Source organism: Dendropsophus ebraccatus, chromosome 3, assembly GCF_027789765.1.
Source record: "Dendropsophus ebraccatus isolate aDenEbr1 chromosome 3, aDenEbr1.pat, whole genome shotgun sequence".
Taxonomy (NCBI): Eukaryota; Metazoa; Chordata; class Amphibia; order Anura; family Hylidae; genus Dendropsophus; species Dendropsophus ebraccatus.
Genome location: NC_091456.1, coordinates 193,413,730 through 193,485,818, shown reverse-complemented (window position 1 = coordinate 193,485,818; position 72,089 = coordinate 193,413,730). Strand labels below are relative to the sequence as shown.

At 44.4% G+C, this 72,089-nt stretch overlaps 2 protein-coding genes across 2 annotated transcripts; both read right to left on the bottom strand.

Moving 5' to 3' along the window:
* Window positions 1-19,898: 19,898 nt before the first annotated feature.
* On the bottom strand, window positions 19,899-21,190 carry LOC138786643 (oocyte zinc finger protein XlCOF6.1-like). The gene is made up of 2 exons (XM_069963624.1): window positions 21,139-21,190; window positions 19,899-20,809 (listed from the first exon to the last, which is right to left on the bottom strand). The coding sequence occupies exons 1-2, from the start codon at window positions 21,188-21,190 to the stop codon at window positions 19,899-19,901; spliced, it is 963 nt and encodes a 320-aa protein (XP_069819725.1).
* Window positions 21,191-41,672: 20,482 nt separating this feature from the next.
* LOC138786642 (oocyte zinc finger protein XlCOF6-like) lies at window positions 41,673-58,194 on the bottom strand. The gene is made up of 3 exons (XM_069963623.1): window positions 58,149-58,194; window positions 57,168-58,013; window positions 41,673-42,274 (listed from the first exon to the last, which is right to left on the bottom strand). The coding sequence occupies exons 1-3, from the start codon at window positions 58,192-58,194 to the stop codon at window positions 41,673-41,675; spliced, it is 1,494 nt and encodes a 497-aa protein (XP_069819724.1).
* Window positions 58,195-72,089: the final 13,895 nt, after the last annotated feature.

Here is a 72,089-nt window from a genome sequence, read left to right as displayed (position 1 = left end):
CAATTTACAGGCAGATCCAAGAATTTTTACAAATTAATTATATTTATTGACCTCTGGAATGTAGGTCCTTATTCAATGGCTTCTCGGTGCATTTACACGTCTTTTGTATTCATTCATGGGATTGTCTCTGATAACTGTCCGACAGTAATCTGCAAGCACTGATGGGTTTCATTGAGGCTAGGTTCATACTGTGTTTTTGCAATCCGTTTTTTGCAAAAAAACGGATTAAAAAATCGGATGCATTTGTGTGCATCTGTTTTGATCCATTTTTCCATTGACTTCCATTGTAATAAAAAAAACATCCGTTTTTTTTAACGGACACACAAACGTAGCTGACACTACTTTTGTGTTCTTTAAAAAAAACGGATCCGTTTTGATCCATTTTTTTTTTTTTTATAATGGAAGAACGGATGCACACAAAAAAACGGATTTCAAAAACGCAGTGTGAACCTAGCCTTACCCTGCTACCTTTTTTCCATATTGGTCATCCTCAGCTGATGCAATATACCAGTTGATGATGCAATCCTGATGATGCAAACTTTTCCCAGTATTGTATCACAGGCTGTGAGAAATATACAAAGTACGTCTTTATCTTGAAAATTAGAGCCAATTTCAAAATTGGAACATCATTTTCGATTACAGCCCCCCAAAATTAGTTAAGATCAACTGTTGTCATGTCGGAACCTTTTTGGCCGTTGACCAGTGTAATAAATCAGCAATCCTGGCGGGTTTTTTAATGCTTTTTGTTTACGCCGTTCACCGTGGCTCACTTTGCAATTAGACTTCCTACCCAAATCTAAGCTAATCTACAAAAGAGCGCCTAGTTTATAAGGGCTTCTGGCCCCGAGTCGTTTACCAAACATCCAACTATATCAGAAGAGAACACTCAAAAATTGAAATGAGTATATAAATGGAACACCAAGTGCCGTCTCTGTTGTCCATAAAAGTAGGTACTACAATGGTGACAAATTAAACACCAATTTACCTGTCCATCGAGTTCCGTTGTATACGTAATAGAATGTACCTGTGGATTAAAGTACATTGGGAGAAAAGCCAGGCGCTAGCTGAATGGCCATAGGATGAGCATTGAGGCTCGGTTCACACGTTGTAACAGTGCGGCTGTATTTGCGGCTGTAATTGTGCGGCGGTATTTTTGGTGGTTCGTGTGTATGCTTGGAAGTATAGGATATGCGGCTGCACAGTGCACACTATGTCTGAATCTACGGCCCTATCGTAAACGGACCCGTAAAAATTGAACAAGACCATTGTTTGCGGCTGGACATGCGGCCGAGGATTGACAGGCGGTCCGTACGGAGTACTTCAAAAATAGCCGGCAATGATGCTGAATGCCGATGCCTCTAATAGTTAATATATTAAATTAATAAAACATATTTTCGTTGTAATAAAGTCCCTTTCGTTGTTCAATAATTTAATTCTAACGAATCCATCATTGTGCAATTAAATATACTGTTAAAATAAATAGATATATAAATAAATGTATATTTATATATATATTTTTTGACAGTATATTTAATTGCACAATGATGGATTCCTTAGAATTAAATTATTGAACAACGAAGCTGATTTTATTTCAATGAAAATGTGTTTTATTAATTAAATATTAATTAGTACAGGAAGCTCCATAAGCCGTTAATTCATATTGCCGGTAATAGAGCTTTCTGTACTAATCATCACTTTACTTTAATTAAAACATCAAATGTTTCTTCTAATTATGTTATGACAATAGCATTATTAGAAGAAACATTTAGAATTATATGTGCGCTCAGCTGATTGGCTGATCGTTTCAGCGCACATATAAAGAGCCGGTCCGCAGTACAGTGACTTCATTGTCAGGGGCGTAACTAGAAATGGCTGGGCCCCATAGCAAACTTTTGATTGGGGCCCCCCCCCTCCTCGACCAACCACTATGCCATCAACACACCCAGCTCTACACAGGTTCTATACACCATATAAATTACACTGCAGTTATATTAAGTGACTCACAGGGGACGCCTTCTCTCATTAGAGTTGTTTCCTTTTCATTTTCTTCTCCATCTGTCCTGGGCCATTATAAGAACTCCGAGCCACGAATCCACAGAATCTGCCAGACAGACAAATTAGGCTCTGTGTAGACAGCTTATAGATTGCCCCTTGTTCAGTCCTCCATATAGATGGCCCCATGTGCATCTACTATAGTAGAGATCCCGCTCTGTGTAATCCATTTATAGTAGATGACACCCTCTGTGCATCACCTATATCAGAGGTAGGGAATCTCTGCTCTCCAGCTTCTGCAAAACTACAACTCCCATCATGTATGGACAGTCAAAAATAAAGCTGTAGTTTTGCAATAGCTGGAGAGCCAAGGTTCCCTATCCCTGCCCTACAGTATATGGTCCCCTCTGTGTAGTCCTCTTAGATGACCCCTCTGTGTCAACCCCCCCAGTGTAGTTCCCCTTATAGATGCCCCCTAGTCCCCTTCATAAATGGCCCCTCTGTGTAGTTCCCCTTTTAGATGGCCCACATTCCCCATAAAGGTAGCCCCCAGTGTTGTCCATCCCCGTCCCGCATATAGGTAGCCCCCAGTGTTGTCCATCCCCGTCCCGCATATAGGTAGCCCCCAGTGTTGTCCATCCCCCATATAGGTAGCCCCCAGTGTTGTGCATTCCCATCCCCCATATAGCCCCCAGTATTGTGCATCCCCCCATATAGCCCCCAGTATTGTGCATCCCCCATATAGCCCCCAGTATTGTGCATCCCCCATATAGCCCCCAGTATTGTGCATCCCCCATATAGCCCCAGTGTTGTCCATCCTTAGCCCCCAGTATTGTGCATCCCCATCCCCACATAGCCCCCAGTATTGTGCATCCCCTTCCCCACATAGCCCCCAGTATTGTGCATCCCCTTCCCCACATAGCCCCCAGTATTGTGCATCCCCTTCCCCACATAGCCCCCAGTATTGTGCATCCCCTTCCCCACATAGCCCCCAGTATTGTGCATCCCCTTCCCCACATAGCCCCCAGTATTGTGCATCCCCTTCCCCACATAGCCCGCAGTGTTGTGCATCCCCTTCCCCACATAGCCCCCAGTATTGTCCATCCCCTTCCCCACATAGCCCCCAGTATTGTGCATCCCCTTCCCCACATAGCCCCCAGTATTGTGCATCCCCTTCCCCACATAGCCCGCAGTGTTGCTCCTCTGATTAAAAAAACAAACAAACACATAACTCACCTAACCCCACGCTCCCCCGTCGGTCGCCGGTCTCCTCTTCTCTCTGCCTCCGCCCGATGAGCAGCCCTCTGGTGAAGTCCTGGCAGCGTCATCGCTGAGCACTCAGTGTGCGCCGCAGCGGCTGGGACTTCCGGTTTGTGTTCTTAGTACCGGAAGTCCCAGCCGCGGCGGCGCACACTGAGTGCTCAGCGATGACGCTGCCAGGACTTCACCAAAGAGCTGCTCATTGGGTGGGACACTCTTGTGATCGCAAGCGGAATGCTTGCTTGCGGTCACAAGAATGATTGACAGGGCGGGAAGCCTATGGCTTCTCGCGCTGTCAGTCAGAACACTGAACACCCGGGAGGCCCGCTCGGCCGCCGGGTGTTGCAAGCGGTGATCTTCGGGGGGCCGAGGCCATGGGCCCCCTGATGTTAGGGGCCCCGTAGCAGCCGCTACGGCTGCTACGGCGGTAGTTCCGCCCCTGTTCATTGTGCTGCGGACCAGCGAAGAGACAACATCGGGGTGAGTATAGAGCTCTCCCCACCCCCTCCCCAGCACTGCACCCCTCCCAGCAAGGAAGGGGGGGTCACTTAACCCCTTCCTTGCTGGGATGGGTGCAGTCTGACATCGGTCTGGCCCCCAAGGGGTTAAGGGGGATACAATACATCCTCCCTTAACCCCTTGGGGGCCAGACTGTAAGCAGCGATCTGTAAAGATGCTGCATACTGTAAGGAGCACAACACCGCTCACAATGATGGGTGTTGTGCTCCTGTTTGTGTGTTTTGTGTGTGTTTCTCCCTTTTTGTTTTTCAGATATCGGTATCCTGTGGATTACGTCGGATTCCATGGACTACGTCGATGACCAGCGGTTGTTGTTTTTTTTTAATAAAATGGTCAATGAGGGGTGTGGGGGTGTTTTTATTTGAATAAAAAAATTTTTTAACTTGTGTCTTGTCTTTATTTCTTTACTTTATAGACTTAGTAGTGGAAGCCGTCTAATAGACGGAATCTATTACTAAATCGGGGCCTAGTGTTAGCCGGTATAAAATGGCTAACACTAACCCCCTATTATTACCCCAGTACCCAATGCCACCAGGGGTACTGGGAAGAGCCGGGTGCCAGTGGTCCCGGAGCGTCAAAATTGGCGCTCCTGGACTGGGCGGCAGCAGGCTGGTAAGATTTAGACTGGGGAGGGCCTAAACCAATGGCTCCTAACACCCTGGTGTTACCAGGCTGCTTTCGTTTGGTTTTTAACCCGGCTGGTTATAAAAATAGGGGGGACCCTATGCGGTTTTTTTTTATTATTTATTTATTTAAAAAAAACAACTATTTTTATAACCAGCTGGGTAACACCAGGGTGGGAAGAGCCATTGGTTTAGGCCCTCCCCAGCCTAAATCTTACCAGCCTGCTGCCGCCCGATCCAGGAGCGCCAATTTTGACGCTCCGGGACCACTGGCACCCGGCTCTTCCCAGTACCCCTGGTGGTATTGGGTACTGGGGTAATAATAGGGGGTTAGTGTTAGCCATTTTATACCGACTAACACTAGGCCCCAACTTAGTAATGGATTCCGTCTATTAGACGGCTTCCACTACTAAGTCTATAAAGTAAGGAAGAACTTGACTTGCTTGTTAACTGGTTAGGCCCAGATTCTTCAGAACGTGTAAAGACATTGAGAGCAGTTCATGCGGGTCACTCAGAGGAAGATCTTGCTGCAGCATGGGAGAGACTTGAACAGACTTGCAGTTCTGAAGCTATAGAAAGTGCCTTATTTAGAGACTTTATACCTTCCCAAAGATCACCAATAAGGACAACCGCAAGCTTCAAGACCTGAGCAACCTACTAAAGGAATTAGAGTTAGCCAAAATGGATCCACGTCTGTTAGGACTGAGTTACCTTGACACCGCTCATGGTGTTAATCCAGTGGTGTCCAAACTACCATATGGCATGCAATGCTGGTATCTGTATACATGTGTGCTGGTGTCTGTATGTGTGTATACATGTGTGCTGGTGTCTGTATGTGTGTATACATGTGTGCTGGTGTCTATATGTGTGTATACATGTGTTCTGGTGTCTGTATGTGTGTTGGTGTCTGTATACATGTGTGCTGGTGTCTGTATGTGTGTATACATGTGTGCTGGTGTCTGTATGTGTGTACACTTGTGTGCTGGTGTCTGTATACATGTGTGCTGGTGTCTGTATGTGTGTATACATGTGTGCTGGTGTCTGTATGTGTGTGTATACAAGTGTGCTGGTGTCTGTATGTGTGTATACATGTGTGCTGATGTCTGTGTGTGAGATCAATTCTAGAGAACTGGCTCATATACCCCATTTTCCCCAGTGGCTTAAAATGTAACCTCTGTTATACAGTTAAAGGCTATGTTCACACTACGTATATTTGAGGCCAGGGCCGCCGATAGGGCAGTACAAGTGGTACTGCCGTATGGGGCCCGGACCCTAAGAGACATGGGGGGGGGGCCCGCCGGCCGCCGCCCCCCGCACGGCCCACCTTGCCACTTGTTTTTGAGCATCCCGAGAAGCTGCGGCCGCGCAGCTTCTCGGGATGCACAGATCGTTTTGATGTTCCGCCCGCACATTGAGAGGGCGGAACATTAAAACGATCAGAATACAGGAGAAGGACCTGTCAGCGTCATACAGAGCACAAGAGGCAGCTATACAAGTAAGTGTCTGTATGGTGACATTTAAATTGCACCTTGTTCACATTAAGTTTCTACAATTTTATAACTGTATAACAGAGGTTACATTTTAAGCCACTGGGGAAAATGGGGTATATGAGCCAGTTCTCTAGAATTGATCGGAACCAAATTATACCTCCCAGCAAGGCGTGGGTCGAACACACAATTTTTTTTTTATTAATGTGGGGGGCCCAGACACTTTGGTTGTATGGGGCCCCAAAATTCCTAATGGCGGCCCTGTTTGAGGCTGTATGTTTGAGGCTGTATAGCAACCAAAACCAGGAGTGGATTGAAAACACAGAAAGGCTCTGTTCACATAATGTTGTAATTGAGTGGATGGCCGTCATTTAATGGCAAATATGTGCTGTTATTTTAAAACAACGGCTGTTGTATTGAAATAATGGCCGTTATTTACTGTTATATGGCGGCCATCCACTCAATTTCATCATTGTGTGGACAGATCCTTTCTGTGTTTTCAATCCACTCCTGGTTTTGGTTGCTATGAGGACCTGACAAGAGGACCAAATACAGCCTCAAATATACATAGTGTGAACCCAGCCATAAAATCGTAGAACCTAAATGTGAACAAGGTGCAATTTAAATGTCACCATACAGACACTTACTTGTATAGCTGCCTCTTGTGCTCTGTATGCAGTGCATTATATTCACCCTTGCAACTTACAATTTATAGCGCGTCTACAAGCCCAGCGGGGCTCATTATGATGGAGACTAAAACTTAAACAAGTATTCCTGCATGGGGTAGGGGTTCCCCAGTGGCGTAGCGACCGCGGTCGCAGGGGTCGCCGCCGCGACTGGGCCGCTACCAAGGGGGGGCCCGCGAGGCCCCCCCTTACCACTGCACTGCCCGCCTCCCACTCCCTCTTGTGACCGCAAGCAATGTTTTGCTTGCGATCACAAGAGGCAGGGGCCCCCGGCTGTCTCGCGGCCCCCAGGGAGCTCTGTGTGCGGCGGGGGGGGGAAGTACTTCCAGCCCAGGGAGCATCACGTTAAGAAAAAAAACAGGTCCTGCAAAGCTCCGCCCCCTCCACGCTAAGCCCCGCCTCCCGCCAGGGGAAGCACAGCAGCGTGTGTGACCTGGGGGCTACAGAAATCATGCAGGTGAGTATAGATTTTTTTGTTTTTAAGGGGATGATGGGGGTGTAGTGGTATGATGATGGAACAAGAGGATGATGGGGGTGTAGTAGTATGATGATGATGATGGAACAAGAGGATGATGAGGGGGTGTAGTGGTATGATGATGATGGAACAAGAGGATGATGGGGGTGTAGTGGTATGATGATGGAACAAGAGGATGATGGGGGTGTAGTGGTATGATGATGATGATGATGGAACAAGAGAATGATAAGGGTGTAGTGGTATGATGATGATGATGATGGAACAAGAGGATGATGGGGATGTAGTGGTATGATGATGGAACAAGAGGATGATGAGGGGTGTAGTGGTATGATGATGATGGAACAAGAGGATGATGAGGGGTGTAGTGGTATGATGATGATGGAACAAGAGGATGATGGGAATGTAGTGGTATGATGATGATGGAACAAGAGGAGGATGAGGGGTGTAGTGGTATGATGATGATGGAACAAGAGGATGATGGGAATGTAGTGGTATGATGATGATGGAACAAGAGGAGGATGAGGGGTGTAGTGGTATGATGATGATGGAACAAGAGGATGATGGGAATGTAGTGGTATGATGATGATGATGATGATGGAACAAGAGGATGATGAGGGGTGTAGTGGTATGATGATGATGGAACAAGAGGATGATGGGGGTGTAGTGGTATGATGATGGAACAAGAGGATGATGAGGGGTGTAGTGGTATGATGATGGAACAAGAGGATGATGAGGGGTGTAGTAGTATGATGATGATGGAACAAGAGGATGATGGGAATGTAGTGGTATGATGATGATGGAACAAGAGGAGGATGAGGATGTAGTGGTATGATGATGATGGAACAAGAGGATGATGAGGATGTAGTGGTATGATGATGATGGAACAAGAGGATGATGGGAATGTAGTGGTATGATGATGATGGAACAAGAGGATGATGAGGATGTAGTGGTATGATGATGATGATGGAACAAGAGGATGATGAGGATGTAGTGGTATGATGATGATGAAACAAGAGGAGGATGATGGGGATGTAGTGGTATGATGATGAAACAAGAGGATGATGAGGGGTGTAGTGGTATGATGATGAAGGAACAAGAGGATGATGAGGATGTAGTGGTATGATGATGATGGAACAAGAGGATGATGGGGGTGTAGTGGTATGATGATGATGGAACAAGAGGATGATGAGGGGTGAAGTGGTATGATGATGAAGGAACAAGAGGATGATGAGGATGTAGTGGTATGATGATGAAGGAACAAGAGGATGATGAGGATGTAGTGGTATGATGATGATGGAACAAGAGGATGATGAAAGGGCAGGAGGATGAAGGGGTAGTAGTAATATGGTGGAGGTGGTTGTAGTATGATGATGGAGGGGCAGGAGGATGAAAGGGGTAGTAGTATGATGATGGAGGGGCAGGAGGAGGGGACAACATGGGGGGCATCTGTAAGGGGGATAAAATGGGGGGCATCTATATGGTTGATAACATGGGGGCAATCTATATGGGGGATAACATGGGGGGCATCTATAATAGGGACAACACAGGGGGCCATCTATAAGGGGGAAACATTGGGGGGCCATCTATAAGGTGGACTACACAGGGGGTGTATACAATAGGGGGATATGTACTATAAGGGGGTCACATAGAGTCAGGCTACCCACTAAATGAGGGTGTAAAGGGGCCAATACAGATGTGCAGTTTGTAGAGAGATGAGGATGGTGTCAGTGTGAGGAGCCTAATATGTTTGTCTGGCAGATTCTGTGGATTCGTGGCTCCAAAAAGTTCTCATAATGGCCCTGGGCAGATGGAGAAGATGAAAAGGGAAGAACTCCGATCAGAGAAGACGTCCCCTGTGAGTCACCTGATATATTTGCACTGTAATGTATATGGTGTATAGAGCCTGTGTAGAGCTGGGGCCACCTCTATATGACTGGATGAGGTGATATTGGTCTGTGTACAGAGGATTTTATTCAGTAGCAGCGGTTGTGTTAGTCAGTATGTGGTAAGGGGGGGGGGCCCAAGTTGACCTCTTGCACCAGGGCCCAAGAGACATTAGCTACGCCCCTGGGGCTCCCCTGTATTCAGAATGCTGTTGAGTGCTAGGCAATGCCCCGTTTGGGGTTATTGAATTTCGAGGGTCTATGCAGAGCAGGATAAAGACACCTCTGCTGCACAACCAGGATCTCCTAGAAAGCGTTCTCACCGCCATGTATTCGCTATCACTGTCTTGGGTGAGCTAAACTAGTCTGCCTGGGGGGGGGGGGGTTGATTTGTATATGCTCACTAACATGGAACAGCCTCATTATATGAGCCTTATACCGGGGGGGGGATATTGGTGAGCATATACAAATCACACAACCCCCTCTATGCTCAGAGACTCAAACTCCTCAAGGCTCACCCATGAGACTTTAACCACCTTCCTAGCTGAGGTGTCTGCTATTGTCAACTCCAGACCTCTTGTTCCTGTATCTGCGGACCCAGAATCCCCTGCTCTTCTCACTCCAGCAGCTCTCCTCACCAAGAAGCTTGGATCTGTTCCCAGTCTTCCTGAAGAGCCTTCATCTGGTAATATCTATCAGAAACGGTGGAAACACGTTCAGCATCTAGCCAATTGCTTCTGGAACAGACGGAAAAAGGAGTATCTGGCTCTTCTCCAAGGAAGAAGAAAGTGGCAGCAGGTTAAACCCAACTTACAAGTGGGAGATCTTGTTCTGATGACGGACCAGAAAGTGGAAAGAAATGCTTGGCCCATAGGGCTCATCTCTAAAATCTTTCCCAGCGAGGATGGTAAAGTCTGAAGGGGTGGAAGTGACCATCACATGTCAAGGAGACTCCAAGACATTCATCTGCCATACCTCGCCCTCCTGAGTTTAAGCTCCCCCCAGTGTGTTAGAAGAATATGATTAGTTTGTTATTTTTAGTTTACCTAGGTTACCTGCTGCATCCTGCCGGAGGTACCACAAAGTATCGGTTAGTGGCAACATGAGTTGTCGTATCTCCGCTTGCGACAGGAAACAACAAATAAAAGTCCGCCATTTCTTAAAGAAGTTGGTTGTCAATTTTTCTTTTGACCTTTGCACCTCCATTTGATCAAAGAGCATATACCGTTTTACCTGTTGAACGACCTCCTCCACAGTTGGCATAAGTGGGACCAACCATTTAGATAGGAGGCAGCATTTGGCGACTAGCACAAATACATGGGTTAGTAGGGTGACAGAACCAACCTCAGGGGGAACGTGGAACAGGAGGAAAAGCGGATCTAAGGATAGAGAGATTGGTAGACAGTGCCTCTTTAACCTTAATCCAGAAGTGTTTCGCCAATGGGCACATGACTAGACCGTGGGCCAAGTCAGTGCCTCGAGTGTTGCAATTTGGACAGGCCTCAATGCGCTCAGGTTTCTCAAGGGTCTTAGGAAGAGTGAATCCATATGTGGCATGATGCATTATTTTAAATTGCGTTTCTCTCCATGCTTCACTAATTACCGCTTTACGGACCGACGTCCATCCATCCAAGATAGGCTTTGTTAAGTCATCCTTATTAAAGAATGTTTCCCAATATTTAAAGACCCGGAGTGGTGAGAGCCTTGAGACCTGCCTCCTAATTGCCCAGTACATATAGGAAAGGGAATGTATAGGCGTGTCTGTGTTTATAACATCATCTAAGAGATGATGTTGATATAAAGCCTTCACATCACTCAGCCTAGGCCGTAAAAAGGACATCAATTGGTTATATAATAGAAAATGACCCAGTTCTATATTATAATTAGACCTGAGTTCTTCAAATGTAAGATAACGGTGGATCGAGTCATGTAAAAGTTGAGCCACTTTTGTTATACCTTTTTCTTTCCATTTATGATGGAATCTGTTTTTGACCTCAGAAGGTAATTCGGGGTGAGACCACAGGGGCATCAATTTACCTATCCTGAATGGAAGTCTTGCATCTTTTAGGCTGGACTTCCAGGCTATAATGGTGTCTCTCAGGATCACACAACGTTTGATATGGGAAGGAATTGCTGGCAATTCAGTAAATAAGAGGGCCTGTAGGGGCCAGGGTGACGCCATGGCCGTCTCTAACCGGACATTGGAATATGGACCGTCCCCCCACACCCCATGTCGTAGCAGACAAGCTAAATTATAGCGACGAATGTCGGGGAAGTTTAAGCCACCTTGGTCTCTATATAACATCAATTTGCACAGAGCAATACGGGGGCGACCCCCCTTCCAGATGAATTTCAGGAACGCAGAGTTAAGTTTGTTGATGTCCGCATGTTTCAGGAGCACCGGGACAGTCTGCATCGGGTATAGTAACCTCGAGAATGACATCATCTTGACCAAGTGGCATCTGGCCAGAAAGGGAAGGGGAAGCGACTTCCAACGGCCCAAGTCTGACAATATAGACCGGAAGAGGGGGGGAAAGTTCAACCCATAGATTGACCCTGGGTCCCTACCTATGATTACACCAAGGTATCTCATGTGTGATCAGGAGATAGACACTGGAAAGTCGGACAACCTGTCCAAGCGCCCCACTGGCCCTTTTGAAAGGTCTAACAACGTACTTTTAGCTATGTTAATCTTAAATCCAGACCGAATACCAAAATCCGCAATGCAAGCGAAAACTCTCTTGAGTTCTATTGATGGGTTTTCCAGGAAGACCAGAAGGTCATCAGCAAATAATGCTGTCCGCACAGGGATGCCCCCTAACTCTTTCTATCGAGGAGCGCTGGGCTAGCACCCTGGACAGGGGTTCAATGGCTAAATTGAACAGTAATGGTGATAGGGGACATCCCTGTCTGGTACCCCTTTCTGGAAAGAATGGGGAGGATAAAAATCCCGGGGTCCCCACTCTGGCCTGGGGAGAGGCATACAGTGTTTTCAAGTAAGACAAAGGCCCCCTGGAAACCCATCTTGTGCATTACCTGCCACACCCATTCCACCGCACATTATCAAAGGCTTTTTCAGCGTCGATAGATAATATGGCGGGGGAAGGGTGTCGGTCAGGATGCTGGAGGACTTCATCTAGGACTGCTATAGCCTTCCGCATATTTGTGACTGCGGATCTACCTTTTATGAAGCCTACTTGATTCTGAGATATCAACTGGGGAAGTACTAACGACAGCCTATCAGCCATGATCTTGGAGGCGATTTTAAGGTCTATGTTAATCAAGGATATCGGCCTAAATCCCTCTGGTGAGGTCAAATCTTTACCCTGTTTCAGCAGGACCTTAATAACTGCCGTATTCATGTCTCGCGAGACTGCTGCTCCCTGAAGGTAGGAATTATACAGCGACATGTGCGTAGGGCCCACTTCGTCTGTCAGCAGCTTAAAAAAGTCTCCAGAGAAGCCGTCAGGCCCGGGTGCTTTGTTTGGCCGAAGGCCCTTAATTGTTTTCTGAATTTCCTCCAAGGTAATGGCTGAGTTTAGACTGTTCCTGTCCTCATCTGACAAGCTCGGGAGGAAAGCATCATGTATCCAGTCTCTCTCAGGGGTTTCCGAGGAAGGGGAGTCAGAGTATAGGGCCTTAAAGAAGTCCTTCAAGATAGAGTTAACTTTAGACGGATGTTTATGAGAAACGCCATTATTGTCTTTCAAAGATTGTATATGATGCAAATTTTAAGGACCTTTTGCCAATTTAGCTAGAAGTCTCCCAGGTTTATTGCCGTACCTAAACAGCTGGGCGTCATAGTGGGACCTATATACGTTCTCTTTAGTCTCAATCCAACGCTCATATGATGCCTTGGCGGCTAACCACCTGTCTTTCGCCTCCTGTGTGGACTGCCGAAGGAAATTGGTATATGCTGTCCTCAACTCTTCACTATACGTCGTAAGCTGCCGTTGAACCCTTTTCTTTAGGGAGGCTACATAAGACATGATTTTACCCCTTAAAACCGCATTTGCGGCGTCCCAGTATAGTTGAGGATTGGCAATATGGGCGGAGTTATGTGTTGAATATTCTATCCACCACCCCTTTAAAAAGGCCTTAAAGTTCTCATCCCTGGCCAGACCCATTGGGAATTTCCAGAGAAAATCAGTACCCCGCGGTAATACGTCGAAGAGAGTGAGCAACACCGGAGCATGGTCAGAAATGACAAGGTCCTCTATCGAGGAGCTATCTTTACGTGAGACAAGAGAATCGGTGAGAAATAAATAATCTAACCTCGACCAGGAGTTTTGAGGATGGGAATAATGTGTAAACTCCCTGGCATCCGGATTACACCATCTCCAGGAGTCGGTCACTCCCACCGCCGCACACCAGGCAGGTAGTGCCTGATCCCTACGTCTAGGTTTTATCGACCTGTCGCCTCCAGACCGCCTGTCTTCTAGATGGGTCATCACAGCATTGAAGTCGCCCCCTACAACCTTGGCGTCTACCGTCTCTCTCAGAAGCAGCGTGGATAGAGAAGAAAAAAAGGTAGTATTAGTGTCATGAGGACCATACACATTCACAACCAACAATTCTTCTGCCGGTAATTTTAAGTGGAGTTTACATATCCTGCCCTCCTCATCCGCCCATGAGCTGAGTACCTCACCGCTAAAAGATTTGTTAAGTAAAATCAGCACCCCGGCTTTGTGATCTACCGCAGGGGAGCCATAAACCTCTCTGACCCAAAATTTGCGCATCGAAAAAAGTCACCCGATGTCAGGTGTGTTTCCTGTAGAAGTGCGACATCTGGGGAGAGTTTTTTCAAGTGGCGCAGGATCATATTCCTCTTGTGAGGGGATCTAAGCCCCTTAACGTTCCAAGATACTATACGGACCATGGTGAGTAAAACTGAAGATTAGAAAACATAGTGATATAGACCCTGACCTACCTAGATTGCGAGCAGCCCACCCCAAACTCACCCCCCAACAAACAAGAATACAAACAGAAGGCACCAACTGTGCCCGAAGTAGATGTCCCCAGCAGGGCCAACAATTCCTCTGACCCAGGGGTGATTCTAGCCTCTCTGCTGCCCGAGGCGAACTATAGAATGACGCCCCCCCCCCCCGTCAATCCGCCCACATTATAATCCACTACTGCCCCCCCCACTGCTGTCCCCAATAAACATAATGTTTGGTCCCTTGCTGCACAGAGGATGTCAGGAGAGGAGGGGGCTGACTTTATAGGAGAGGTCCCAGCAGCACAGAGGATGTCAGGAGAGGAGGGGGCTAATCCTATAGGAGAGGTCCCAGCAGCACAGAGGATGTCAGGAGATGAGGGTGCTAATCCTATAGGAGAGGTCCCAGCAGCACAGAGGATGTCAGGAGAGGAGGGTGCTAATCCTATAGGAGAAGTCCCAGCAGCACAGAGGATGTCAGGAGAGGAGGGTGCTGATCTTTTAGGAGATGGTCCCCCTCTTCCCCCCTTATAGATGGTCCCCCTCTTCCCCCCCTTATAGATGGTCCCCTCTCCCTTATAGATGGTCCCCCTCCCCCCCCTTATACATGGTCCCCCTCTCCCCCCTCCCTTATAGATGGTCCCCTTCCCCCCCCTATAGACAGTCCCCCTCCTCCCTCTCCCCCTCCCTTATAGATGGCCCCCCCCCTTATAGATGGCCCCCCCTTATAGATGGTCCCCCTCTTTCCCCCCTCCCTTATAGATGGCCCCCCCCTTATAGATGGTCCCCCTCCCTTATAGATGGTCCCCTTCCCCCCCCTATAGATGGTCCCCCTCTTCCCTCTCCCTTATAGATGGTCCCCCTCCCTTATAGATGGTCCCCCTCTTTCCCCCCTCCCTTATAGATGGTCCCCTTCCCCCCCCTATAGATAGTCCCCCTCTCCCCCTCCCTTATAGATCGTCCCCCCCCCTTATAGATGGTCCCCCTCTTTCCCCCCTCCCTTATAGATGGTCCCCTTCCCCCCCCCTATAGATAGTCCCCCTCTTCCCTCTCCCCCTCCCTTATAGATGGTCCCCCCCCCTTATAGATGGTCCCCCTCTTTCCCCCCTCCCTTATAGATGGTCCCCTTCCCCCCCTATAGATAGTCCCCCTCTTCCCTCTCCCCCTCCCTTATAGATGGCCCCCCCCCCTTATAGATGGTCCCCCTCTTTCCCCCCTCCCTTATAGATGGTCCCCTTCTCCCCCCTATAGATAGTCCCCCTCTTCCCTCTCCCCCTCCCTTATAGATGGTCCCCCCCCCTTATAGATGGTTTCCCCTTATAGATCGTCCCCCTCTTTCCCCCCTCCCTTATAGATGGTCCCCCTCTTTCCCCCCTCCCTTATAGATGGCCCCCTTCCCCCCCCTACCTTATAGATGGTCCCCCTTTCCCCCCCCCCCCTGCACAGCAGATAAAACAAAAAACACCACACAACTCACCTGCCCTCCGTTCCCCCGTCGAGCCTCTCTGGTCTTGTCCCGGGTGATGTGCGGCTGCCGGAGGTGTCCCGTCCTGTCCCCGGCAGCGCGCGCATCACAGATCTCCCCGTGCGCCTGCGGCTGTGACTTCCGGCGCACGGGGAGCTCTCTGATGCGCGCGCTGCCGGGGACAGGATGGGACACCTCCGGCAGCCGCGCATCACCCGGGGGACTAAAGGCTGCATTCCCACGTTCCGTGATCCTGACGGATCACGGACGTGGAATGCATGTACTGGAGCCCCCCCGCCCCCGGGCAGTATCTGTAATGAGATGCTGGGAGCGGGGGGGACTGTATTCATAAGCGCCGCGCTGTAGTAACAGCACCGCGCGGCTGATTTAGTACAGCGCGGCGCTTATGAATACAGTCCCCCCGCTCACAGCATCTCATTACAGATACTGCCCGGGCGCGGGGGGGGGCTCCAGTACATGGTACAGTCAGTGGCGGATTATAATGTGGGCGGCCGCCGAACCGCTCATATTATAATCTGCCACTGAATGCCGCCCCCATGGTGACAGCTAGTGGCGCCGCCTGAGGCAGACGATTCAGGTCGCCTCATGATTGCGGCGCCCCTGCTCTGACCCCCTGCTGGCAGCTGGACTATGGACTTCGCTTTTTTCCAAGCGACAAGGGTGGTATAACCTCCTCATTCTCCTATATACCGGGACCCCACTTACAAACCATAAGTGATTGCGCTAAAGGCCTAAGCGGGTGTGGCTATAGGGAAGATTCGTAAAAAGACAAGGGAGAGGGGAAAAGGAAAGAAGGGGAAAAAGTAGGGAGAAGGGAGGCGGGGAAGGAATAGGGGAGGGAAGGAACAGGAGAGGGAGAGAAAGGATATAGAGAAGGGGTACAGAGGAGAGCAAGGGAAGGGAGGTGGAGAAGGTAGAGAGGGACAGAAGGAGAACGGGGGAAAAAAAAGGGGGGGGGGAAAGAGGGGGGGAGAAGGGGAGGGGAGGGAATAATATAGGGGGAAAAAGAAAGGGGGAGAATATTGAGATAGTAGGTAAGATATAGAGAGCACTGGTACATTTAGGAGCAATGCCCAGCAATAGAGAGTCGCTGAAAGTCCAGTGATTGAGTAACATCACTGGCAAGTGACCGTCCAGGCCCCTATAGAGAGTACCGCCAACAGCAGAGCAGGCCAAATAGGTAGCCTTCACATATCATCTGGTCACCCAAGAAGTCTCAGCGGTTCCGGACCGTGGAGCTGCGGTCATCTCTCTGGCTCCTCGGGGAAGGTGATCTCCGAGGTCTCTCTTCCCGGGTCGGAAGCTCGGGCAGGCGTCGTTAGCGCGGTGATGGACGGCCATTGTCGGTAGAGGATCCTGCCGCCATAAAGGGTGTTCCGCGAGGAGAGGTGCTCCCTCTGGCACGTGGAGGAGTATGACATGTGTACTCTTTAAGGGCTTCCGCTGCCGCTTCCACCGAGGTGAACGTTGATAGTGATCCATCTGGGTGGAATACTTTGAGGATGGCTGGATACGTTAAAGCAAAACGTATTTGTTGATGGAAGAGAGCGGTACATAAGGGGGCAAATAATTTCCTTCGTCTGGTGACTTCAGCCGAAAAGTCTCTGAAAATCAATAGCCTGTGCCCCTGCAGATCAACCCCGTCTTTTTTGCCGCCGAATGCTCGTTGGATAGCTAACTTGTCTGTGAAATCGAGGTACTTCACAATGACCTGTCGTGGTCTCTCCCTTTGATGCAGCCCAGCAGGGACGCCTTTATCAGTGTTTTGGGCGTGGGTCAGGACCGAGCCGGTGAGCTCTTTCAACTTTGCACGTGTGCGGGAGACCTAGCAAGGTAGGGATAGTAGATTCACATAGCTGTAGCAGGTCACGTTGATGTACAGTTTTAGGAATCCCCACTATCCGGAGGTTATTCCGTCTAGATCGATTTTCAAGGTCTTCAACCTTGTCCCATAGACTTTTGGAGTCCTGATCAATAGCTTTGAGTCTAGAGGACATGGCGTCAGACATGTCCTCCATTACACTGACCTGTTCTTCCACGGCCGTTAGTCTTGCTCCCTGAGCGGCCACTTCCTTCTGCAGCTGCAGCAGCGTGGTGGAAACAGCTTTAGTCACTGATTCTTGCAAGCCGGGTGATATGTGTTTTGCCACCTCCGCAGCTAGGGCTGCATAGTCTATTGTGGGTATATCCCCTTCATCTTCACCTCCCGGTGACCCTCTTACTGACCCGTCCTGGGACGTCGCTCTGGATGAGGCAGGTGACGCCGCCATGCTGGAGTTCCCGCTCCCCAGTCTCCGAGATTTTCGCCCGCTAGGCATTGACTGCGTGCCTTTTTTGTGCACAAAGCGGTCCATTAAGGGGCCGGGCACTACAGGAGACCCGATCACCCGGAATTTGACTTTTGCGGGTGAGTAGGCAGCCGATTTTGGGGGTCTCACCTCGGAGCCGAACAACCCACGTCTCTATCGCATGGCGCCGGAACCGGAAGTCTCGTGACCAAAGTTTTATTGCATTGTTTTCATATAGGACCTATATCCCATACTGCATTGCTTTCTTATTACTCCTCCCTTTTGGTTGCATCACTTCCTTTTTCTTCATTGTGTGATCACCATTGTAACTGAACAGACAAGTTGTTCTCACAGCATTGTGTTTTGACCGCATGGCATGTCATTTCTGAAGGTAACGTCATTAAACTGAACCTAAAGCACACCCATTGGGGGTGTAAAGTGAAACTGGCTCAGTTGCCCCTAGCAACCAATCAGATTCCACCTTTCATCTTTCAAAGAATCTGTGAAGAATGAAAGGTGGAATCTGATTGGTTGCTAGGGGCAACTGAGCCAGTTTCACTTTACACCATGTTTGATAAATCTCCCCCATTGCATCCTCTCTACATGCAACTGGCAGCGCTGTGGGAATGAATGTCAGTGAGTTCATTATCTTCCATCTAGCTTGTACTGAGACTCCTCACACTCCTCAAAGACTTCTCTAACGTACATCTGTGGCAGAATACCCCGCTGTCTGTGGATAGATACACCTGGCTTTGGTATGTCCCTGGTTATCATCAGACGTGTAATTGAGTAGGATATTGACTGAAGAGGCCACTTAATATGGTGGTCTCCGTACAGGAGCCACCCCTTTGCTAGGTCTTTTCCTGGAGGGATATCTGGCTAGTCCTGTGCTTTGAGACTCGTAACTGAAGCCCGGCCAACCTTTTTGCATATTCATGTTTCCCAGAGGGCAATGCACCTAGGATTTCACTGTATTGAGCGCTTTAACCAGCAGCCAACAGTGTCTTCTTTGGCTGGTCTCCCTGATATCAGTGATTTCTTTGCCATTTAGGAACGTGTCATGCCAACTTCTTCTATAAACATACTGTTTTAGCTATCGAGGTCCGGTCAAAGAATCCATGCAAGCTTTTTCCTTTTATCCTAAAATTATAAAAATACCAGTCTAAATTAAGCCTTGTCACCACAAATTTTCTAAAAATTGTGTGTGTATATAATATAAAAAAACTACATCACAGCCATGTGCCTTACCATCACACCATAAATAGACCAGGCTCTCTCAGTGTTCAATCTACATACATATACTGTATATGGCTTTGTATTAACAATGAAAACTCCAGGCCCCTATGGGAATTGAACTCAGGTCCTTCAGTATGGACAGTAGAGCACTTACCTTAATACCATCGCTCCATTCAATGTAAACTGTATGTGCACAGTAAGGAATTACCGCGGATTCCGCTACTCCTCTTGTCCCATAGACTTTATTCTATGGTCAGGCAGATTCTGCCATCCGCCCAGAGAATGGACACGTTCATTCTTTGGGCAGACAGCGGAATCTCGCTGACCATAGAACTGAGTCTATGGAATGGCTGGAGAGTGAAGCAGAAGTGCGCGTGGAGAAGCAGCGGATTCCGCGGCAAGTTTTCAGCGAGAATTCCTTAGTGTGCCTATACCCTTATAGGGACATTTACTATACAAGGAAATACAACCTACAACAATTTATTGTAATTTATTAGCGGTCACATTTTAAACATATCCTGGTTTTACTGATTTTAAGTTTCAATGTGACATTTAGGTTTCATTATGGAAACAACTGAGATGTTCTTAGAGTGATTATTTTATTACATGTATCATCCAACAACAAACCCAGAATGGGAAATTGCTGCAGTTTCTTGCATATATATATATATATATATATATATGACTCCTTGTATGTGTTTATGTATGGACCTGATGACGAGTGCTTTCCCGAAACATGTTGTGCAATAAAACTTGTATTACGGAGACTAGAAATCCTATGATCATTGGGTTTTTTAACCTCGGTTGACTGCCGATCAGCGCCTGGGCTATCCTTTCGTTTTCTTGTATCAGTGGACCTCCATCTGCCCTACCGGTATCCCCGGCTCTGGAGAAGGGCAGCAGACGGCATCCTTCTATCTATGGTACTAGTGGTGTTGTGCCCGGAGCATGACCGCAAAAGGTGAGCAGCGTTTTTGTATGTGCAAAGTCACGCTTCGTGAGCCATATGGTATCAGTCTTTGTTCTTCTAGTGACATTCTGGTAATGAAAATGTTTTTCCCATGTGAGTTCTTCGATGTGAAATTAGACCTGAACTTTGCTTAAACGACTTTCCACATTCTGTACATGCAAAAGGTCTCTCCCCTGTGTGAATTCTCTGATGTTTAACAAGATATTGTTTCTGAGTAAAACATTTTCCACATTCTGGGCATAAAAATGGCTTCTCCCCTGTGTGGATTACTTGATGTCTCACAAGAACTGATCTCCAGCCAAAACATTTGCCACATTCCGGGCATCGAAATGGCTTCTCCCCTGTGTGAATTCTCATGTGTTGAACAAGATCTGGTTTCTGAGTAAAACATTTCCCACATTCCGAGCAAGGAAATGGTTTCTCCCCTGTGTGAGTTCTCTGATGTTTATTGAGAATTGATTTCTGAGTAAAACATCTCCCGCATTCTGGGCAAGAAAATGGCTTCTCCCCTGTGTGGATTATTTGATGTCTCACTAGATCGGATTTCCAGGCAAAACATTTCCCACATTCCTGGCATGGAAATGGCTTCTCCCCTGTGTGAGTTATTTGATGCCCCATAAGAGATGATTTCCCATTAAAACATTTCCCACATTCTACGCATTGAAACAGCTTCTTTCCACTGTGGATTGTCTTATGTCTCCTCAAACTTGATTTTAAATTAAAACATTTCCCACATTCTAAACATATAAATGGCTTCTCCCTTCTTTGAGCTGTTCTGTGGTGAACGCTTCTTTTGTAACTTTTATTTTTTATAACAGTCTGTGAAGAATCAGTAGACAGGAATTGTATAGAAGGATGAGATGAGAGATCTTTGCTGTGAGGGGCTGGGGGTATATCTGGGGTAATAGAAGGTTCTTCATATGTATCTTGTGTGATAGGATTTCTCTCTGATCTCCGGGGACACTCATCTGCCAAGAATAAAGCTGATTTTATTACACATATAGAAATCTACATACCAGCAACACTCAGCAATTTGCAATCCAGTTTTTGGACAAAAACTAATCTCTATTACCTGCTGATGGGAGGGGCTGCTGATCCTCCAGCATCACATCCTTGTACTGATCCTTGTGTCCTCCTACATACTCCCACTCCTCCATGGAGAAATAGACCGCCACGTCCTGACACCTTATAGGAACCTGACACACACAATGATCACACAGTCATCCCCCCCACCCCTCCAGTGGTGTTACTGTATAATGTCCCAGCATTCCCAGCAGCCACAGTCTCACCTCTCCACTCAGCAGCTCCACCATCTTGTTGGTGACTTCTAGGATCTTCTCTTCCTCCATTTCCTCATGTATCAGGGGTCCCGGAATTGGGCTCAGGGTTCTTTCCCATCCTTCACCCCCAGGGGCCCCACAGCGCCCACTAGAGGACTTCTTCACTACTGTGTAATCCTGTGTATGGAGAGACACATTACTATCACTCCATCCATTCCCAGAATCCCTCACCTCTCCAGTCCTATCCATCTGTTATTCCATAGATAAGAATGATGTCATGATGACATCACTCCCAGAATCCCTCACCTCTCCAGTCCTATCCATCTGTTATTCCATAGATAAGAATGATGTCATGATGACATCACTCCCAGAATCCCTCACCTCTCCAGTCCTGTCCATCTGTTATTCCATAGATAAGAATGATGTCATGATGACATCACTCCCAGAATCCCTCACCTCTCCAGTCCTATCCATCTGTTATTCCATAGATAAGAATGATGTCATGATGACATCATTCCCAGAATCCCTCACCTCCCCAGTCCTATCCATCTGTTATTCCATAGATAAGAATGATGTCATGATGACATCACTCCCAGAATCCCTCATCTCTCCAGTCCTATCCATCTGTTATTCCATAGATAAGAATGATGTCATGATGACATCACTCCCAGAATCCCTCACCTCCCCAGTAAGCAGGAAGAGTATGTGTAGGGTGAGGGTTATTATCCTCTCGGCCATCTTGTCTCTGTCTCTCTCCATGGTTGATGGGTCACCGGTCTCTTATATAGAAGATATCAGCAGAGGATTCTGGAAATAATCTGAAGAAGAGACAATGTAAACACAACTCATCACAAGGAAGAACAAAAAAATAAAAGTTCTCCCTCCTGTGCTGCCTCGATGGAAGTAAAAAAGGTTCAAAACTGCCGGATGCTGAAGGGGTTAATCCTCCTGCTGTCCCCCAGCTCCTCCACACATCCCTCCACCTGCAGAGCTGTACAGGAGCCGTGTGCTTCCCCTGTGCTTCCAGGACCTGCCGTGATGTCACAGTCATGTGATCAGTCACATGGAGGAGGAGGAGTCACATGATCAGGGGCTTCTGCTCAGTGTATGCAGGACTCTGCTGTGCTGGATGAGCTGAAGTGATGTGTATGCAGCAGAGCTGTGTGTGTGTGATGTGTGTGGAGCAGAGCTGTGTTTGTGTGTGTTATATATGCCTGCAGCAGAGCCCTGTGTGTATGGACATGTATAAAAGCTGAGCTGTATGTGCGGTGTACTATAATATACTGAGGGGTTGTTGCTGGATGGTGTAGTGCAATTTTAGGGCTCACCTTCTGTAACCTTCCTGTCAGGGTGAGGTCCAAGGGTGCCGGGGCCCTTCTCCTCTCAGCATATACACAGGGGAATGTCTTTAATAAAAGTCTTTACACAATAGCGGTGCAAGTATATAGAGACTTTACTTGAAGAGTAACTATGTAGTACAATCCAATACAGGGGCATCTGATGATGAGTATATGTTGGCTTGATCAGAGTCCTTATCTCCAGGGGGGGTGTTGCCTTGGTTACTATAACTTGGACTTGGTAGATAGATAGGATTACAAGAATAGAGTAGACAGACCTGTTCCAGGGACTTTGCGGTTTCCAGCCTTTATAAGGTACGTGTGAAAAGATACTTGAAGTTACTGAAAAGACTTAAAAGAAATAACGCTGTCAACGTTCACTGGCAAATCGGAGGAAGACGCATAAACACAATGATTTGAGAGCCAGGAAGATATGGACGGTGAATGGGAGACCCTCTAACATTTGACCAATCTGACAGCAGGACGTATTAGTCCTTATAGCTGCCTGGAAACAGGTTAAGAGGCCTCAAGCCTGACAGGATTACTGAGGTGATGCAGGGAGGTTAGATGTGACTCTGGCCAAGCCAGACTACCAACTGTCAAGACCCGCACAGCCCTCTGGGTACAAGGTGGGCGGAGCCAGCTTTCCCCTGGCCAATCACTAGAGTCTGATAGGTTGCAGGGGAGGAGCACTGATCAAGCTCAACACTTGTTTACAAACATATAAATTGATCAATCAATATTCTCCTAGTGGGTTGCTATGGAAACTGTAATAACACTTGTACCAATAGAGGTCAATACATAACAGCATATCAAACAAATACATGATAGAAAACAATGCTTACTTAATACATTAGCACAAGAGAGGCCAGGAAAAGACACAAACACATAGGCCCCAATACAGACAGTCCAGGGTTGCCATTGGCAACAATATACTTCCAGACTGCTGACAATATATACAGGACTGGGCCATTACATATGTGTACACAGTAGAGCTCTATGTGTGTAATGTACATGTAGCTGAGCTGTATGTGTGTACTGTACATGTAGCTGAGCTGTATGTGTGTAATGTAGCTGAGCTGTATGTGTGTAATGTACATGTAGCTGAGCTGTATATGTGAAATGTACATGTAGCTGAGCTGTATATGTGTAATGTACATGTAGCTGAGCTGTATATGTGTGTAAAGTACATATAGCTGAGCTGTATATGTGTGTAATGTACATGTAGCTGAGCTGTATGTGTGTAATGTACATGTAGCTGAGCTGTATATGTGTAATGTACATGTAGCTGAGCTGTATGTGTGTGTAATGTACATGTAGCTGAGCTGTATATGTGTGTAATGTACATGTAGCTGAGCTGTATATGTGTGTAATGTACATGTAGCTGAGCTGTATATGTGTGTAATGTACATGTAACTGAGCTGTAAATGTGTAATGTACATGTAGCTGAGCTGTATGTGTGTAATGTACATGTAGCTGAGCTGTATGTGTGTAATGTACATGTAGCTGAGCTGTATATGTGTGTAATGTACATGTAACTGAGCTGTATGTGTGTAATGTACATGTAGCTGAGCTGTATATGTGTAATGTACATGTAGCTGAGCTGTATATGTGTGTAATGTACATGTAGCTGAGCTGTATATGTGTAATGTACATGTAGCTGAGCTGTATGTGTGTAATGTACATGTAGCTGAGCTGTATGTGTGTGTAATGTACATGTAGCTGAGCTGTATATGTGTGTAATGTACATGTAGCTGAGCTGTATATGTGTAATGTACATGTAGCTGAGCTGTATATGTGTGTAATGTACATGTAGCTGAGCTGTATATGTGTAATGTACATGTAGCTGAGCTGTATATGTGTAATGTACATGTAGCTGAGCTGTATATGTGTAATGTACATGTAGCTGAGCTGTATGTGTGTAATGTACATGTAGCTGAGCTGTATGTGTGTGTAATGTACATGTAGCTAAGCTGTATATGTGTGTAATGTACATGTAGCTGAGCTGTTTATGTGTAATGTACATGTAGCTGAGCTGTATATGTGTAATGTACATGTAGCTGAGCTGTATGTGTGTAATGTACATGTAGCTGAGCTGTATGTGTGTAATGTACATGTAGCTGAGCTGTATGTGTGTAATGTACATGTAGCTGAGCTGTATGTGTGTAATGTACATGTAGCTGAGCTGTATATGTGTAATGTACATGTAGCTGAGCTGTATATGTGTAATGTACATGTAGCTGAGCTGTATGTGTGTAATGTACATGTAGCTGAGCTGTATGTGTGTAATGTACATGTAGCTGAGCCGTATGTGTGTAATGTACATGTAGCTGAGCTGTATATGTGTAATGTACATGTAGCTGAGCTGTGTATGTGTAATGTACATGTAGCTGGGCTGTATATATATGTAATGTACATGTAGCTGAGCTGTATATGTGTGTAATGTACATGTAGCTGAGCTGTATGTGTGTAATGTACATGTAGCTGAGCCGTATGTGTGTAATGTACATGTAGCTGAGCTGTATGTGTGTAATGTACATGTAACTGAGCTGTAAATGTGTAATGTACATGTAGCTGAGCTGTATGTGTGTAATGTACATGTAGCTGAGCTGTATGTGTGTAATGTACATGTAACTGAGCTGTAAATGTGTAATGTACATGTAGCTGAGCTGTATGTGTGTAATGTACATGTAGCTGAGCTGTATGTGTGTAATGTACATGTAGCTGAGCTGTATGTGTGTAATGTACATGTAGCTGAGCTGTATATGTGTGTAATGTACATGTAACTGAGCTGTAAATGTGTAATGTACATGTAGCTGAGCTGTATGTGTACACAGTAGGCTGTGTTCACACTACGTATATTTCAGGCAGTATTTGGTCCTTTTGTCAGGTCCTCATAGCAACCAAAACCAGGAGTGGATTGAAAACACAGAAAGGATCTGTTCACACAATGCTGAAATTGAGTGGATGGCCGTCATATAATGGTAAATAACTTCCATTATTTCAATACAACAGCCGTTGTTTTAAAATAACAGCACATATTTGCCATTAAATGACGTCCATCCACTCAATTACAACATTATGTGAACAGAGCCTTTCTGTGTTTTCAATCCACTCCTTGTTTTGGTTGCTATACAGCCTCAAATATACGTAGTGTGAACATAGCCCTAGAGCTGTATGTGTGTAATGTACATGTAGCTGAGCTGTATATGTGTAATGTACATGTAGCTGAGCTGTATATGTGTGTAATGTACATGTAGCTGAGCTGTATATGTGTAATGTACATGTAGCTGAGCTGTATGTGTGTAATGTACATGTAGCTGAGCTGTATATGTGTAATGTACATGTAGCTGAGCTGTGTGTGTGTAATGTACATGTAGCTGAGCTGTATGTGTGTAATGTACATGTAGCTGAGCTGTATATGTGTAATGTACATGTAGCTGAGCTGTATGTGTGTAATGTACATGTAGCTGAGCTGTATATGTGTAATGTACATGTAGCTGAGCTGTATATGTGTGTAATGTACATGTAGCTGAGCTGTATATGTGTAATGTACATGTAGCTGAGCTGTATATGTGTAATGTACATGTAGCTGAGCTGTATATGTGTAATGTACATGTAGCTGAGCTGTATATGTGTAATGTACATGTAGCTGAGCTGTGTATGTGTAATGTACATGTAGCTGGGCTGTATATATATGTAATGTACATGTAGCTGAGCTGTATATGTGTGTAATGTACATGTAGCTGAGCTGTATGTGTGTAATGTACATGTAGCTGAGCCGTATGTGTGTAATGTACATGTAGCTGAGCTGTATGTGTGTAATGTACATGTAGCTGAGCTGTATGTGTACACAGTAGAGCTGTATATATGTAATGTACATGTAGCTGAGCTGTATATGTGTAATGTACATGTAGCTGAGCTGTATGTGTGTAATGTACATGTAGCTGAGCTGTATATGTGTAATGTACATGTAGCTGAGCTGTGTATGTGTAATGTACATGTAGCTGGGCTGTATATATATGTAATGTACATGTAGCTGAGCTGTATATGTGTGTAATGTACATGTAGCTGAGCTGTATGTGTGTAATGTACATGTAGCTGAGCCGTATGTGTGTAATGTACATGTAGCTGAGCTGTATGTGTGTAATGTACATGTAGCTGAGCTGTATGTGTACACAGTAGAGCTGTATATATGTAATGTACATGTAGCTGAGCTGTATATGTGTAATGTACATGTAGCTGAGCTGTATATGTGTAATCTACACATAGCTGAGCTGTATGTGTGTCAAAAAATAATTTTTGGATGTTTTGTTAAACCCTAGAATGCGTGACGTCACAAATGTACACTTTTACGTAATGGGGGGCCTTTTAGGCCCCCCCATGCAAATCATATGGGGAAACTCACTTAAATAACTTTTACAAGTTAATTTCAAAATTACTAAATAAGATATGAGTAATGTACAACATATTAATTATAGTTTTTGGAAAACACATGAAGGTATATAAATGTAGAGTAAACTAGCTGCAGCTAAATTTTTTTTTTTTTTTTTTTCAATTTTATTGGTCTTTCAAAATTTTCATGTTATCTTTTCTGAAGAATGTTCTTTACAGACATTTTCCCCACAAGTGGTACAATATCGCTCGGTTTTCCTATCTAGGTTTCTTGGACAAAAGAACCTCAGACCCTAGATCTTTCTGTACTGGTGCATCACCTTCTATGCCACTGTAGATAAGCCCATTTATGCCATAATAACTTGCAGAGTCACATCCAAAAGATTTTTATTCCATACTTGGCTGGTCCTGTACTGGGCCTTACTGGGCCTCTATTGTATGAATCTGCAACGTCCTCTGAAAGGTACAAGTTGCTCCTCTACTGTTACATTAGTGCTACCCTGTTTCCCCGAAAATAAGACAGTGTCTTATATTAATTCTCCATGTCTTATTTTCAGAGAACGCCTTATTGTTCCATGAAAAAGAATTCACACTCATTGTTGAACAAAAAATATGAACATTTATTATATACTGTACAGAAATTGTCATCACAAACCAGAATAACCAGACAACCCATCGCCTCCCCTTAGTGGCATAATGGCAGAGGGTGGCGGCAGGGGTCTTATTATTATTTTTTTTTCTTTTCTTTTTGGGGGGGGGGGGGGGGGGGGGCCTTATTATAAGCTATCCTGTAAATCCTCCACTATGTCTTATTTTTGGAGGATGCCTTATTTTTGGGGGTACAGGGTAGGATTGTAAAGTTTGGTGCAATTTTTGATAAATATGTTTTAGATATAACTAATCAGTGCTGTAGTGTATTATAGAGTGAATGAGCTGTCAGTACACTGACAGCTCATTCAAACGATCAGACCCATGCCTCAGTGCAGGGGCCTGATCGTTATACCCACAGCAGCCCAGATGTACTGGGCAGCATCTGGGTTGCTATGGTTACCCCCTCCGGATTCCCCATGGACCGCGGCGCCTATGGGATTAACTGCAGTGGCAGTGGGAGGAGGATGTGTGAGATAGCCTCCTCCAGCTAGGGACAGCGAAGGGAGGCAGGGAAAACATGATGTTCCTGGAACGTCATTTTGTGGCAAGAGGTTAAAAGAGCATAAAAAATCTGACATGTCATGTATGTTACTATCACTTGGATATTACTTCTGCTGTCTTGTCTTTGAAGAGCTTGGAAAGGGGGGTTGGATCCAGTCCTAGGAGACCTTAGAGAGTCACATGACTTTCAATGGTGGCACTTCCATATCAGCACCCAAACTGATCAAACGGACTGAGTGCCTAATAAATCTGGATTACTATGAACACGAGGCGGTGAGTGCCGTCTACACTTCTTTTTGCTACCGTGATTTATGCCGACTTCTCAGACCAAGCATCATGGAGATCCTGATATACCGGTTGCGCGGAGGTGTCCAATGATTTAAAGGGGACTGAGCAGTGCCATCTGCTTTTCTCTTGTGTGTCAGTTTTACCAAAGTATAATTGGTGTTGTAAAAGGTAAGGGCTCATGTGGGTCTGTAGGTGAAAACTACAAGCGTTATGGCCTTTTAAACACAAAGAGGAAAAAGCAGAAAAAGTCTAAAAATGAAAATTGGCCTGGTCATCAAAGGGTTAAGTACATAGCCAAGTATTGTTTTTGCATTTTCGTTTTTTTCCTCCTCGTCTTTAAAAGGCCATAGTGCTTGCATTTTTTCCACCTATTGACCCATATGGGATCTGATTTTTTTGCAACCTCAATTGTACTTTGCAATGACAATTTTTCCATAAAATACCTATGTAGTGCATTAAAGGACAACTCCGGCCAAATTAAGGAAAGTTAGACAAATTTCTCATGTACATTAATTATGGGAAATGCACATATAGGGCTTTTATCGTTAATTTAGTAGATCATGGAGTGTTAGAATTCTCAGAAACCGTGACGTCGCCAACCAGGGTGTAATAGCTATGGAGTGTCCAGCAGGGGGCGCACTATATATAGAAGTCAATGAGTACCATTGACTTCTATATATAGTGCGCCCCTGCTGGACACTCTATTGAATCAATTGATGTGTATGTAAAAATGGTATGTACAGTACGTTTTCATTGAATACATTTATGGAATACTTTGGGGAGCAAGGGTCCTATAGTGTTATATAGTAATAACATATTAAAAAATACTTTCGGCCGGACTTCTCCTTTAATCTATGTAATTGGCACTTAATTGCTTCATCCGGGGACATTATCAGAACGGGAGACACCATAAGAGCCTTGCTGAGGCCCCAGCAGGTAAGTATGACGGATCAGCTTCTCGTGATCACACTGCAGGTGGGCAATCCCGCCACTGATGGGTTTTCAACAGCATGTAACCCCTTCAAGACCGAGCCCTATGATGCACAAAACTCCGGGTCAAATTAATGCAATGTTCCTCCCCGCCTTCTAAGAGCCAGAGCGCTTTTATTTTTCCACCTATGGTTGGGGTGTCCTTTTTTGCGCCATGATCTCTAGTTTTTGTTAATATCCTATTGGTGTAACAGAAAAATTTTGATTGCTTTTTATAATTTTTTTTTCCTGATATATAATTGATTAGAATCAGCAATCCTGGTGTGTGTTTTTTTTTACGTTCACCGTGCTGGAACAATAATGTTATATTTTAATAGATCTGACAATTCCGCACGCTATGATATGTAATATGTTTCTTTTTTATAGTTTTACTTTTACAGCAAGGCGGTCTTTTAAACTTTTATTGGGAGGGGGGTATATAAGGGTTTTTTAATACTTTTAAAAACTTTTTTTATTACAATAGATTGCATGTACTGATCTATGCTATGCCACTGTGACTGTGGAGCAGAGCTGAGACTTAGTGACTGTGTAGCAGATCTGAGACTGTGTGACCGTGTAGCAGAGCTGAGAATGTGTAGCAGAGCTGAGAATGTGTGACCGTGTAGCAGAGGTGAGACTGTGTGGCCGTGTAGCAGAGCTGAGACTGTGTGGCCGTGTAGCAGAGCTGAGACTGTGTAACCGTGTAGCAGAGCTGAGACTGTGTGACCGTTTAGCAGAGCTGAGACTGTGTGACCGTGTAGCAGAGCTGAGACTGTGTGAACATGTAGCAGAGCTGAGACTGTGTGAGCGTGTAGCAGAGCTGAGACTGTGTGACGTGTAGCAGAGCTGAGACTGTGTGACCGTGTAGCAGAGCTGAGACTGTGTAGCAGAGCTGAGACTGTGTGACCGTGTAGCAGAGCTGAGAATGTGTAGCAGAGCTGAGACTGTGTGACCGTGTAGCAGAGCTGAGACTGTGTGACTGTGTAGCAGAGCTGAGACTGTGTGACTGTGTAGCAGAGCTGAGACTGTGTGACCGTGTAGCAGAGCTGAGAATGTGTAGCAGAGCTGAGAATGTGTGACCGTGTAGCAGAGCTGAGACTGTGTGACCGTGTAGCAGAGCTGAGACTGTGTAGCAGAGCTGAGACTGTGTGACCGTGTAGCAGGGCTGAGACTGTGTGACCGTGTAGCAGGGCTGAGACTGTGTGACCGTGTAGCAGAGCTGAGACTGTGTAGCAGAGCTGAGACGTGAGATGGTGTAGCATGCACGGGTGAGCTGCGGGGGGGGGGGGATGCTGGGGGGCCGCGAGTGAGAGGGAGGGGGCACAGTGAGGGGGAACAGTCAGAGGGTGAGCTCTGGGGCTGGGGCACATGGTGTGGGTGACTGGGGTGGTTGCTGTTAAGAGAGGGAGACAGTGACAGCTCCCTCTCTAACAGCAGCTGTCACTGTCCTCTCTCACTTCAGATTGGCTGGGTTAGAAGCCTAACCCAGCCCATTGAGGACATGTGATGCCGTCTCGGAGGGTTGGGGCCAGGAGCAGGGAGTGTGTCGGGTTGGACTGAGAGCTGATGATTCTATGTGTTCCATTGGGGTGAATGTACCTAGATAACAGCAAAACTGTGCAGAATCTGTAATACATTGATATTGGAAAGATGGAAAGCTATGGGTGGGCAACGTATTAATGCAAAAATAATTTTGGGGGGAATACCCCTTTAAGGAGTTGACAACATTCACTGTGTAGTTAAAGAAACACATTGGGGGATATTTACTAACAAATCTAAAAACACGATTTTTTTCAAAGATGATTTGGCATAATTTCCAATCTAATGTGTTTAGTCAAATTTATGTAAATTGTCTAATAGCATAGTAAATGTGTCTTAAAAATAATGGTCTTTTAATTAGTCTAATAAATTCACCTGGTTCGGAGCAGACGTAGCGATGCGCCAATATATGCGACTTTTTAAAAAATTGAGCAGTTAATAAATTTGGCTAAAAAAGAATTCTGGCGCACTTTCGATCTAATTAACAACAAAAAATCTAATTCAAAAAGTCGCATCTAATTTGGATTGTCTTGTCTAAAAAAGCTTCAGAAATTCAATTTAGATTTATTTTGAGCACAAACAAGATATATTAGACTAAAAACAAGCGCAATTAGTTTGATAAATGTTATTCTGACTCAACAACCTGGCTATGAGCAGGTGGGGTTATAGATAGTCTTATATCTGTGCTTCAACCAGTACTCACACCAAGTCACATATTGTCAGATAGCGTCAACTCCATTGTAGAGGCATGTAGGAAGATTCCAGCTTTATTTGGTGCAGAAACCCTGTAGAAATGCTGGTACAACGGGGTGAAAAGGATATAATATGCCAGGGGTAGCAGGAACATACAGGTACATGCACTGTCTTAACATGAAAATGGCTGCTAACATGAGGGAGAGGGGAGGAGCTACAACACTGCAGCTAGAGGACAGGAAGACAGGAGGGTCAAAAAGCAAGGCAGAATAACACATATACATGTCAATGAATAGAAACCAGTCTTGGGACATGACACTCCCCGTCTGAAATCTTTAGATTTCACAATATATTCCAAATCGGAACAATGTCCTGAAAGTCCAAGGTTGATCTTGAAACCTGTAAAACAAGAGAGAAAAACAACGTGCAAACAATAAACAATAAGTCCAAATCTTGAAGTTGAAGATTTGTAATCCCAAAGAAACTTCAAATAAACCCATCTTCGGATTGGGGAAGCCACGGACTGCAAACACTTCCACCAACCCACACTGTAATCCACAGGAGGAGGTTATCAGTGATGACACAGCCATAGTCCATGGTGGTATGCTCCCCGCCATAAGCTGTGTGGGTGTCCAAGTCACTCATGTAACTTCTTCTTTTGGTAGAAGGAGCACTAGTTCATGAATTGGACGGAAGAAAACCTTTGCTGAACCTCCCTTTGTTACCTTGACTTCCACTTTACGAGTCCTTCCATCGTCGCTGGGGATGACCTTTGTGATGAGACCCATGGGCCATTCATTACGATGGGCTTCTTTATCCTTCAAAAGAACAAGGTCGCCTTCCTGGAGGTTAGGTTTTGAAGTCTGCCATTTGTGACGGCTTTGGAGCATGTGAAGATACTCACTCTTCCACCGATACCAAAACACATTAGACAGATGTTGAACCTGTTTCCATTGGCGTCTGTAGATGTCACTGTGGTCAAAGGTGCCAGGAGGAATATCAGAAGTTCCAATCTTCTGGGTAAGAAGTGTTGCTGGAGTAAGGATGATTGGAGAATCAGGGTCTGAGGAAACTGGAACTAAAGGCCTTGCGTTGATTATAGCAGATACTTCAGCAAGGAAAGTGACCAATGTCTCATGAGTAAGCAAGGGAGACTTGTTGTCCATTAGCATTGAGTCAAGTATTCTGCGGGCAATACCAATCATGCGTTCCCAGTATCCTCCCATGTGGGATGAATGTGGAGGGTTAAACACCCAAGTACACCCATTGTTAGTTAAGAAGTTGTCAAGTTGTAGTTCCTTGCAGGCTCCCACGAAGTTTGTGCCGCAGTCGGACCTCAACTGTTTGACAGGTCCACGAATGGAGAAGAATCTACGAAGGACGTTGATGAAGCAAGAGGCATCCATGCATTCAATTACTTCAAGGTGTACTGCTCGAATGCTGAGACAGGTAAACAGAACTGCCCATCGTTTGCTGTTTGCAGCTCCACCACGGGTTCTACGAGTAACTACTGACCATGGGCCAAAGACATCGACCCCGACATAAGTAAAAGGCGGATCAGTACTTAGACGGTCTGCTGGTAGGTTAGCCATTTGCTGCTGTTGCTGTCTTCCTCTTAACTTGTGACACTTAACACATTTGTGAAGTACAGAGGAAATGCATCTCTTCATGCCCACAATCCAGAAACCGGCTGACCTGATGGCACCTTCAGTAAACTGTCTGCCTTGGTGCTGTACTCGCTCATGATGGTGTCTAATCAGCAGCGTAGCAATATAATGTCCACCTGGTATGATGACAGGATTTTGTTCCTTGTTACACAGGTCAGATTTCTCTATCCGGCCGCCCACTCTCAGCAGCTGGTGGTGATCAAGCACTGGATTAAGTTTGTAGAGTGCACTACTCTTGGACAAACTGATTTTTTTGAGATAATGTCTATCTCTTGACGATACACTTCTTGTTGAACACAACGGAAGATGACTTGTTCAGCATGTTCAAGGTCTGTAGCTGTAGGGTGTTCCATACACATATGCCACCCATGACACTTTGATGATGTGTCCTTAGCAAAGCAGCGAGAGATGTGAATCAATCTGGCAATAGCTCGCACAATGGATGACCAAGTTGAGAAATGCTCAAAGCGATGTGACTTCAGCTTGACCTTTGAAGTTACAGAGGTGTACAGCGTGGAGGCTGTGTGCCTGATTTCCTTATCAGCATCAGGATCAACTAGCTCAAAGACTTCATTGGACGGAGTCAGACAAGGTTCCTCACACAGAAACTTTGGAGGAGATAACCACATGTGATCTAAAAGATGTGCAATGGGTGCAGGTCTTGTTCCTCGATCAGCAGGATTAAGTTCTGTGGAGATATACTGCCACTGTTCAGGAGTAGAGAAACTTCTAATGCGTTCTACTCGGTTGCTGACATACATGTAAAACTGTTTGGTCTGGTTATGTATATAACCGAGCACGACTTTGCTATCAGTGTAAAATGTAAATGAATTGATTGCAATGTCTATTTCGTCTCTTATTACCTCAGCAATTTCAACTGCTAGCACGGCAGCACAAAGCTCAAGTCTTGGTATAGAGTGTGCAGGTTTTGGAGTTAGTTTTGCCTTACCTAAGACAAATCCGCAATGTGTCTCATTTCTGACTCCTGTAATCCTAAGATAGGCCACGGCAGCTATGGCTTCCACTGATGCATCAGAGAAGATGTGGACTTCCCTTCTGATGGCCGCTGAAAGGGAGCTGGGGGCATAACAACGTGGAACTTGGAGTTGCTCTAATACCTCCAGAGACCTTTTCCATTTTTCCCACCTTTGTTGTTTCTCAATAGGTAGCTGAGAGTCCCAGTCCGCATTTTCAGTGGTAAGCTGTCTTAGTAGTATCTTGCCTTGGATGGTGATGGGCGCAATGAACCCAAGAGGATCATAAATACTGTTCACAACAGATAAAACTCCTCGCTTGGTGAAAGGTTTGTCACAAGGAGACACTTGGAAAGTAAAAGTATCTTGTTCAATGTTCCACAGCAACCCTAGGCTGCGCACAGGAGGAGCGTCAGAACTGAGATCAAGGTTTCTCAAGTTGATGGCATGATCATCTGAGGGAAAGGCTTTCATTACCTCATGGCTATTGGAGATGATCTTGTGAAGTCTGAGATTCCCTGCAGACAGCATCTCTTGTGTTCTGGTAAGAAGATCAACTGCCTCTTCACTTGTTGGTAAAGATTTAAGTCCATCATCAACATAGAAATTCCTCTCAACAAACCGACGAGCATCAGAACCATACTCCTTCTCACCTTGTTGGGCTGTCCTTCTCAGTCCGTAGGTTGCTACAGCAGGAGATGGGCTGTTGCCGAAGACATGCACCTTCATTCGATAATCTATGACTTCCTTGTTGACGTTGTTGTCCTTGTGCCATAAAAAACGAAGATAGTTTCTGTTGTCTTCTTTAACAATGAAACAATGAAACATCTGTTGAATGTCGGCCATTACTGCAACAGGTTCTTGTCTGAAGCGCATTAGGACCCCTAAAAGACTGTTGTTGAGGTTAGGGCCAGTGAGGAGCATATTGTTGAGAGAAACGCCTTCAAACTGTGCACTAGAATCAAACACCACTCTGATCTGGTCAGGTTTCCGAGGGTGATACACACCAAAGGATGGTAGGTACCAGCATTCTTCTCCTTCCTTTAGTGGCGGTGCAGGTTCTGCATGGTCTCTGTCAAACACCTTCTGCATGAAGTCTACAAAGTGTTTTTCCATCTCTGGCCTTCTCTTTAAGGTGCGCTTTAAAGAGGAAAATCTTGAAGCTGCTTGCTGCAGATTGTTTGGTAGCTTTGTTCTTGGAGTACGGAAGGGTAAAGGTGCTACCCAGCTGTTGGAATCATTTTGAGTGAATTCCTTATCCATTACTTTGAGAAATTCTTTATCTTCTCTAGCAGGTGCCAACTTGTTGTCATCACTTGTGATGTTGAACACTGTAGACCCAAGGTTATCATCCCATGGAAGGCAAATGTTCATGTCATCTTGCTGGTCATGCTGCCCCTTACAGTTACTCATCTTTTCTTTCACCAGGTAGTGATGTGGGCATGGCTGAAAATAAGTGCTGCGACCATTTGGCAATATATGAGTCTTAAATGAGGATATCTTGGTAGGCCATTTCATACGGTCAATGCAGACGTTGCCTATAATAACCAAGCCTAAGTCAAGGCGCTGGGCAAATGGTGCATCATGCGGTCCATTAATTTGCTGACGTATTTTGTGCACTCTGAGAATGTCCCTTCCCAGCAAAAGTAGGATCTCTGCATTATTATCCAGAGCTGGTATTTCACTGGCTATGGTCCTTAGATGAGGATGATGGAGAGCAGCTTCTGGTGTAGGGATCTCCTCCCTGTTAGATGGTATCTGGTTGCATTCAACAAGTGTAGGCAAAGGTACCTCTAGATTTCCATTTAGAGAAGCTACTACAAGTCCACTGGCTCTTCTCCCTGAAACCTCTGTAATGCCACTACAAGTGCCCAGGGTATATGGGTAAGCATCTCCCTTTAGGTTAAACAGATCAAAAAGTTCTGACCTTGCAAGTGATCGGTTGCTCTGGTCGTCCAAGATGGCGTACACCTTTACAGTCTTTTCTGACTGACCCTTGGGGTACACGTTGACTAGGCATATCCTTGCACAGGACTTGTCACAAAGGTCTTCTCCGCAGACTTCTGTACATGAAGAAGATACTGTGGTAGGCTTTGCTGCTTGATCTGTGTTCTCCCCGCCATGCTTTGCTAGAGGAGGGAAATCTGTAGGTGGTGTAGGGCTGGACTGAGATGGGTGAAGAGCTTGTACGTGGTTCTCACTGTCACATTCTATGCACTTTATGGCAGTTTTACAGTCCTTAGCAACATGTTCAGTGGAAGCACAACATCTGAAGCATACTCCAAACTTCTTTAGCAGTTCCTTGCGTTCTTGGAGTGGTTTCCTTCTGAAGCCAATACACTTCTTGAGAGGATGCGGCTTCTTATGAATAGGACATTGGCGATTGGGGTTCTCAATCTTTTCACCTTGGTTGTTCTTATAGCTGGGCTCCTCAGAAGCTGATGAGGTAGTGGGAAGAACATCAGTCTTTTTTACAGACACTGGACCTCTGTGTTTTCTGTACTCGGAGCGTGGGCTGTCATATTTAGAAGGAGGTGAACCAGGGACACTGGACTCACCATAGGAAAAGCTTGGGTCATTCTTGGATTCTGCAATGTTGCTGATAAACTCACAGAAGTAGTCAAATGGAGGAAAGGAGACTTGATTCTCTCTTTTGTATCTTGAACCAACTGTAGTCCATTTTTCTTGAAAGCCATATGGCAGTTTGGCAACTATTTGGTTTACCCCACGAGCAGTATCCAGGTAGCTGAGACCAGGTAGGTGAGTGTCTGTCTTGGCTAGTTGAAGCTCTGAAAGTAGGTCACTAAGCTCTTGGAATTTCTGGTTGTCCTTACCAGATATCTTTGGGAAACCTTGCAACCGTTTGAAGAGAGCACTCTCAATTGCTTCAGGACTACCATAGGTACGCTCTAGTCTCTCCCAGGCAGCTGTGAGTCCTGCTGCTGGATTACCAATGTGGACAGATCTGAGTCTCTTAATACGTTCTGTGCACTGTGGGCCAAGCCACCGGATGAGTAAATCTAGCTCTTCAGCAGTGGTGATGCCAAGGTCACTAATTGCGGTTCTGAAGGCACATTTCCAGCCTCTGTAGTTCTCAGGCTGGTCATCAAACCTTGTAAGTCCGGTCTTAGTAAGTTCACGGCGTAACATTTATCTTGCAAACTCTGACATGTCTGTACGCTCTGAGCTTGGACAAGGAAGCGCTGGCTGAGTAGTGCTGGCCACATTGTTTCCAGAGTTCTGGCTAAGAAACACAGGCGTAAATGAGGCTGCATAGGCATTTAGCCCAGGAGGTGGCTTGCTATCCATAGGCTTACCTGTGGCTTGGTAAGATGCTAGGCCATTGTTAGGGTTTGGCATCTTGGCTTGCACCTGTGTACTTCTGTGATGAACTTGCAGAGGTGTAGGGCCATGGTTAATTATGCGGAGTGAAGTATCAGGATGATGAACAGGCAGAGTGTTGTACTGATCTTGATTTTGGGGTATTGCAGAAGGAATAATGTGTTGTTGCTGTGAAGAAATATCTGCACTGTCAGGAACAGTAGTAGCAATCTGGGGTTCACTGTTTTGGCTTAACACATAGTCTCTAGTACGTTTGAGAGGATCCTCTGCATCCATTCCGCTCAAGGCAACACTGTCTCTTTCACTCCCACTGGCTGCTCGTTCTAGGACCTTCAACCTTGCCATGGCTGTAGCGTGCTCACATTGTTTCTGCAGAGCTTCTATTTCTGCCTTTCTTCTTGCGGTATCTGTTTCTTTGGCTGCTTTCTTCTGCGCTGCATCTATCTCCATTTGCGCTTCCATTTCAGCTTTCTTCTGCGCTGCAGCTGCTTCCATTTGCTCCTTCTTCTGTGCTGCATCTGCTTCCATTTGCGCCTTCTTCTGTGCTGCATCTATCTCCATTTGCGCTTCCATTTCAGCTTTCTTCTGCGCTGCAGCTGCTTCTAATTCTGCTCTCTTTTGCGCAAAAGTGGCCTGAATCTTAGTCGCTTCAGCTTCTGCACGCGCCTTTATAAGCTGCTCACTTAGTGTGGAATATTTTGAAGATCGTGACCTAGACGTGCGTTTTGAGTGTCTTGCAGACTCAGAAATACAAGATGTTGTTTCATGAAGTTGCATAATTCTTGCTTTTATTTTAGACTTAGTTTCATATATTAAGCCGTCTCGTTCAACATTAAGATGTTGGAAGTTTTGCAATTCTTCTAGACTGTCCTGAGTATTGATTCTTTTCAGAATGCAATGGTATTCTTCACATTTCAGTTTGTATTGCTCATGCATAGTGGACAGCTGCTCTAGGGCTCCCTCTAGTGGTAATACATATTCAGGCAAGCACATGGTGGAGACATGTGGCTGTAAAGTTTTCCACAGATTCATAATGTCTGATGCAAGTTCATGCTGCAGGCTTTCAAGGTTCTCTCTAACCTTCCATGTAGGCTTAACAGAGCGTTTGTCCTTATCACTGGACTGCAGACTGGGGTCCATGCTTCCCTGAACTGAGTGTCCCTCAGCCATGATGCACACAGGATGGGTTACACTGAAGGAAGATGGCTGCTGCTAGCAGGTTCTATGATGAGAGTCTGCACTGTGGCTCCAGTTCACACACACTGATGATCCCTTGGACACTGCAGGTAGCTGCTATGGCTGTATCTGAAGCTGAGTCTCTGTCCCCACGGCTGTGACTGACAGTCTATGATCCTTTTCACTATTCTGACTCAACAACCTGGCAATGAGCAGGTGGGGTTATAGATAGTCTTATATCTGTGCTTCAACCAGTACTCACACCAAGTCACATATTGTCAGATAGCGTCAACTCCATTGTAGAGGCATGTAGGAAGATTCCAGCTTTATTTGGTGCAGAAACCCTGTAGAAATGCTGGTACAACGGGGTGAAAAGGATATAATATGCCGGGGGTAGCAGGAACATACAGGTACATGCACTGTCTTAACATGAAAATGGCTGCTAACATGAGGGAGAGGGGAGGAGCTACAACACTGCAGCTAGAGGACAGGAAGACAGGAGGGTCAAAAAGCAAGGCAGAATAACACATATACATGTCAATGAATAGAAACCAGTCTTGGGACATGACAAATGTCCCCCATTGGTTTTATTGTTCAGGTGATACCATAGAAGTGGAAATCAACAGAACAACCACTATGAACACAGAACAGATACATCGGTATTTTTAGCTAAAAACTATAATAATGATATTATTAATTCTTTATATAGCGCCAACTGATTCCGCAGATTAAAACATAGATGGGTCAGTTTGGTCCCTGTCCCCATTAGGGCTCACAATTTGATCTCACCTATCTGTATGTTTCAGATGGATATGGAAAGAGTTGTACCTTTTTCTACACTGAGGACCCAGTCGAGGTTGTGGCTAAAAATATCAACCAAACAGCCAAAAAAACTCGTTTTGCTTATATCAAATGGGAAAAAACTATGGAAAACCATGCTTTATCTGCCCCCTTCCATTACGGGTGGTAACTGCCACCCACCTACTGCTCAATAATAATTAAGTAATGGGAATCCACTGAATCTTTTTGCCTTCAGCCCTGCTCTCCACTACCTTGATACCTGTAAATTTGATGCTAGTTGGATCACTATTGCTCCCCATAGTGCTGTGTGGGATACCATTATGGAAGCTTTCTATGCGATGTCATCCATGTGTGCCTTCCCATCCTTTGGCAAAGTTCAAACATGGTTTTGCCTAGGGATGGTCCGAACCCGCCGAGGTTTGGGTTCGGCTGAACCCGAATGCTTGGCATCGAATTCCCGCTGTCTGCCCGCTCCGTGCAGCGGGCGGATACAGCGGGAGGACCGCCTGGAAAACTGGGATACAGCCTATGGCTATGGCTGTATCCCAGTTTTCCAGGCGTTCCTCCCGCTGGATCCTCCCGCTGCACGGAGCAGGCAGACAGCGGTAATCATTGCGGAGGGTTCGTACGAACCAGGTTCGGACCATCCCTAGTTTTGCCTTTTAAAATACGTACATGTGGCCCTATACATGACTAGAGTTGATCGAACTCGAACATTCACAAATCTGCCTATTACCTAGGCTGAATCCCGAAATTCCAGGCGGTACCCGGGCAGTCTCCTCCTTCCCCACGGACCGAGAAGGCATCAAGAATCAAATACGGCAGGTTCGTGAATGTTCGAGTTCGATCAACTCTATACATGACACCCTTCGACTTATTACAGCTTCTCACCCACTTTGGTAATGAGATCACGTTATACTTAGGGCCCTATCACACAGAGCTTTAATCTGGCAATTCGGCAGCTTATTGTTTTGTGTAATAAAGATCGGCTGATTGTGTCTTTTGGTCCTGACCTAAAATCATCAGCTGCCATGTACTACATATAATAGAGCTGTGTGACCGATGGCTGATGGCAATGTAAGGAAAATAATAAAGTATATACGTTACCTCTCCACGCTCCCCGGTCACTTCCTGGCTTCTCCCCACAGCCGTCGGGTCTCTGAAGTGACAGGCTGCTCAGTTATTCCCTGGACAATCATTGAGTGAGCGGGCTACTACAATGTATAACTTTATTATTTTACACTTTTAAAGCAAGGGCTGCACGGACATCGCTACAGATGGGAGCTCGTTTACCATACTAATAGGGCCGTATAACACTAGAGACGATCAAACGCGAACCTTCGCCATTTGATTCCCGATGCCTTCCCGTTCCGTGGGGAAGGTGGAAACAGCCCGAGTACCGCCTGGAAAACAGGGATACAACCTGTTACCTAGGCGGCATCCGTTTTCCAGGCGGTACTCAGGCTTGCTCCACCTTCCCCACGGAACGGGAAGGCATCGGGAATCAAATGACGAAGGTTAGAGTACGATCGAACCTAACAATTCCCGATGTTCGATCATCTCAATATAACACGACACTCACACGCTCCATAATCCATGGACCTTACGGAGCATAAAGCTGTGCAAATAGACTTCCAGACCTCCCGGCCATCAATATCAATATGATGCTGGGAGAGCCGAAGGTGTTTAAATCTTCGCTGGACTGTGCTGATACACCTGCGCTGCTGTACCAGTACAGTCCTGAGTCTTGGAGTCCACTTATGCAGATTCACGCTCTGTAGTCTATAGATTACGGGGTATATGAATGACCCCTTGGTATACCAACCATGGCTGCTGGACATATAGATAAAATGTACATCTACATCATATATATATATATATATATATATATATATATATATATATATATAATAAAAGCCTGACCACTGCTTTTAGAGCAGAGTGGTGATCAGTAACCTAGACAACAAGCTGTCAAATACAAGAATAAAAGATCAGCAGATGAGAAGGAGACAAATTGGCTAAATGAATGTATTTGCAAAAATATTTTACTAGACGGGTCCTAGTATAACTAGGTTAGTTGAGATTTTGTATTTCCTTTTATTTGCATAGGTCTGCTGAAAGACAATGCTAACAAAATTCTAAAATGAAAATCCAAATCTAAAAGAAGAGTCTCTTTACGATGATGTGGCTACTAAGTAACTTCTTTCCCACATTCTGGTCATGAAAATGTTTTCCCTGTGTGAGTTTTTTGATGTGAAATTAGACCTGTCCTTTGGTTAAACGACTTTCCACATATGGTACACGAGAAGGGCTTCTCCCCTGTGTGAATTCTCTGATGTTGAACAAGATATGTTTTCTGGGTGAAACATTTCCCACATTCTGGGCATAAAAATGGCCTCTCCCCTGTGTGGGTTATTTGATGTCTCACAAGAACTGATCTCCAGGCAAAACGTTTCCCACATTCCGGGCATGAAAATGGCTTCTCCCCTGTGTGAGTTCTTTGATGTTTCATAAGAACTGATTTCTGAGGAAAACATTTCCCACATTCCTTGCATGAAAATGGTTTCTCCCCTGTGTGAATTTTCTGATGTCTCACAAGATCTCCTTTCCAGGCAAAACATTTCCCACATTCCTGGCATGGAAATGGTTTCTCCCCACATTTTAAACATGAAAATATACTGTCCCTTCTTTGAGCTGTTTTATGTTGAACACTTCTTTCGTAACTTTCATTCTTTATAACAGTCTGTGATGGATCAGTAGACAGGACTTGTATAGAAGGATGAGATGGCAGATCTTTGCTGTGAGGGGCTGGGGGTATATCTGGGGTAATAGAAGGTTCTTCATATGTATCCTGTGTGATCTGACCATCTGCTGTAATATCTGGAGATATCTGATGTCCCTCTGATCTACGGGGACACTCAGCTGCCAAGAAGAAACTCATTTCATTACAAATTTACAGACCAACAACACCAGCAATTCGTGTACAGTTATAATTGTCCCTAGGGCCACTTATTACTCATATTACATACAATATACCTGGTGACTTTGTGAATCCCATAGAAAGTCACAGAAAATATTATGAATAAATAAGAATTTTTAAAAACATTCTTCCCGAGTCAGTTCACTGGGTTTAAATAATTATAAGCTAAATTTTAAAAAATAATAAAATATATGATTTTTAGAAAAACACAACAGATATTTAGGTTCCTAAAATTGAATATATGTAGTCCTGTCTATTACCTGCTGATGGGAGGGGCTGCTGATCCTCCAGCATCACATCCTTGTACTGATCCTTGTGTCCTTCTACATACTCCCACTCCTCCATGGAGAAATAGACCGCCACGTCCTGACACCTTATAGGAACCTGACACACACAATGATCACACAGTCATCCCCCCCACCCCTCCAGTGGTGTTACTGTATAATGTCCCAGCATTCCCAGCAGCCACAGTCTCACCTCTCCACTCAGCAGCTCCACCATCTTGTTGGTGACTTCTAGGATCTTCTCTTCCTCCATTTCCTCATGTATCAGGGGCCCCGGGATTGGGCTCAGGGTTCTTCCCCATCCTTCACACCCAGGGGCCCCACAGCGCCCACTAGAGGACTTCTTCACTACTGTGTAATCCTGTGTATGGAGAGACACATTACTATCACTCCATCCATTCCCAGAATCCCTCACCTCCCCAGTCCTATCCATCTGTTATTCCATAGATAAGAATGATGTCATGATGACATCACTCCCAGAATCCCTCACCTCTCCAGTCCTATCCATCTGTTATTCCATAGATAAGAATGATGTCATGATGACATCACTCCCAGAATCCCTCACCTCTCCAGTCCTATCCATCTGTTATTCCATAGATAAGAATGATGTCATGATGACATCACTCCCAGAATCCCTCACCTCTCCAGTCCTATCCATCTGTTATTCCATAGATAAGAATGATGTCATGATGACATCACTCCCAGAATCCCTCACCTCCCCAGTAAGCAGGAAGAGTATGTGTAGGGTGAGGGTTATTATCCTGTCGGCCATCTTGTCTCTGTCTCTCTCCATCCTGATTTATTCAGTCAATAGAAGCAACAGAGGATCATGTAGTAGAAGAATCTGTATGGAAAAAAAGAGGAGACAATGTAAACCCAACTTATCACAAGGTCGAGAAAAAAATTAGTGTAGTACTGACTCAAGTCTCACAAATGCGCATAAAACTACCGCCAGCTCCTTCACTGCAGTGACTCTCTATATATATATATATATACTGTACCTCCGCCCGCAGAGCTGTACAGGAGCCGTGTGCTTCCCCTGAGCTTCCAGGACCTGCCATGATGTCACAGTCATGTGATCAGTCACATGGAGGAGGAGTCACATGATCAGGGGCTGCTGCTCAGTGTATGCAGGACTCTGCTGTGCTGGATGAGCTGAAGTGATGTGTATGCAGCAGAGCTGTGTGTGTGTGTGATGTGTGTGGAGCAGAGCTGTGTATGTGTGTGTTATATATGCCGGCAGCAGAGCCCTGTGTGTAATGTTCATGTAGCTGAGCTGTATATGTGTAATGTACATGTAGCTGAGCTGTATGTGTGTAATGTACATGTAGCTGAGCTGTGTATGTGTAATGTACATGTAGCTGAGCTGTATGTGTGTAATGTACATGTAGCTGAGCTGTATATGTGTAATGTACATGTAGCTGAGCTGTATATGTGTGTAATGTACATGTAGCTGAGCTGTATGTGTGTAATGTACATGTAGCTGAGCTGTATATGTTTAATGTACATGTAGCTGAGCTGTATATGTGTGTAATGTACATGTAGCTGAGCTGTATGTGTGTAATGTACATGTAGCTGAGCTGTATATGTGTGTAATGTACGTGTAGCTGAGCTGTATATATGTGTAATGTACATGTAGCTGAGCTGTATGTGTGTAATGTACATGTAGCTGAGCTGTATATGTGTAATGTACATGTAGCTGAGCTGTATATGTGTAATGTACATGTAGCTGAGCTGTATATGAGTGTAATGTACATGTAGCTGAGCTGTATGTGTGTAATGTACATGTAGCTGAGCTGTATGTGTGTAATGTACATGTAGCTGAGCTGTATATGTGTAATGTACATGTAGCTGAGCTGTATATGAGTGTAATGTACATGTAGCTGAGCTGTATGTGTGTAATGTACATGTAGCTGAGCTGTATGTGTGTAATGTACATGTAGCTGAGCTGTATATGTGTAATGTACATGTAGCTGAGCTGTATATGTGTGTAATGTACATGTAGCTGAGCTGTATGTGTGTAATGTACATGTAGCTGAGCTGTATATATGTGTAATGTACATGTAGCTGAGCTGTATATGTGTAATGTACATGTAGCTGAGCTGTATGTGTGTAATGTACATGTAGCTGAGCTGTATATGTGTAATGTACATTTAGCTGAGCTGTATATGTGTAATGTACATGTAGCTGAGCTGTATATGTGTAATGTACATGTAGCTGAGCTGTATATGTGTAATGTACATGTAGCTGAGCTGTATATGTGTGTAATGTACATGTAGCTGAGCTGTATGTGTGTAATGTACATGTAGCTGAGCTGTATGTGTGTAATGTACATGTAGCTGAGCTGTATATGTGTGTAATGTACGTGTAGCTGAGCTGTATGTGTGTAATGTACATGTAGCTGAGCTGTATCTGTGTAATGTACGTGTAGCTGAGCTGTATGTGTGTAATGTACATGTAGCTGAGCTGTATGTGTGTAATGTACATGTAGCTGAGCTGTATATGTGTAATGTACATGTAGCTGAGCTGTATATGTGTAATGTACATGTAGCTGAGCTGTATATGTGTAATGTACATGTAGCTGAGCTGTATGTGTAATGTGCATGTAGCTGAGCTGTATGTGTGTAATGTACATGTAGCTGAGCTGTATATGTGTGTAATGTACATGTAGCTAAGCTGTATATGTGTGTAATGTACATGTAGCTGAGCTGTATATGTGTAATGTACATGTAGCTGAGCTGTATGTGTGTAATGTACATGTAGCTGAGCTGTATGTGTGTAATGTACATGTAGCTGAGCTGTATGTGTGTGTAATGTACATGTAGCTGAGCTGTATATGTGTAATGTACATGTAGCTGAGCTGTATATGTGTGTAATGTACATGTAGCTGAGCTGTATATGTGTAATGTACATGTAGCTGAGCTGTATATGTGTAATGTACATGTAGCTGAGCTGTATATATGTGTAATGTACATGTAGCTGAGCTGTATGTGTGTAATGTACATGTAGCTGAGCTGTATATGTGTGTAATGTACATGTAGCTGAGCTGTATATGTGTAATGTACATGTAGCTGAGCTGTATATGTGTAATGTACATGTAGCTGAGCTGTATATGTGTAATGTACATGTAGCTGAGCTGTATGTGTGTAATGTACATGTAGCCGAGCTTTTTGTGTACACGGTAGAGCTGTATATGTGTAAACCCTATAAATGACGAACCCTGTACCAGTCTGTTAGTTATGTTATTTTTTTTAATGTTATGTTACATTCTCTATGTGAACCTTTACATATACTACTCACAAAAAGTTCGGTATATTTGGCTTGTGGGTAAAATGTATGGAAAAGGTAAAAACATTTTATATTTCACCTGATGTTGTGCAAGTGGATTAGACAACAGGTGGAAATTATTGGCATGAGCAGGACAGGCTCAATAAAGGAAGGTTCTGCAGGTGGGGACCACTGACCACTTCTCAGTACCTATGCTTTCTGGCTGATGTTTTGGTCACTTTTGAATGTTGCTGGTGCTTTCACACTCGTGGTAGCATATGACAGACTCTACAACCCACACAAGTGGCTCAGGTAGTGTCGCTCATCCAGGATGGCACATCAATGCAAGCTGTGGCAAGAAGGTTTGCTTTGTCCGTCAGCAGAGTGTCCAGAGGCTGGAGGAGCTACCAGGAGACAGGCAAGTACACCTGGAGGAGGGCATGAGAGGGCAACAACTCTGGTGCCCTGTTCTCTTCACAGATGAAAGCAGGTTCACACTGAGCACACGTGCCAGACAGTTTGGCAGTGGGTCAGTAATGGGGGGGCATTTCTTTGGAGGGCCACACAGCCCTCCATGTGCTTGCCAGAGGTAGCCTGACTGCTATTAGGTATCGAGATGAGATGCAGTATCTACAAGATGAAGGCATTGAAGCTATGGACTGGGTCACTTGTTCCCCAGACCTGAATCCCATTGAGCACATCTGGGACATCATGTCTCCTCCATCCACCAACGTCACGTTGCAGCACAGACTGTCCAGGAGTTGGTGGCTGATTTAGTCCAGGTCTGGGAGGAGATCCTTCAGGAGAACATCCGCCACTTCATCATGAACATGCCCGGATGTTGTAGGGAGGTCATACAGCCACCTCATCAGGAACATGCCCGGGCCTTGTAGGGAGGTCATACACCTCATCAGGAGCATGCCCAGGCCTTGTAGAGAGGTCATACAGCCACCTCATCAGGAGCATGCCCGGGCCTTGTAGAGAGGTCATACAGCCACCTCATCAGGAGCATGCCCAGGTGTTGTAGGGAGGTCATACAGCTCATCAGGAGCATGCCCGGGCCTTGTAGAGAGGTCATACAGCCACCTCATCAGGAGCATGCCCGGGCCTTGTAGGGAGGTCATACAGCCACCTCATCAGGAGCATGCCCGGGTGTTGTATGGAGGTCATACAGCCACCTCATCAGGAGCATGCCCGGGCCTTGTATGGAGGTCATACAGGCACCTCATCAGGAGCATGCCCGGGCCTTGTATGGAGGTCATACAGCCACCTCATCAGGAGCATGCCCAGGTGTTGTAGGGAGGTCATACACCTCATCAGGAGCATGCCCAGGTGTTGTAGGGAGGTCATACAGCCACCTCATCAGGAGCATGCCCGGGCCTTGTAGGGAGGTCATACAGCCACCTCATCAGGAGCATGCCCGGGCATTGTAGGGAGGTCATACAGACACCTCATCAGGAGCATGCCCGGGCCTTGTAGGGAGGTCAAACAGCCACCTCATCAGGAGCATGCCCGGGCCTTGTAGGGAGGTCATACAGACACCTCATCAGGAGCATGCCTGGGCCTTGTAGGGAGGTCATACAGCCACCTCATCAGGAGCATGCCTGGGCCTTGTAGGGAGGTCATACAGCCACCTCATCAGGAGCATGCCCGGCCTTGTAGGGAGGTCATACAGACACCTCATCAGGAGCATGCCCGGCCTTGTAGGGAGGTCATACAGGCACGTGAGGATATTACAGCAAAGTTGGATCAGCCTGGAGGGGGTTACCACTTTGATTTTGTGTGACTCCGAATCCAGGCCGCCATTAGGTAATACATGGGATTTCCAGTGAGGTTTGTGTGATTATGTTGTCAGCACATTCAGCTTTGTATTATTTTTTTTTATATAAACAAAAGCTGCCCCCCCCCCCAACATGTCACTGTCTCTATAACTTGTAATGTGCCCTTAAAGGACAACTCCGGCGGGACCCCCCCCCCCCCCAAAAAAAAAACACAGACACCACACTCACCATCCCTCCGGTGACGATCGCCACTCCATTTGCCCGCCGTATGCCTCACCGTCACCTGTGTCCGCTGTCCAGCGATGCCTCTTACGTCCGGGTCCATGGGAGAGAAAAGGCTGCCAGTGCGCTTGCGCACCGGCAGCCTTTTCATTGGCTGGAGTGCATCACATGGCTTCCAGCAAGCTCAGCCAATTAGGGCTGAGCAAGCTGGAATCCATGTGCTGCACTCCAGCCAATGAAAAGGCTGCATGTGCACCAGCAGCCTTTTCTCTCCCATTCACTTTCAATGAAGACGCCGAGGAGGAAGAAGACCCGGACCGCCCCCCCGCCTCTGACGTCGTCATCACCAGATGCCGCCCGGGAGAAGAGGACCGTGACGATCGTAATAGGTAATGTATACATTCTTTAACTTCCCGGGGGGCGGCGGAGTTCGGGGGTCGGGAAGGGGGCCAGACCGGGCATTTAACCACATTACAAAGTTATATAACTTTGTAATGTGTGTTAACCCCTTAGCGACCCATGACGTATCTGATACGTCATGGTGCCGCAGGGGGTGTTCAGAGCGGGGTCCCGCCGGGACCCCACTCTGAACGGCACCGATCCCGGCTGCAATCTGCAGCCGGGCAGTGCCTCTATTAGCCGGCGCGGGTCCTGACAGCTGCATTGAAGTGCTTTCCTCCGTGCATCCCTGGTGTCTAGTGGCACGGATCTCCCCCCCGCGATACGATCGCGGGGGGGAGATCCGTTCTTCTGGCCGTGCCGGGCCTCAGCGTCGGAATGACGCTGATCCCGGCTCGGCAATAGATTGCTGTGGCCTGCAGCAGGCCATAGCAATCTATGACCGATCTCATGGATCATTGCTGTCTATATACAAGTCCCCCAGGGGGGCTTCTAGTGTATGTAAAAAAAAAAGTAAAAAAATGTTTTTATTAATAAAAATCCCCTCCCCTAATAAAAGTCCAAATCACTCCCCTTTTCCCATTTTATAAATATAAATTAATAAATAAATAAATTAATAAACATATTTAGTATCGCCGCACGCGTAATCGCCCGAACTATTAATTAATCACATTCCTGATCTTGCACGGTAAACGGCGTAAGCGCAAAAAAATCCCAAAGTGCAAAATTGCGCATTTTTGGTCGCATCAAATCCAGAAAAAATGTAATAAAAAGCGATCAAAAAGTCGTATATGCGCAATCAAGGTACCGGTAGAAAGAACGCATCATGGCGCAAAAACTGACACCTCACACAGCCCCATAGACCAAAGGATAAAAGCGCTATAAGCCGGGGAATGGAGCGATTTTAAGTGACATATATTTGTTAACAATAGTTTGAATTTTTTACAGGCCATCAGATACAATAAAAGTTATACATGTTATATATCATAGTAATCGTAACGACTTGAGGAACATGCATAACAAGTCAGTTTTACCTCAGGGCGAATGGCGTAAATGCAAAACTCCCCGAAATCAAAACAAATTCGTTTTTTTTTCAATTTGACAGCGCAAATGATTTTTTTCCGGTTTCACAACATATTTTATGGAAAAATTATGCCTGTAATTGCAAAGTACAATTGGTTTCGCAAAAAATAAGCGCTCATATACGTCTCTAGGTGAAAAAATGCAAGCACTATGGACTTTTAAACATAAAATGGAAAAAGCAAAAGCGCAAAAATGAAAATTGGCTTGGACCTTAAGGGAGGAGTTGTCCTTTAATGATCAATTACAGCTTGACAACAGTGCCTCCTGCTGGTCAACTTATTGTCTTCTGGGGCATAGCATCCCACTTTTCCTCAAGTCTCTCTCTTCTGATAATGTAGGAAGAAGGAGATTGTGATCCCGCTGTATGAAACTCTAGTGACATCACATCTGGAATACTATGTCAAGTTCCTGAGACCTCACCTACAGAAAGATACCGATAACATAGAACGGGTCCAAAGACGGCTACAAAAATAGTGGAGGGTGTCAATTATAAACCATATCAGGGAAGACTCAAGGATTGGAATCTGTATAATCTGGTGGAAAGAAGGGGAAGGACGACATGATGGAAACCTTTATATATGTTACAGGAGGAAGAAGGGAAAGGAAGGACATGATGGAAACCTTTATATATGTTACAGGAGGAAGAAGGGAAAGGGAGGACATGATGGAAACCTTTATATATGTTACAGGAGGAAGAAGGGAAAGGGAGGACATGATAGAAACCTTTATATATGTTACAGGAGGAAGAAGGGAAAGGGAGGACATGATGGAAACCTTTATATATGTTACAGGAGGAAGAAGGGAAAGGGAGGACATGATGGAAACCTTTATATATGTTATAGGAGGAAGAAGGGAAAGGGAGGACATGATGGAAACCTTTATATATGTTACAGGAGGAAGAAGGGAAAGGGAGGACATGATAAAAACCTATATACACTCACCGGCCACTTTATTAGGTACACCATGCTAGTAACGGGTTGGACCCCCTTTTGCCTTCAGAACTGCCTCAATTCTTGGTGGCATAGATACAACAAGGTGCTGGAAGCTTCCTCAGAGATTTTGGTCCATATTGACATGATGGCATCACACAGTTGACGCAGATTTGTCGGCTGCACATCCATGATGCCAATCTCCCGTTCCACCACATCCCAAAGATGCTCTATTGGATTGAGATCTGGTGACTGTGGAGGCCATTGGAGTACAGTGACCTCATTGTCATGTTCAAGAAACCAGTCTGAGATGATTCTAGCTTTATGACATGGCGCATTATCCTGCTGAAAGTAGCCATCAGATGTTGGGTACATTGTGGTCATAAAGGGATGGACATGGTCAGCAACAATACTCAGGTAGGCTGTGGCGTTGTAACGATGCTCAATTGGTACCAAGGGGCCCAAAGAGTGCCAAGAAAATATTCCCCACACCATGACAGCACCACCACCAGCCTGAACCGTTTATACAAGGCAGGATGGATCCATGCTTTCATGTTGTTGACGCCAAATTCTGACCCTACCATCAGAATGTCTCAGCAGAAATCGAGACTCATCAGACCAGGCAACGTTTTTCCAATCTTCTACTGTCCAATTTCATAGTAACATACATAGTAACATAGTAAATAAGGTTGAAAGAAGACAAGAGTCCATCAGGTTCAACCTAGGGAAACCCTACTGTGTTGATCCAGGGAAGGCAAAAACCCCCACTAGGGAGACGACAACCACCCCACCACAGGGAGAAAACTCCCCCCCCGAATCCAATGGCAACTAGAACAATCCCTGGATCAACGTATCACCCGAAATCTAATGCCCATAACTTGTAATATTATATTGTTCAAGAAAATCATCCAGGCCTCCCTTGAACTTATTTAATGAATCGGCCATGACAACATCATGTGGCAGAGAGTTCCACAGTCTTACCGTTCGTACAGTAAAGAACCCGCGTCGCTGCTGATGATAAAATCTTCTTTCCTCTAGACGTAGAGGATGCCCCCTTGTCATGGTTACAGACCTAAGAGTAAGGAGACCACTACAAAGATCTCTGTACTGTCCATTCATATATTTGTACATTGTGATCAGATCGCCCCTAAGACGTCTTTTTTCTAGCGTAAATAACCCCAAGCGTGATAACTTTTTCTGGTACTGTAACCCACCCATTCCCTTAATGACCTTTGTTGCCCTCCTCTGCACCCGCTCTAGTTCAGCTGTGTCCTTCTTATATACCGGTGCCCAAAACTGTACACAGTATTCCATATGTGGTTCAATAGGTTTTGTGGTCTGACCAGTGATTTATAAAGAGGCAAAACTATGTTCTCATCTTTAGCATCTATTCCTCTTTTGATGCATCCCATTATTTTATTAGCCTTGGCAGCTGCTGCCTGGCACTGATCACTAAAGTTGAGCTTACTGTCCACCAATACCCCCAGGTCCTTTTCGGAAGTAGTTTTACCCAGTGTTTTATTATTTAGCACATAACTGTACTTATTATTTCTATGGCCCAAGTGCATAACCTTACATTTATCCACATTAAACTTCATTTGCCATTTCACCGCCCAAGCCTCTAGCTTCTCCAAATCCCTCTGTAATATGATATTATCCTCCTCTGTGGTGATTACTTTACCCAGTTTAGTATCATCTGCAAAAATGGAGATTCTGCTCTGTAGCCCCTCAACAAGATCATTAATAAAAATATTAAAAAGAATTTCGATGAGCTTGTGCAAATTGTAGCCTCAGTTTCCTGTTCTTAGCTGAGCGGAGTGGCACCCGGTGTGGTCTTCTGCTGCTGTAGCCCATCTGCCTCAAAGTTCGACGTACTGTGCGTTCAGAGATGCTCTTCTGCCTACCTTGGTTGTAACGGTTGGCTATTTGAGTCACTGTTGCCTTTCTATCAGCTCGAACCAGTCTGCCCATTCTCCTCTGACCTCTGGCATCAACAAGGCATTTCCGCCCACAGAACTGCCGCTCACTGGATGTTTTTTCTTTTTTGGACCATTCTCTGTAAACCCTAGAGATGGTTGTGCGTGAAAATCCCAGTAGATCAGCAGTTTCTGAAATACTCAGACCAGCCCTTCTGGCACCAACAACCATGCCACGTTCAAAGGCACTCATATCACCTTTCTTCCCCATACTGATGCTCGGTTTGAACTGCAGAGGATTGTCTTGACCATGTCTACATGCCTAAATGCACTGAGTTGCCGCCATGTGATTGGCTGATTAGAAATTAAGTGGTAACGTGTAGTTGGACAGGTGTACCTAATAAAGTGGCCGGTGAGTGTATATGTGACAGGAGAAAGAAGGGAAGGAGGACATAATAAAAAACCTTTATATATGTTACAGGAGGAAGAAGGGAAAGGGGGACATGATGGGAACCTTTATATGTTACAGGAGGAAGAAGGGAAAGGGAGGACATGATGGGAACCTTTATATATGTTAAAGAAGGTAGAAGGGAAAGGGAGGACATGATGGAAACCTTTATATATGTTACAGGAGGAAGAAGGGAAAGGAGGACATGATGGGAACCTTTATATATGTTACAGGAGGAAGAAGGGAAAGGGGACATGATGGAAACCTTTATATATGTTACAGGAGGAAGAAGGGAAAGGGGGGACATGATGGAAACCTTTATATATGTTACAGGAGGAAGAAGGGAAAGGGAGGACATGATGGAAACCTTTATATATGTTACAGGAGGAAGAAGGGAAAGGGAGGACATGATGGAAACCTTTATATATGTTACAGGAGGAAGAAGGGAAAGGGGGGACATGATGGAAACCTTTATATATGTTACAGGAGGAAGAAGGGAAAGGGGGGACATGATGGAAACCTTTATATATGTTACAGGGGGAAGAAGGGAAATGAGGACATGATGGAAACCTTTATATATGTTACAGGAGGAAGAAGGGAAAGGAGGACATGATGGAAACCTTTATATATGTTACAGGAGGAAGAAGGGAAAGGAGGACATGATGGAAACCTTTATATATGTTACAGGAGGAAGAAGGGAAAGGAGGACATGATGGAAACCTTTATATATGTTACAGGAGGAAGAAGGGAAAGGAGGACATGATGGAAACCTTTATATATGTTAGAAGACTAAATAAGATTCAGGAGGGAAGTGTTTTTAGAAGAAGAAAAAAACCTGAACTGAAGAACAAGAGGACACAGTGAGAGATTACTGGGGAAAAGATCTGAAGCAACGTGAAAAAATATTACATTACTGAAAGAGTAGTAGATGCGTGAACTAACATCAAGCAGATGTGGTAGGTAACTCTACAATAAGTGAATGTAACCTGCCTGGTATACACATATATCTATCCTAAGATAGTAAGAAGGGAAATACTAAAAGGGCCGACTAGCTGGAGCAGGGGGTCTTTTTCTGCTGACAATCTATGTTTCTATGCTGTGACCTCAATGAACTGGAGCATTGTCCTCCATGAAGATGACATTAGGTCTGTGTTGTTTATGACTGGATTACTGATGTTATTCAAGTAGTATTGGCTTGTCATTGAACCCATTAACACAGTGTAGGACAGTTCTGTATAGACTAGACACACCTGCCCTGTACACTGTAACATCACCACTAGACTCACCTGCCTACATCGTAACACCACCACCACCATCAAAGGTCAATCAGTGGCTGATGCATGGTGCTTTCCTTGATGTCTTCAACATCGTTGGCGGACGTAATTTCTGCTCAGCTTGAATTGACAGTGAACAGCACCGCTCCTTCATTCAGCGTAGATGCTTCCTGGCCCATGCAAGATGATGTCTCTGCCGGGTGGTGTGGTCAGGTACTTGTGCTTGTCATCTACCACGCAAACCATGCCAATGTAAGCGGTTTCGAAATGTCTGATGTGCCTCTCACCTGCCTTAAATGTGCCTGGAGTCGTGAGGCATTTGTCAACCAGTTCTGCAGGGAATTGTTGACATTGAAGTGGAATGTGGTCATAGGACGTCCACCTCTGCCTTCCAGTGACTCTTTCAGCCTCTGTTACAACCTGCTAACACACTCTGTGACACTCTAAGCTTAGTGGCCAGTTCCATCTCATAACATTCTGCTGGAAGCTTCCCAACGGCTCATGAATGCCGATCAATTGTTAGGCGTCATCTTGGCCTCATGATGTCAAAATGTGGCCAGCAAGATAAGGAGGACTGTTTAATACCAACTCTAATTGAAGAAAGAAATTTATTGGGTGAAAAACTTTTTTGCAGTTAAGCTCCTTATTTTTTTTAAAGAAAAAACAGCAAGTTGTGCTAAAAGTCCTGAAACATTGAACAGTTGGATGTGGAACATGTGCATTCAAAAGTTTAGAGAAGGTCGAGTTGCAGGGAACACTATTGGAGAGAGGTGGTCGCCCTCATTACGAGAGTATACGGTATTCACATTCCGCTGGAGCCACCACCCTGCTTATTGGGACTGGTCAAGTCTGACGAAGAGACCAGCTTTATGTAGAATTTTATATCAAGCCAGAAAACTCATAGCGCAATACTGGATCCATTGAGAAGCACCGACTGTTACAGAACTGATATTAAGAATGAATGACCTTATATGTTTGGAAAAGGGTGTATACACTAAACGCAAGCCATATGGGGTCCCTGGCTGGACACGCCCAGACTTCCTTCCTGATTGCTTTGACAAACACCCATGGAAGCATTTCTTCTGTTATCTCGCCAACATACTAATATAACCCGCGGCAGAGCTCATCGGAGGAGCGTGAGAGGTTCCAGGAGATAATTTGGAGGGAACCCCTATATTAATTCCCCCTATTTATACAGCATCTTTAAATTGACTTACTGTACACGCTTTTGGCTCTGGGTTCCCGGATTATCCGTTCATGGACACCCTAGTGGGCGCATAGCTGCCTACCACTTTAATTGAATTCTTGAATGATGCTTCATAGTCCGCCTGCCATAATGTATATTGATGTGTGGATTTACTTCCTCATGTGATTCTGTATGTTATATGTTTCTGGGAGACTTTTGTTGAGGGGGGGAACCATGTAACTGTTGTTACGTAGGGAAAAAACGTTAGTAAAAATGATCTGATTAAAAAAAAAGAAAAAATTTAGAGAAGGCCACATTAAGTGCACCTGTAAAGGTCAGAGGGCATTTTAGGTTCACTGTGAAATTCAACCCTCAAGAGGACTGTAACAATAAATAATAGTAAGTGTATTTAACCTCTCAAACACAGTTAAAGCAATCTGCTCATCGGGGTAGGCAGTTTTCTCTGCTGACAGTCGAAGGAAATTAGGCTCTTCTTCCGGTGAAAATTTTTATTAAAGTATTGTATTGCCCCCCAAAAGTTATACAAATCATCAATACACCACTTTTTATGGGAAATGCACATAAAGTACTTTTTTTCCCCTTACTACTGCATCAAGGCTTCACTTCCTGGATAACATGGTGATGTCACTTCCTGGATAACTTAGTGATGTCACTTTCTGGATAAACATGGTGATGTCACTTCCTGGATAACATGGTGATGTCACGACCCGTCTCCCAGAGCTGTGCGGGCTGTGGCTGCTGGAGAGGATGATGGCAGGGGGACACTGAGCATCCCTTTGCCATCATCCTCTCCAGCAGCCACAGCCCGCACAGCTCTGGAAAACGGGTCGTGACATCACTATATTATCCAGGAAGTGACATCGCCATGTTATCCAGGAAGTGAAGCCTTGGTGCAGTAGTAAGTGCAGGGAAAAAAGCACTTTATAAGCATTTCCGTAACAAGTGTATATTGGTGATTTGTATAACTTTTGGGGGGCAATACAATACTTTAATACAAATTTTCACCAGACTTCTCCTTTAAAGTGTCACTGTCGTTTTTTTTTTCTTCAGAAATCAATAGTACAGTTGATTTTAAGAAACTTTGTAATTGGGTTTATTAGGCAAATATGCCATTATCTGCATTCAAAAATTTTGTTTGTGAAATTTTATTGTGACTCTTATAACGGTTTTAGTTTTTCACCTATGGGGCTGTAAGGGGTGTTATTATTTGCTCCATGATCTCTACACTGCATACACTGATCACTGCTGTGGCATAGCATTAATCAGTGTAATAGGCGATTTGTTCATTAAGACTGCCTGTGGCAGACTCAATGAGCAGATCCTCAATGGGACCGCAGAGAGGAAGGTAAGAGACCTCCGGTGGTCCGACACAGCGATCGGGACCCCCACAGTCACACTGCGGGGGTCCTGATCGGTAAGTGACAGGAGCTTTGCAGCCTGCCATTAACAGTGAGGGCCCGGCTCCAGCGCGTGCTTCATAACACAGGACGTACCTGTACACCTAGGGTCGTCTGGGGACAGGCTTCCAAGGCATAGAAGTACGTCCTTGGTCGTCTAGGGGTTAAGCCTTTCTGGAAACAATAGAGCTGCCAATCATTACAATTCATCACTGATTATAATAATGAAATTACCTTACAGATAAATTATTCTCCTTAAAGGGACAGTAAACTGAAATTAGTCTGTTCAGGTTTTTTATCTCTTTATCATCACGGCTACAGAAGGACAAGATTTTGTATTTATTTCACAATACTACTGAAATACAATAAATACTGACAAGAATTCTGAAAGAAGTGCCCATTTAAGTCGATTGATTTGTGGGTAAATTCATTCCAAAAAGCGGAAATGGAAATGTTTGCCTTGTGTGAGTTCTGAGATGCGATATTAGACCTGACTTTTGAGTATATGACTTATCACATAATGTACATAAAAATGGCTTCTCTCCTCTGTGTGTTCTCTGATGTCCAACGAGATACGATCTCAGAGTAAAACATTTCTCACATTCTGGGCATGAATACAGCTTCTCTCCCTTGTGAATTTTCTCATGTTCGGCAAGTTTTGATTTTTGATTAAAACATTTCTCACATTCTTGGCAGGAATATGGCTTCTCCCCTGTGTGAGTTCTTTGATGGAGAACAAGATCTGGTTTCCGGGTAAAACATTTCCCACATTCTTGACATGAAAATGGCTTCTCCCCTGTGTGAATTAACTGATGTCTCACAAGATCGGATTTCCAGACAAAACTTTTCCCACATTCTAAGCAGGGATACGGTTTCTCCCCTGTGTGAACTTGTTGGTGTTGAGTAAGGGCGGATTTCTGAGTGAAGCATTTTCCACATTTTTGACATATAAATGGCTTCTCTCCTGTGTGAGTTCTCCGATGTGCAACAAGGGTTGATTTCTGAGTAAAGCATTTTCCACATTCTGTACATGAAAATGGCTTCTCCCCTGTATGAATAAGCTCATGTCTAACAAGATCTGATTTCAAGGTAAAACTTTTCCCACATTCTTGACATGAAAATGGTCTCTCCTTTAAGTTAGCTTTTTTATGTTGAACATTACTTCTGTAACTTTTATTTTTATTAATGGTTTGTGTTGAATCAGAAGACGGGCCTGGTATACAAGGATCAGATGAGAGATCTTTGCTGTAAGGGGCTGAGGGTAAATTTGGAGTAACAGAATGTTCTTCATATGTATCTTGAACATTCCGGTCATCTACTGTAAAATCCGACAATATTCCATGTTTTCCTAAGCTCCAGTTATAGCCATCTGCTGAAAAAAAATCAGATTGTATTGTTTTAAGCAATATAACCTTTAAAAATGTTTCTGTTCGAAAGCTGCTGTATTATTTCTAATCCTAATTAAGGGGCTATTTTAGCGCCCGCAAAGTAATGTCTGTGCACGGACAGCATTCTGCGGACTGGACCTCAAAACTCCCGGCAAAAGCAAACATTCAGCGGGAATATTTAAAGTTTCGGAGCTCCCCGCATCATAATGTATGATGATGCCGAGAGTTCCAAGGTCCGGTCTGCAGAATAATATCCATGCACGGTGAATATTTTAACCGGCTAGATGGCGTATGACCACTTAACAGCAAATCACAAAAAATATTGATTCAAATTGACTATTTATGAATCAAATCCCTATTAAATGTTAATTAGTGATCACTACTCACCTGGGCGGCTACCTGTAGTGATGTCCTCCTTATACTGCTCATCACTGCAGTCATCTGTCTCTTCTTCTTCTTTGAATATTTCGTCTCTAACATGAATATAGTTCAAATCTTTTTCGGTAGGGACATCTTCCATATACTGCTCATCACAGCTCATATCTGTCTCTTCTTCTTTTATCCTTATGTTAATATAGTCCACATCTTTCCCTGTAGTGATGTCTTCCATATACTGCTCATCACTGCTCAAATCTGTCTCCTCTTTTACAATTATGTCTATGACATTAATATTGTTTCCATCTTCCCCCTAATTCATAATGTGAGAGAAATATTGTAAAAGTCGTCAGACAGGAGGAGAAGTCAGGTGGGATGTACAGATCATAGGGAACATCTCCATCTACCTGATCCTGATCCTGTGGGAGAAGAGGACGGGGACATCTCTCTGGTGCTGTTCTCTTACTGGATCTGACTGGAGGGAACACATACAGAGACTGAATTCATTCTTTCCATCCAGATAATACAGAGAGGAGGTGTGTATAAAGTCCTGTGTATTACCTGCTGCTGGGAGGGGCTGCTGATCCTCCAGCATCACATCCTTGTACTGATCCTTGTGTCCTTCTACATACTCCCACTCCTCCATGGAGAAATAGACCGCCACGTCCTGACACCTTATAGGAACCTGACACACACAATGATCACACAGTCATCCCCCCCCACCCCTCCAGTGGTGTTACTGTATAATGTCCCAGCATTCCCAGCAGCCACAGTCTCACCTCTCCACTCAGCAGCTCCACCATCTTGTTGGTGACTTCTAGGATCTTCTCTTCCTCCATTTCCTCATGTATCAGGGGCCCCGGGATTGGGCTCAGGGTTCTTCCCCATCCTTCACACCCAGGGGCCCCACAGCGCCCACTAGAGGACTTCTTCACTACTGTGTAATCCTGTGTATGGAGAGACACATTACTATTACTCCATCCATTCCCAGAATCCCTCACCTCTCCAGTCCTATCCATCTGTTATTCCATAGATAAGAATGATGTCATGATGACATCACTCCCAGAATCCCTCACCTCCCCAGTCCTATCCATCTGTTATTCCATAGATAAGAATGATATCATGATGACATCACTCCCAGAATCCCTCACCTCTCCAGTAAGCCGGAAAAGTATCTCTAGGGTGAGGGTTATTATCCTCTCGGCCATCTTGTTTCTGTCTTTCTCCATCCTTGACCGGTCACCCAGGAGGATTTTTAGCAGAGGATCCTGTATTGTAGAAACCTGAATTGAAAAGAAATTGAGCAAATGTACTACTGCAAGCTAAAGATAGCGACTGTCAAAGGCTAACTGACACAATGCGATCTGGACAGGTGGTTAGCGAGGAGAATCCACTGATTTGATGGGAGGTAAGGGGTCAGGGTATACAGGGGGTGGAAAGGTTGGGGTTGGTCATTTTAAATTAACTTTTTTTTGTATGTAATAAACTTGCCTACTAGTAATTTAGTTGTATTAATAATTCAGCCTCCTTCACTGACTTTCATGGTCAGTCAGGAGACCCTGTGACATCACCGAGTCGGCCAGCCGTGATGCTACAACTCACCACACTTCTAAGCTCTGTACTGTAGCAGTGTCTTAAAGCAGTGAGGAAAACTAACCTGGGAGAGTGGGTGGGATATTCCATGCTGCACAGCACAGATCAGTGTTCTCGGTGCTCTTCTCTTACAACCTACCTGAGGCAAACTCTATGACAACATTGATGATCGGACTGCATGGAGGTAAGCAGTATATCTTCGGCACTCCGGGAAAGTGATTGGAACCCCCCCCCCCCCACACACACACACACACTCCGATCAGTAAGTGACAGGAACTGTTCCTATCACTTACACTTCTAAAGCGACTCTGTACCCACAATCTGCCCCTCCCCCCCAACAGCTTGTACCATTGGATAGCTGCTTTCAATCAAAGATCTGTCCTGGGGTCCGTTCGGCAGGTGATGCCGTTATTGTCCTAAAAAGCAACTTTTAAACTTGCAGCCCTCGTTAAGTCATCGTTATTTTAACGCCCGTTCTTTAGAATAGTGTAATAATAATGTACATGCCTATTATTTCCGGATGCTGACCACCGAACAGCACCTGGAAATAATAGCTGTTCACACAATACACATTACATTGGACTGAATGGTTAATTAAATTTGCGAGCACACCTAGTGGTGCCCGCAAGTCAATTGTTAAAAAAAAGAATACAGAGGTATCGGCTGCAGGAACGTGCTGAATGCAGCCCGGCAGGCGGGTAGTTTAACATAGCAATGGACGCTGTTAAACTCACTTTGAACAAAGCCATAAACTTTTGTTTTTGGGGGGGAGGGGTTTGCCACACTCACAGCTGATCTCCCATGAGGCGGAACACAACATTTACTTATTTCAATAGGTCAGTAAAAAGGCGTATTAGCGGCCACTAATGGGTTAAAAAAACAACACACACATTATATATATATATAATCAGAAATACACAGGGAGCTGCAGTTTCTACATGTAAACGTTACACACAGGAATTGTCCAGGGGCCACAGATACTGTGAAATCCAAGATTTTTCCGCATAAATGGACCCAGCAATGCCCAGTAAGGGCCCTATTACACGGAACGATAATTGGCCCTATCTGGCTGATTATCGTTCCGTGTAATAAACACAACGATCAGCCAATGACAGCGATCTTCAGCTGATCGTTGATATAGGTTTGGACCTATAATTGTCGGGCACCGACCATGCATACGTGTAATAGCGGTGCTGTCCATGGTCCAGGGCTCCTCTTGCGCTCTGCTTCTCCCCGAGTCCCGTGCGCTCCAGCTTCAGAGCGGCCTGTCTTAGCTGACAGGCCACTCAGCCAATCACTGGCCTGGACCATGGATAGGTAATGTATGCAGTTTAAGCAAGGGCTGCAAGGACATCGGTAATGGTGTCCATGCAGCCCTTGTTAAACGATTATCGGGCCATGTAATAGGCCCAGTAAATGAGCGGCGATCTAGCAGATCGGCGCTCGTTTACACTTATTATCGGGGCCCCATTGGCTCGTGTAATAGTACCCTAAGAGTAGGGTCTTTGGCCATTTTTTTTAAATTTTGGATTAGTTTACTCTTCAAGGCTATGTTCACACAACGTCTCTTCTCTGCCATTTTACGCAAGGCTGTCATTTTTGCGCCCACATATGGAAGTATAAAGCAAATCATACTATGGTCCAGACTTAACAAAGGGTGTAAATATACACTGGCGTAAACTGCCCAAATCAACCAATCACTGCTCCTCTTTAATTGTACCAGAGATGAAAGCTGAGCTGTGATTGGTTGCTGTGGGCAGTTTACACCAGTCTATATTATACACCCTGTGATAGATCTCCCCCCATAATTTGCATAATGGACCCATATTTTTGTGTCAAAATGACGGCCGTGGCTAAACATTAAACATCGTGTGAACAAGAGCTAAACCTCCCCGTGTACTGTGACTGCTGTGTATACAGGAGCCATGGCCGCTGTAATGTACATTCACCATCCTGCTGCAATAACAAGGGTTACACAGCATTCATGAGGGGGCTGAGGGGTCGCCATGACAACCAGGGCCTAACCTGGCCACAACCAATCTCTACATAGGAGAGCACAGCGCCTCACTCCCTGTCATATCTGTCTCCAGCTCCACAGCTAATCCGGTATCATCCTGAAGGGGTTAATAACAATGGACACATAGACATATATACTGTACCTCCACCTGCAGAGCTGTACAGGAGCTGTGTGCTTCCCCTGTGCTTCCAGGACCTGCCATGATGTCACAGTCATGTGATCAGTCACATGGAGGAGGAGTCACACGATCAGGAGCTGTTGCTCAGTGAGTGTATGCAGCAGAGCTGTCTGTGTGTGATGTGTGTGGAGCAGAGCTGTTTGTGTGTGATGTGTGTGGAGCAGAGCCAGGGTCGGCCTTAGGGTAGATGGTGTCCTGTGCGTTATAACTATCACTACAGACCCTATAACAGAGTGCAGTTACATCCAGTGACTCACAGGAAGCGTCTTCTCTGATTAGAGTCGTTCACTTTTTCTTTTTCTCTCCATCCAGCCTGGGCCATCTTGCAGTCCTCTCCTGGCCATGAATACTCTCTCCAGAATCTGCCAGAGAAACATTTTAGGCTCCTTGCTCCAGCACACATAATAGTTAGATCCCCTGTGCCCCTATATAGTAGTCTGGCCTCTCTGTGAAGCCCTTATATAGTAGGTGGCCCCCTCTGTGCAGTTTGTATATAGTAGGTGCCCCCCTTCTGTGCCATACCCATAGTGATCCCCCCTGTGCTCCCCATAATAATCCCCCCAAGCTCCTCCATAGTAATCCCCCCCGTGCTCCCCATAATAATCCCCCCTGTGCTCCCCATAATAATCCCCCCGTGCTCCTCTATAGTAATCCCCCCTGTGTTCCCCATAATAATCCCCCCCATGCTCCCCATAATAGTCACCCCACAGAACATCAGAAACAAAAAAACCGAATAAAAAAAAAATCACCTAGTGCAGGCTCCACCGCAGCAGCGCGTCTCCGGGCAGCAGCCAACTCCTCTGCTCTCTTCTCCGGTACAGACATACGCGTTTCGGCACATGGCCTTTCTCAACTGGTCCAAGGCCACGTGCCGGAACGCATCCTGTCTGTATTTGGACCTTTGTATTCATGTTAATAAATCACCTTGCAGAAGATAGGTGAGTGCCGGGAGCTTTTTCTGCTGAATTGTGCCTATTCCCATGCCCGCCACCTGTCAGAGTGCCGACCACTACCTATTACACGTGCAATGTACATGTAGCTGAGCTGTATATGTGTAATGTACATGTAGCTGAGCTGTATGTGTACTGTAATGTAGATGAGCTGTATGTGTGTAATGTACATGTAGCTGAGCTGTATGTGTGTAATGTACATGTAGCTGAGCTGTATATGTGTAATGTACATATAGCTGAGCTGTATATGTGTGTAATGTACATGTAGCTGAGCTGTATGTGTGTAATGTACATGTAGCTGAGCTGTATGTGTGTAATGTACATGTAGCTGAGCTGCATGTGTGTAATGTACATGTAGCTGAGCTGTATGTGTGTAATGTACATGTAGCTGAGCTGTATGTGTACTGTAATGTAGATGAGCTGTATGTGTGTAATGTACATGTAGCTGAGCTGTATGTGTGTAATGTACATGTAGCTGAGCTGTATATGTGTAATGTACATGTAGCTGAGCTGTATATGTGTGTAATGTACATGTAGCTGAGCTGTATGTGTGTAATGTACATGTAGCTGAGCTGTATGTATGTAATGTACATGTAGCTGAGCTGTATATATGTGTGTAATGTACATGTAGCTGAGCTGTATATATGTGTAATGTACATGTGGCTGAGCTGTATATGTGTAATGTACATGTAGCTGAGCTGTATATATGTGTAATGTACATGTAGCTGAGCTGTATATGTGTAATGTACATGTAGCTGAGCTGTATATGTGTAATGTACATGTATCTGAGCTGTATATGTGTGTAATGTACATGTAGCTGAGCTGTATATGTGTAATGTACATGTATCTGAGCTGTATGTGTGTGTAATGTACATGTAGCTGAGCTGTATATGTGTAATGTACATGTATCTGAGCTGTATATGTGTGTAATGTACATGTAGCTGAGCTGTATATGTGTAATGTACATGTATCTGAGCTGTATATGTGTGTAATGTACATGTAGCTGAGCTGTATATGTGTGTAATGTACATGTAGCTGAGCTGTATATGTGTGTAATGTACATGTAGCTGAGCTGTATATGTGTAATGTACATGTAGCTGAGCTGTATGTGTAATGTACATGTAGCTGAGCTGTATGTGTGTAATGTACATGTAGCTGAGCTGTATGTGTGTAATGTACATGTAGCTGAGCTGTATGTGTGTGATGTACATGTAGCTGAGCTGTATATGTGTGATGTACATGTAGCTGAGCTGTATATGTGTGTAATGTACATGTAGCTGAGCTGTATATGTGTGTAATGTACATGTAGCTGAGCTGTATATATGTGTAATGTACATGTAGCTGAGCTGTATATGTGTAATGTACATGTAGCTGAGCTGTATGTGTGTAATGTACATGTAGCTGAGCTGTATATGTGTGTAATGTACATGTAGCTGAGCTGTATGTGTGTAATGTACATGTAGCTGAGCTGTATATATGTGTAATGTACATGTAGCTGAGCTGTATGTGTGTAATGTACATGTAGCTGAGCTGTATGTGTGTAATGTACATGTAGCTGAGCTGTATGTGTGTGTAATGTACATGTAGCTGAGCTGTATATGTGTGTAATGTACATGTAGCTGAGCTGTATATGTGTGTAATGTACATGTAGCTGAGCTGTATATGTGTAATGTACATGTAGCTGAGCTGTATATGTGTGTAATGTACGTGTAGTTGAGCTGTATATATGTGTAATGTACATGTAGCTGAGCTGTATATGTGTAATGTACATGTAGCTGAGCTGTATATATGTGTAATGTACATGTAGCTGAGCTGTATGTGTGTAATGTACATGTAGCTGAGCTGTATATGTGTAATGTACATGTAGCTGAGCTGTATGTGTGTGTAATGTACATGTAGCTGAGCTGTATATGTGTAATGTACATGTAGCTGAGCTGTATGTGTGTAATGTACATGTAGCTGAGCTGTATGTGTGTAATGTACATGTAGCTGAGCCGTATGTGTGTAATGTACATGTAGCTGAGCTGTATGTGTGTAATGTACATGTAGCTGAGCTGTATATGTGTGTAATGTACATGTAGCTGAGCTGTATATGTATAATGTACATGTAGCTGAGCTGTATATGTGTAATGTACATGTAGCTGTATGTGTGTAATGTACATGTAGCTGAGCTGTATGTGTGTAATGTACATGTAGCTGAGCTGTATGTGTTTACCTTGCATATAGAACGAAGCAGTAATGTGTGTCTTTATATATCCTTAGAGTAACAGATTGATTTCCTTTCTCCCAGACATTCTCTTTCCCGCCTGCTCGGAGATGTTACTTTAGATACAGGTCAGTTGGCTCCTGAGTCATAATAATCTTGTGTAGATAAGACAGTAAATACATTTGACAAAAAAAGAAAACGGCATATGCCCACAAAAATCTGCACATTCAATCAATACTTTATTAGCAAATAGATGAAGCCGTGTTGATGGCGGAACGCACTGTTGTTTATACTGACTCAAAAATATCAAACTTCCCTACAAAGTCCATTAAATTGATTCAGGGATTTTTGGGATTTTTATCTGGAGTCGGATGAGCAAGGATATATTCACGCTGACTTCTATCGGAAAGAGACTTCCGCCAACACATTAACATGCAAATTCAGCACACTAGCAGTATACGATCAACATATCCCAGTAGGTCAAAAAAGAATCTGCTTTTCGGAGGAGAAAATTAAAGCTCAAGCTGGAGATTTGTTGACAAGATCCAGGAACAGGTATATAGTAACAGAAATATCTCAGTGGCTTATAGACGGACCAAGTCATCAACACAAAATGCTTCGCTCCAATCAAAAAGGAAGGACAAAGAAAATTATGAACAGGTAAGTTGCATCATGGATTTCCATTCAAGGATGCCCCAAGTGTTGGAAGTTTTTAAACCCTACCGGCCTATTCTACAATCGGACAAAATTATAAATGAGGTCATAGCACTCAAAAATCAATCACATATCGATGGAAAATCACATCAATGGTACCACATGAAATGTTACGTTTTTAACTTTACTGAAAGAGTAGTAGAAGCTTGGAACAAACTCGCAGCAGGTGCGGTAGGTAAATCTACAATAACAGAATGTAAACATGGCTGGGATAAACATATATCTATCCTAAGGTAATAAGAAGTTAAGAATAGATGGACCAAGTAGTCTTTTTCTGACGACAATCTTCTTTGTTTCTATGGCCACATGTCCATGTGGAAAAGCATACGTGGGAATGACTACCAGAAAACTTTTCAGAAGAATATGTGAACGTGTCTTGAATGTTGAAGATCTTTCCCAATTGAAAACCAAGGAAAATAGTTATATTCCTTTTTTTTTAAACTGTAGTGTTGTGGATAGTACTTAATCCGTACCAGACTGTTGTCTATCTGCTCCAAATTAGGTATATATATATATATATATATATATATATATATATATATATATATGCATATGCGTATGAAGAACCACTATGACGCCATGTCAAGGTAGAACTCGTTAATTATAAGCGTTACAGAAGGTTATATAGCAGCAAGAAGTCAGAGCAAAGAGGGCAGTTATATAGATAAGATGCCAGACTACTATTTGCCATGAACAGGTTCCTTATTTCCATAGTGGGTTGTATTACATAGCTCATGGATTACGTAGTCACACAGACCCTCTCCTTTAGGCATTTCCAGGATATGGGGGCCATCTTTAACAATAGAATAAACAGAATTGTCTTTATTTCCACAACAATCCCCCCTATGAAGACTATTCTGTCCCTATAAAAGAACCTCACTCATCTGTCCCAATCCACCGATTCCTCTTCACCAGTTACTTGACAAATCATTCCTAGTGAATGACCCCCCAACTAGTGGACTAGTGCATAGGAAAGTCAGATGTATTGACCCTCATCCTACTTCACTTATGGGGGTTAACTTTGGAACTATATAGTGTAGATTGTCTCAGAGGCGTGTAGATCTTCTTGTAGTTCAGGTCTCCATAGGTTGCAGTTGCAGGTTCCAGTGCCGACCTCTGCGGGCTGAGATCCTTGGTTGATGTGGTTAACCGTCTCCTGGCACACGGTATGATGAAACATGCTATAAAAACAAGGAAAAATAAAACACACACAATGGCTATCCCAAAGCTCTCTACCAACCCTTCAATCCAACTAAAGTATGTGTCCCAAGGGTCATCTGTCCATGAATATCCTTTTAGTTCTGTTGACATGTCAGCCAGTCCTTTTTAGCGCCGTGGTCATACTACCATCCGGTCCCATATTACCAGCAATGTATATGCAACAAAAGTCTTCTATCCTTTTACAGACTCCTTCTTTCTAAACCAGGAGTGTCAAGGGCCAGACGGTTCTAAAAGACCATAATACAGGTGGGACCTAGCTGTTCTACTACACCTTAAAATGCCTCCCAGGTGTAGTTTATAAATTGCTGATGATTGTAATATATGTAGTTTATCCAATCTACATTCTTGTTTACCGTTATGATAGGGGTCAGTGATTTAAATCTGCCTTTTACCATGTCCTGGCCTTAAAGTCATCGAGCACCCCCCTTGACACCCCATGGCATCAATATAAACATGTGGGTCAAAACTGCCAGGGGCACTGTAGTTTAGTGTTTTCAAATGTAAAATAATGCACTTGGTGAGAAGGCATTTTCTATCTTAGTATCATATCAGCAGTTCTGCTTTAGCAAAGACTTCAGCAGAGAAGGGTCTAGGGGCAGGGATCTCTGACAACCTGAAAATGAGTCACCAATGATGCCAGGCAGTAGGGAAAGCTATGTTGGGCTGTATAGCTAGAGGTACAACCAGTAAAAAGAGGAAGAGGGTGTTAATAATAAGAAACTGAATACAAGAACAAGGGGACATAAGCTGGGGTTAGTTGGGGGAAAAGGTCAGAAACACAAGAAAATAGGTAACTCTACAATGACTGAAAAGAAATATTAATAGGGCAGACTAGATGGACTAAATGGTCTTTTACTGCCCACAATCTTCTATATTTATGCCTATTAACAGAAAAACAATGTGTAACTCTGTACAGTATACATCAATATACAGCTTAGTTACAGCAAACAAATAAAAGCTAATATCTGTTTGATTCCTGAAAACCATCTTCCAATGAGTTGTAAAATTACAGAGTTTAATTATGAAAAGAATAATCAATAACCCTCATCAGATGCCGCCGGTGCTTTACACCATTCTTCTTCTCATCTGCTCCACTTTACCTACTGTCATTATTACTCAGCGATTCCAGTTGTATCTACATAGTGGCAGCATATCTGACCAATCAGCTGACAGATACCTAACTAACCAAACCTTATTGTCTCATCACTCCTGTCCCTAATCCTGACTACAGGTGGAGCAAATCTCCTCTAGGTCCCCTCACCATAGGACTTCCCTCTATGGTAGGACATTGTACATCTCATACCTATCCTAGGCTCCTGTCACTTGAGTGATCAGACAATAAGCTCTCTACTGGATGTAACAAATCTTGACTCTTAGATGTCACAAGGACTCTACCACTTTGACATCATCAGGGGATTGGAAAGTCACAGTTACTAACTTTAAAAAGTTTCTGAAAAGTAAAAGTTAAGATGTGAGCAAATCTTATCTCATGGCAAAAGCAAAAAGTTGATTGACACATAAACCAAAAACAGCACAACAGATAAATGCAATAAAATCTCTTAAATGTGACCTAGTATGTAACCACTAGATTGACTTCTAATAACCAATCAGTGAAGCTTCACAATCTTCAGTACAGGATTCTCTGAATTTTTACTTCTTTTAGTCTTTTTTATTTTACTTTATTTTGTACCTAGAAACATCTTTATGATCAGATTGCACAGGTCTAATGACTGGTCACATCTCTGCTTGTAAATAATCATATACTATATTACACTAATAACAGACAATAACAGTTCAATTATTACTGATGTATTTGGATCTTACTAAATTGTCTCTTGTGTCACTGAGATCATCACATATTATACATAAAATAACCACCATAGAAATAAAAGCAAAGTATATACCATACATCATTGAAGGTTTCAAAGCCTTTTCATGGAAATCACATATCACATGATCCTTTTTGTCACGGTTAGCGACATTGCTATGGATCCTTAAACCTGTCTTTTGACTGATAAAGCCGCTCAGACTCCTGGCCTCTTTTCCTGCTATGAGGCCACTAGTATCACCTCAGACATTGCCTCTTGGCTTTGTTCTCTCACATAGCTGTGATTGACATTCAGCTAACCTGTAAGGACGACATCAGTACAGACAAGGACATACTTATATGGACCACCTGTGGCAGGTGGATGACGTCCACTTACATTCCCTGAAACAGGCAGGAAGATGACAGACTATGCAGACAGGCACTTTACGGTGTTACTTACAGTAGGTTATGACAGGTGTAGATAATACAGCCGTACACAACCCTCTCTGCTATATTTGTTGTCCCCTGGGCCGCCCAATGTGAGGATACTACACCACATTACACATGGCTTCCTTCTGCTGGTTTTGTCAGATAACTTACAGTGGGATACAAGGCCCCCGGCACAGTTACTTACTGTCTGATGCCACTTTTACCCTGTACCTCCTCTCCATCCGCTGGTCTCTCAGCTTGTCGCTGATTGTCTCTGGAAAAGACTTAAAAACAAACAGATCCACATCTCCCCCTCCACCTGTACACTATGTACGGTTACCTCCGGAAGAGACCGGAAACATCTCCCCATCCACCTGTACACTATGTACGGTTACCTCCGGAAGAGACCGGAAACATCTCCCCATCCACCTGTACACTATGTACGGTTACCTCAGGAAGAGACCGGAAACTACAGCATCGGCAGCTTCGTCCATCATCCTTTTTGGCCTCAGGGTTTGCCTGCGTGAACGTTGCATCAGCCGCTCTATGGCAGCTCTTCTTCTTCTTTGAACAGTGTTACACATTGATTTGCCCAGGGATCCAACAAATCTCAAACTCGCCAATTGACCCGTTATGGTGGGTGATTAAAAAGTGTACCTGGAGTTCACATAGACATCTGTAAAGTTACCTGTAACCATCCTATATGTCCCAGTGACTGTCCTCACACCTCGGATAGGGTGGTACGTCATTCTGCATGGAGGTCACCGTATATCCTTGTGTCTTGTGTCGTCCATCTTTGTAAAATCTGGGATTATCTACAATGATAACTTAAAACTTTCATTAATACTTGACTTCAATTACATTTTCATCTTTCAGATTTGAAATTTCAAACAATAGTAATAAAAACACAATAAACATTTCAATAAACATCTTTAGTCAATAATTTTTTTTTATTTTTTATTTTTTTTTACCGTTTGTGCGGTGTTTAAACTCATCCGCTTAATTCCTTTCTCTCCCTCCTTTTAAACTTGGCCTATAGGGATATAATAACGTAGCCAAGTATAACACTACACACCTGTATATACAGTAGGTATATAATAACATTGGAAAAGAGTAATAAAATCACTTCCTAATATAAAGGTGTTCAAGGTAGACTAAATTCTCAGTTTCTAATATTAAAAAGTTTCCTATAATGATCAATAATTTATTTATTTTTTCTCCTATGGGCTTAGTATATTAGAATAATTTGTAATAATCATCACAAAATTGTTATCACCAAAAAGAAAAGTAATATAACATCATTCATTCATTCAAGTCCAGTAATCGCCGCCATTTTAGGGCGGTGGCCCCCCACCTGCTAGCATTGTCTGATACACATATATAATATACTTATGAAAACTTTCTATTCCACCACTTTGATGCAAGTCTCTCACTAATTCTGCATCAGTAAGCTATTCGGTGTTTTTTTTTTTTTTTTTAACAGCTTCCACCTTACTTTCATGGTTTCTTTCTAATTCACAGCATTTTTTTTTTTTCCTCTGACACCAGTTGGGAAGCTGTGTACTCCCCCAGTCCAAGTGATATGCGCTTTCCCACGTTAGACACACAAAACAAAACAACCCGAGAGAGAGAATTCTGAGTCACCTTCATCTGTCCGGTCTATACAGAGTGCCTGCAGCTCATCACAAGAAAGCTTTACCACTTGCACACCTTAACGACGGGGACAAACTTTACCGGTATAGCTTGCCTCCTGAACGTGTCACATCCTCGTTACCAAGACACATACACCTGATGTTCTCAATAAGAGGTCCTGACCTACATCCGCCACATCCTCGTCACCAGACACATACCCTTGATGTTCTCAGTGAGAGGTCCTGGCGGTCGTCTACTGGGGACAACTCTGCACAGACCAATTCTCTGCAGCCCTGACTCCGACCTCTCTCTCAGACATGTACACATCAACCACAGATAGACAAGAGTTTTACCATGTTCTTGACCACAGGCTTTTGTAGCGACCAACTGCCAGCCGACAGTCCACATCCAAACAGACAGCGGGCTAGGAATATTTCGGGTAAGATAACAGAATTTTCTTATTTTCAGATGACCGAGGTCCGTTTTGCCCGTGGTCCCATCTGGGGTGCCAAATTGTTGTGGATGGTACTCAATCCGGTATGCTTATGGTATGCTTATATATATATATATATATATATATATGCATATGCGTATGAAGAACCACTATGACGCCATGTCAAGGTAGAACTCATTTATTATAAGCGTTACAGAAGGTTATATAGCAGCAAGAAGTCAGAGCAAAGAGGGCAGTTATATTGATAAGATGCCAGGCTATTATTTGCATGGACAGGTTCCTTATTTGCATAGTGGGTTATATTACATAGCTCATGGATTACGTAGTCACACAGACCCTCTCCTTTAGGCATTTCCAGGATATGGCGGCCATCTTTAACAATAGAATAAACAGAATTGTCCAAAACAGTAGATTTCAGATCATTTCATGGTTTATTTTCAGATCAATTGAATATTAGACCAGAATTTTATATATATATATTATT

What these genes read in the sequence shown, in the direction of transcription:
- LOC138786642 (XM_069963623.1), bottom strand. Translation starts at nt 58,194, where the DNA reads ATGTTTGCTTTTGCCGGGAGTTTTGAGGTCCAGTCCGCAGAATGCT. An exon ending in GGTCCAGTCCGCAGAATGCT is followed by an intron (nt 58,014 to 58,148) that starts GTCCGTGCACAG and finishes ATTTTTTTTCAG; the next exon opens with CAGATGGCTATAACTGGAGC. An exon ending in AGGAGAGAAGCCATTTTTAT is followed by an intron (nt 42,275 to 57,167) that starts GTACATTATGTG and finishes CTATTACCCCAG; the next exon opens with ATATACCCCCAGCCCCTCAC.
- LOC138786643 (XM_069963624.1), bottom strand. Translation starts at nt 21,190, where the DNA reads ATGGAGGAAGAGAAGATCCTAGAAGTCACCAACAAGATGGTGGAGCTG. An exon ending in CAAGATGGTGGAGCTGCTGA is followed by an intron (nt 20,810 to 21,138) that starts GTGGAGAGGTGA and finishes TATTCTTGGCAG; the next exon opens with ATGAGTGTCCCCGGAGATCA.